The following is a 66,686-nucleotide window of genomic DNA, read 5'->3' on the forward strand; positions in this document are numbered from 1 at the left end:
ATGCATATATATAATATACCATACCCGACCCTCTAGTGAGGGACTCGGTGAAATCATCATATATATACCTTACCCGGCCCTCTGGTGAGGGACTCGGTGAAATCATCATATATATACCATACCCGGCCCTCTAGTGAGGGACTCGGTGAAATATAATACGTACCCGGCCCTCTAGTGAGGGACTCGGTGAAATATAATACATACCCGGCCCTCTGGTGAGGGACTCGGTGAATCATATAATATACATACCCGGCCCTCTAGTGAGGGACTCGGTGAACAATGCAATGAAACTGTGCACGATTACGTAGCCAGGCCAGGACTCGGTGAATGATATATTAACGGTATGCACGAGTAGAATATCATGAGCAACGATATGCAACTAAATCATCATCTAAGACTCAATAGAATAATTAGAATGAACCAACACTTGAGAATCAAAGACAACTATCATGTCAAGTACCACTGAGAATTAGAGTTCATTGGAGTCATGTATGTTCGTCGTTCGCTCACTTTATGTAGTTCATGCCATAAATAAAGAAGGGATATCTTTACATACACTTTGGACCCTTTAGAAGTAGAGTCATCATCAATGAGTATAATTGAGAAAATCTAGAGGTAGCCCCACATTCTCATATTCGCTTTGAAATCATAAACACAAAATCATCATTATTGTTGTCACCATCATAAAATCATTCTCATCCTAGACATCATGAGAAGCTTTAAGAACCATGGACTTTTAGCTTTTGAAGACAAGAAGGTTACGGAAACATTTATGAAATTATACCATAGGAATCATGCCTTTGAAAGAAAGGGGACGAGCCTTAACATACCTGTTCAACCTCCTAGTAGCTACGCTTATGTGTCCGAGCTCACAAGTATACATTTAAGAGGATTTATACTAACGTTAGACTCTTCATCGCACACTTGTACCAAGTTTCAAATTATACTATTCTATATTCTGCCGAAAATCGGGCAGCACCTCCCCTGTTTATATGCCTAGCGCGAATTCTCAATTCAACAACCAACAACAACAATAACAATACCAACATCCATAACATAATTTCCAACACCAAAGTATTCCATAGAACAGCCCACACGCTGTTTTCCAACTTCCATAACTAACCAACTTACTACACAATTATTTAACGGCTTTATCTCCGTAAATAAGCCTTAAATAATACCAAAAGAGAAAGATTCATACCTTCTTTTTTTCTTGTTAAGACAAAAATATCCACGCTAAAATCTCCCGCAATACTAGAATCACAACCATGCGTTACCCGGACCTAAACCACTACTCCGCGACTTAAAAATTGCACACTTTTGGTTCCCTCACTTTCTCTCTTCAATTTTCTGGAATTTTCCAGAAAAATCTGGTGAAAAAAGGGGTCCTTACCCTTTTTATAAGGGTCAAATTCGGGGGTCACTGTAGCAAGTGGTTACTGTAGCAAGTCGGTACTGTAGCAATACTGTAGCACGCGTTTCTGCTCTGTCAGCTGAACTCATAACATCCATAATTCTCTACTCCAAAGTCCAATCGACGAGCGGTTTGTTGCGTTGGAAACTAGACTCGACGAACTTAATTTTAGGCTTTTGTTTCACCTTAAAACACTTCATATGCTAAGAGATATTCGTCCACCAAGTTGGACCAAAATTTTCACACAAAACATTACCCATCCTTTTTTCCAAAGTCGTACTACTCCATTTCTTCCACTCATTTCCTTATAAGACCTTCTTGTATACCTTATATACATCCTTCCTCATTAAATATACTTAATAATGCTTGCTCCTTGTATTCCAAAGTGGTTTTACTTAACCATAACTCAACGTACTTATGTTTCAAATTTGATAAGTGCTTCTTCGAAGATACGGGGTGTAACATCCTTCCCCCCTTAAAAACATTCGTCCTCGAATGTTGTAGTGAGCCGATCCTCAATATCCTCATTGAATTTTTGTTCGATTACCATATACTTATACTATAATTTGGTCAGTTTAGTCCTGCTCTTTCTTAGCTCCTTATCAAATTCATTTGTGAGTCGGACAGTCTTCAATCCTCAAGTATACAAGTTAGCTAGTATTCCATTCTCATTCTATATTCCTTCCTATGGTTTAACTAGCCACGCCACGGTTACTAGCCGTCCTACGAGCGTCCTTCCTCTTCGTTCCTCATTTCTTTATTAACGGATAACTCTCTTGCTCGAATATAGCACTTTCTTCTTTCTCTTGTTGACTCCTCCGATGCTATCTTGGTTATCCCTACTTGTACTTGTTGAGCTTAGATACGTGCTAGATTATCCCCTTGTAATTCATCAGCCAAGCTTTCCGATTCATCATATATTTTCTTATACTAATGTCCCGTTGCTTGTTCAACGTTACTCTGCTACTGACAAATCCTTACTCTTAACGGTTACGTTTCTTCAACCATCCGTCTTAATTCCTTTCCATGATAGGTTATAACCATATCCTCAATACGATTTCTTGAATATGTACATTCCTAATGTTCCATCACCATCTCTATTATTCCTCGTAGCATGATTGTGTATTGCGATGAACCAATAATCATAGTTCGAACTGGTCTATAGCTCACAATATCTTCGAGTTTTTGTCAAACTCTCCCTTTAATTCCTTTGCCTCAAATCTTGCAATAACTTATAATTATAAGGTTAGGGCAATTCTCACTTTACCACAGCTTCTTTCCAACATCGGTATGGTATACTTACCCTTGACTTCCTTATTCCAGTGATCACTTAGTTAACTGTCATTCCTTGTTGGCTTTTTGTTGTGTCCATTCCCATCTGTGGGGCATAACCTTACACTGATGGTTCATATAATTCTATAATACATACCCTTATGCTCAGTATGGTTAGTGACCCGTGATATACTTTCTAATTTCTATTGATGCTACTGTCTTTCTATCTGCACCCATATCGTTCTTCCTCTCTTTCGAGATCACCACACCGCTTATCGTTACTCCCTTTGTTAAGATTCCCATATTTTTCCTTTAACATCAAGATTTTTTTCCGTTGTAACCCAAAGTGTCCTTTGTACTCATCATCCATTTCATCATTCTCTTTGTAGTTAGCTTGCAGAGCTTTCTTACTCTCTTTATTACTCTTTAGGATACGTCGCTGCCTATTTAGGTGAGGCACAAACTTCTCTAGTCTAGAAATATCATATCTCACATCCGCATGAAGTATTCTCTTAATCCATTTTAATTCCTTTTCATACCTGCTTTGTGGTACGCTTATCTTTAATTCGTTCCTGCTCCCTCTTAATGCATTCTTGGTATGCCACTATGTCCCGAATTTTGGCCTCCTTAAGCTAACCTCTTTCTTTCCTTGGACTTTTGACAATGCCATACCTCGTTTCAGGACTAGATCTGCCCTTACCCCCTTTTTAAGGGTGTTCTTATACACTAGTAACTCCCGAGTATCAGTAGTCATCGGCCTACCCTAACGATCCTTCGACTCTTTTGGTCTCTTATAATACCGGAATTCTCTCATCGTATAGCTTGACTTATTTTCCTTTCTGCTAATCGAGGGCTTTGCATTTGAATGAAGCGCTTATGTATTACAGATCCATTCTCGCTGCCTTTTTTTTAGGGCCTTTCTACTTCTACCTTTTATGACTGAACATTTCTTGAATCAACGGGTTAATGGAAACATTGGAATCCATCAAAACATTTTACGGAACATTTGGTCACACTTTGCTCTTTTTATCCGTCGTCTTCCTCCACAACTATTATCACTGAAATTCTTCTTACTTTGAGTTTCCGGTTTCACTCTACGTCTACAATATATCATTGAGGGTTAATATGCTACACTCTTCCCCTTCCACTATCAATCCTTTTATTCTCTTGGCTCACTTATCCGAAATTTTCCTTGACTACTTATTTGCGTCCCACCTATGCGTTGTAGTTCTTCCAGTGTTCTACCACTTCTTGTTCGTGTCATGAATGCCTTGCAAATATACCCTATTCTTTCTTCTCTTTCCTGCCACCAAGGCTAGTCCATACTCATGAATATTTCCCATACATCCTTCTATTTCCTTTATAATTAAACCTCGGTATTCCTTATCCTCATCCCATGTCATTGATGTACTACCTCCCGGTTAGCTTTGTTAGTTCATTAACCTCTCGCTTGTCCTTGGTGATTGCTCAATGTTTTTCTTTTCTTCCTTTCTTCTTCTTTTGACCAGCCCATTAGTGTACCTTTCCTGCTTTCATCCTCAAACCTTCCTTGAGTTCCTTCCTCACCGAGCGCCCTTCTCCACTTGTTATTTTATAGTATCGACCCTAACGTTCGTAAAATATTCCTTTAAACGTGCAAATCCGTTCTATTCTTAAATCATTTTTTAGGAAAGCTTCTCCGTTTCCGAGGCAACCGTGTCAGTATGACTACACATTTATCCCTTTAGACACCTCTAGAGAGCTGCAAATCTTAGTATCGTTGCAAAGCCTGGTCATTCTCTCTCTTACTTCACATCCCTATTTGTGATTACTATCCTTTAGTCCCACTTATCGAAGTCTGTTTTCTGACCCCACACATTCATCTTTTGTTTCACACTACCATACTTTATCCCTTTCACATGCCTACCTTCGAGTTTTATCCAAATAGTCCCTTGCCTTACCCATCGTCCCTCTTGGAAGCTTCACTTACCCTCGTTTCTTACACTTTTGTTTTCTCAAGGCATTCTAATCTCTTTACTTTCTATATATTCACTTTCCTCCTTCCCTTGATATTATCGCATTAAGGCTTTCCAACTCTAACCTGTAGTGAAAGTAACATCGACTTACCAAGTAATATTTGTCACTTGAACTTCACTACCCTGTTCGATTGATGCCTTAGTATACCACAACGTCGGTTGTTGGGACATATATACCGGTTGGCGTAGCCACATAGGATGTCATGCACACACACACACACACACACACACACACACATATATATATATATATATATATATATATATATATATATATATATATATATATATATATATATATATATATAACGCCTCGCTTACAAAGTACTTCCCAATACTATTCGAACTCATCGTTATTCTAGAGCGGTGATGCACCTTCTTTCTCTTTCCGGTCTAGTCCGCCTCATCCTTCGCGATCTTTTAGAGTTTCCAACCACTCCGCATACTTCAATCTCCCTTAGGCTACTCTAGCTTCTCATCTGTCTCTTATGTCTGAATTTGTAAGACCCTTAATATACTTCCCAAGGGGTCACCCATCTTAGTATTTCTCTCCCCCCAGCACGCTTAACCTTGAAACTCTAATAAAATCCGGTGCGTTAGTGCTGGTATAATCGCATACACCTTACTGCGTGACCTTCCTTACATGACCTAAAACCAGTTGAAGTCTTAATAGATTCCAAAACATTCCCGTAATGCATCTCCCACCGAATTAAAAAAAGTCTCATACTCTTCCGACTACACGATTATTATTTTGGCCATTTCAATCCTCAATATTTACCTTTCATCTGTGTATATGGCTACCTTCCATCCTAGATTTTCCAGATTCCCAATAGTGGCGAAACACCTTGGTCGCCGTTACTTATGAATGCTTGGTTATCGGCCCCTTTGGATTTCCGCTCATCACTATTCAGTATTGCCCTGAAGTAATTACATACGCACATAGGAAATTCCAATAAGAACTCGTATACCTGTAGCCAATCGGTCCTTAGCCGGATATGGTGGGCTATAGTGTGCTCTTCATCCTTGTTTTCCCACAACCTACTAATCTGGCCTAACATAATGCTAGAACGTAGGGAAAATCTAGATGTGCCAAACTCTGTACTTCCTCAATTACGTCTTCGCCTACAGGAGTCTCGTGAACCCTTAAACATGTCTTTGTCATATGATTTCCCAGTCGGGTCTCCTCCTACTGGAACCACATCCTCCAATGGGTCTGTCACAATGGAATAGCTGATGCTTTTTCTTATACCTCGTGACATCCTCGATCCTGAGTCGACGGGCGATACAGGTCTCATTTCCCCTTTGGAGCCTCACTTACGCTCCCATTAACAGAACTTGTCCTCTTCTCCAATAAAATCCTGCAATTTAACAAAAATCGTACCAAGAACGAGCTTTCCTATCATTGGCTCTACTGCACGATCTATGATCAGAAAGAAAGACGACATCCTAAATGTCCTGTAGCTTCCTGTTTATAGATGTGGTGCACAACACACCGATAAACAAGACTTTACTAGACACGGTCGGTAGACACTCCGAGGATGAACTGCTCTGATACCACTTTTGTCATGACCCAAACCGATGGGTCATGACTAGTGTCTGAATTGGGCACTCGTGTACGAACCTGTTAGATACAATTAGACTGAAACTGAAAACAATATGGCACTCTGTAAAAGCATGCTGTGAACTCATCATATCATACATCAGAAAGAACCTGTCTCCTGAGAAGTCACAGTTAACCAAAACATAGCAAATATGCAAGCCGACAAGGCTACCGCTATACACGGGGACGTCCAAGATGAACTACATCGATATTGCTGACCAAACCGTATATACACAACCCACATATGTCTACAGACCTCTAAGAGTGTAACAAAGTCTACGTCAAAAGGGTCTGTACCAAAATAACTCAAGCTCCGGAACAATGGAGCTCTCCAAGCAGCTGGGCAGAAGTCCTAAGCCGGAGCATCACCAAACTGAGTGTCTGTACCTGCGGGCATGAAGCGCAGCCCCCGAAGAAAGGAGGTCAGTACGGAAAATGTATTGAGTATGTAAAGCATGAAGTACAATAATGAAGATCATGTTTGAGTAGAAGATGACAGGAGACAAGTATGATAATCAAGGATAGCAATGCATCTGTGCCTTATGAGATGAGAGTCATGCATATATATAATATACCATACCCGGGCCTCTAGTGAGGGACTCGGTGAAATATAATACGTACCCGACCCTCTAGTGAGGGACTCGGTGAAATATAATACATACCCGACCCTCTGGTGAGGGACTCGGTGAATCATATAATATACATACTCGGCCCTCTAGTGAGGGACTCGGTGAACAATGCAATGAAACTGTGCACGATTACGTACCCAGCCCGGGACTCGGTGAATGATATATTAACGGTATGCACGAGTAGAATATCATGAGCAACCATATGCAACTAAATCATCATCTAAGACTCAATAGAATAATTAGAATGAACCAACACTTGAGAATCAAAGACAACTATCATGTCAAGTACCACTGAGAATTAGAGTTCATTGGAGTCATGTATGTTCGTCGTTCGCTCACTTTATGTAGTTCATGCCATAAATAAAGAAGGGATATCTTTACATACACTTTGGACCCTTTAGAAGTAGAGTCATCATCAATGAGTAAAATTGAGAAAATCTAGAGGTAGCCCCACATTCTCATATTCGCTTTGAAATCATAAACACAAAATCATCATTATTGTTGTCACCATCATAAAATCATTCTCATCCTAGACATCATGAGAAGCTTTAAGAACCATGGACTTTTAGCTTTTGAAGACAAGAAGGTTACGGAAACATTTATGAAATCATACCATAGGAATCATGCCTTTGAAAGAAAGGGGACGAGCCTTAACATACCTGTTCAACCTCCTAGTAGCTACACTTATGTGTCCGAGCTCGAAAGTCTACATTTAAGAGGATTTATACTAACGTTAGGCTCTTCATCGCACACTTGTACCAAGTTTCAAATTATACTATTCTATATTCTGCCGTAAATCGGGCAGCACCTCCCCTGTTTATATGCCTAGCGCGAATTCTCAATTCAACAACCAACAACAACAATAACAATACCAACATCCATAACATCATTTCCAACACCAAAGTATTCCATAGTACATCCCACACGCTGTTTTCCAACTTCCATAACTAACCAACTTATCAATTATTTAACGGCTTTATCTCCGTAAATAAGCCTTAAATAATACCAAAAGAGAAAGATTCATACCTTCTTTTTTTCTTGTTAAGACAAAAATATCCACGCTAAAATCTCCCGCAATACTAGAATCACAACCATGCGTTACCCGGACCTAAACCACTACTCCGCGACTTAAAAATTGCACACTTTTGGTTCCCTCACTTTCTCTCTTCAATTTTCTGGAATTTTCCAGAAAAATCTGGTGACAAAAAGGGGTCCTTACCCTTTTTATAAGGGTCAAATTCGGGGGTCACTGTAGCAAGTGGTTACTGTAGTAGTAATGTAGTAAGGGTACTGTAGCAGTACTGTAGCACGCGTTTCTACTCTGTTAGCTGAACTTGTAACGTCCATAATTCTCTACTCTGAAGTCCAATAGATGAGCGGTTTGTTGCGTTGGGAACTAGACTCGACGAACTTCATTTTAGGAATTTTTTTTCACCTTAAAACACTTCATATGCTAAGAGATATTCGTCCACCAAGTTGGACCAAAATTTTCACACAAAACATTACCCATCCTTTTTTCCAAAGTCGTACTACTCCATTTCTTCCACTCATTTCCTTATAAAACCTTCTTGTATACCTTATATACGTCCTTCCTCATTAAATATACTTAATAATGCTTGCTCCTTATATTCCAAAGTGGTTTTACTTAACCATAACTCAACGTACTTATGTTTCAAATTTGATAAGTGCTTCTTCGAAGATACGGGGTGTAATAGCGCGCATCATCATAAATGCCTATGTATGGCTATTATGAAACCTCGAGCTTATATGGCCGAGTATAATATATATCTTTAGCGTCATCACTATTATCATTGCCATCATTATCGTCATCACTATCAACATCGTCATCGTTATATTCACATATATCTCATAAGCTTATCATAACCTTTCGTAGAGCATGCAATTGAATTTAAAGACAATCTATGAAAATCGTATCATATTCGTAGCATGAACTTCGTAAAAATCTCGCATGATAGACTTTATATTCTCTAACTTAGGCTCGTTATTACCATCATCGTATCTATGGTATATCTCTTACCTTTATCTCATATGGAACCCCCTATGAACATAGACTCGTAACTTTTTCGGAATATTGGTCATAGGACATGCATTAGAGCTTATGGACAATCTATAAAAATGTCGGGGTGACATAAGGTCGAGAGCCCCCGATTCCATTATGGAGTAATCATATTCATTGTATCTCACCTTGAAGGAACTAACATTTTAAGATGGGTGTACACCATGAACAACATCAAGGGATCGTAGATAGGATCATTAGCTTCATAGACATCATATCTTGCTTTAGAATTTCTAGGGTTAAACTTATCATCATCATTATCACATTCATGACATATTTCTCATATTTATCTCATAAGAAGCTCATTACCAACGTTGACTCATAGTTTCTGGAATGTAAGAAAAATCATGGAGAAGTAGGGAAAGTAATATCATAGGAATCATACAAGGATCATTAGCTTCGTAGGAATGTCATGTCATGAGCTTTAGGACTTCTAGACTTAGATTCATCACTAGAACTATACTTGGAATCATTAGCTTCATGGACATCTTATATTACTCTAGGATTCTTCATACTTATACTCATCATCGTTGTTATCTTGCTCGTATCGTATATCTTTTCTTTATCTTGTATGACGCTCTTTATAATCACAGACTCATAATTTCCGATATGTAGGAAAATCATGGAAAGATAGAAGAATTCATACCATAGGAGTCATGCCTTAGAAAGAAGGGGCTAGCCTTACATACCTCTTTCGTTTAACAATTTCCATCGCTTGATTGTTCTCCTTCAATGCTCACATTTCTACCTTCAAGAGAATTCGCATTCATATTAGCTCATCGATTATATGAACGTGCTTACTAAAGCTAGATAAAACTGGGCAGCATTTCCTTTGTTTATACAACCTTCCCCATATTGTATATCAACTCCCAAACATTTATAATAACATTCACAATATCATAACCAACAATCTTCATTCATCTACATTACCCTTATTTCACAATTCCACTTCAATTCACTTCCAATCAACCATATTCATAGTCATAAAACACGATTACATTCATTCATATACAATGTCTATCCCATGTTCTTAACATCATTTATAACATAACCATAATCATAACACATCAAGAATCATGACTCAACCCAAACTATTACTCAAAAGTGACACCATTCTCACATTCATGGCCCATTTTCCATATTCTTCTACAATCCAAGTGTTTCAACTTTTCAATACCTTAAACAACATGTAAATACCATAAAACTTACCTTAGATGGTGTAGGAATGAACCTTGAGTGCAAACACTTCACTTGAGCAAAACCCTAGTTTCACCTTCACTTGGATTCCTTGTCTTCGATGAACTTTAATGAGTTTCTTACACTTGATTCACTTAGTTTGATGTAGTTGATCACTAATATCCCTTGAATTCTTGTGGGAGAAGTGTAGAGAGATGTTTTATAGAGATGGGGAGTGAAGGGAAATGAAATGAAATAAGACTTGGATCCCTTATTAATACACAAATTCTGACCCGACATGAACATACGGTCCGTATCTTTTATACGGGCCGTATGTTTGGTCCAATGAAGGTTGCCCATCTGGGATAAATATACGGCCTAACATACGGCCAGTATAATTTATACGGCCAGTATGTTGGGCCGTATAATGCCCAACTATTCCGATTTCGTTCTCGTCGACTCGTTTGATCTCCAATCCTTATGGAACCTTCTTAACACTTGTTTATCACTTCATTAACAATCAAAAGGGATGTTATAACTCTTCTCTAAAAAATCATTAAATCATCATTAACTCGTTACTTGTAAATCCTTTCTGATACATCTCGTACGCCTTGCCTCCTCTTACCTCGAATGTCTTTGAAATCTCAATTAGAATCATCAAATGTTATTTCTTACTTATCAAAACATCGTATACGCCATACCCTTCGTCAGTCTATTCACTGTGCATGAACGAAATTTTTTTCGAGGTGTAACATTCTTCCCCCCTTTGGGAACATTCATCCTCAAATGTTAAGCTATCCGGGATTCTACGAAAATTTCGCCATATATTTTCCTTCAACTGACCCGAAGTATCATGACCACACTATTCTTGCTTACCTCTACTCCTCTTTTTAGGTACCCACTTGGTTTCATCGGCGACGTATAAATACTTGCAAGTTACATAATCATTCTATAAGGAGGAATAGATATAGGCTTAGTGTCTGCCAACAAATCAATAGCAAAATCAATCTCCCGCTCGGGAGGAAGGCCTGGAAGCTCTTCCGGGAATACATCCGAAAACTCATTCACTACAGGAACTGACTGAATAGTCGGCGGTTCAGCTTCTACATCTTGAACCCGCACTAGATGATAAATACATCCTTTTGTGATCATTTTCCTTGCCTTTAGATAGGAAATAAACTTACCTTTTGGTGACGCAGTATTCCCTTTCCATTCTAAAACTGGTTCTTCTGGAAATTGAAAATGAACCATTTTCATTCTACAATCAACATTGGCATAGCAAGAAGCCAACAAATCTATGCCCATAATAACATCAAAATCTACCATTTTTAACTCATGCAAATCAATCATAGTACGACGGTCACAAATCACTACTATGTAGTTTCTATATACTCGGCTAGCTATTACCGATTCACCAACGGGTGTAGACACCTCAAAAGGTTTGATCGACTCCGGTTTGACTCTAAACCGACCCGCAATATACGGAGTAACATATGACAGTGTGGAGCCCGAATCTATCAAAGCATATAAATCATGAGAAAATATCGATAATATACCTGTGACCACATCAGGAGAAAACTCAAGATCTTGGCGTCCAACCAAAGCATAAATACAGTGCTGAGGACCGCTAGAACTGGGGACTCGCCGACCGGCGTATGTGAACCTGGTCCCATAGGGCGTATAGACGATGAAGATCCGGCTACCGACCCTGAAGGCTAGGTCCTACTTCTACCACCAACTGAAGGAAAATCACGCATAATATGGCCTGGCTGACCACATGAATAGCAAACCTCTTAACCTAATCGGCATAGACCCTAATATAACTTCCCACACTGGGAACATCGTGGTACGGGTGGCCTCGCCTAACCCGAATCACCTCTGAACTGAGATCCCGAAAAACGCTGACTCAGCTCCGAATGAGTAGATCTATCAAGTCTCTGGCCTGAAAACCGTCGAGGCGCACTAGTCATAGAATGGCCTGAATGCCTAGAAAACTGCTGTCTGTGCCCGCCTCTAAATTCACTCATCGGACCCGAAGATCTAGCCCTCTTGCTATGTCCCCTATCATGCTCACGCTCACTCCTTTGTTGTTGTCGGCTTTCTTCTAAATTCTGAGCATGGGCCTGAATGCGTGAAATATCCATATTGTCCTGAAGGGACGCAGTCAAGCACCTATCCATCAAATGTGGCCCTAGGCCTTTCACAAATCGGTGCACTCGGTCACCCATATCCGCTACCATGGCCGAAGCATACCTAGCCAAAGAATTGAAGCGGAGACTATACTCTAAAGCACTCATGCTACCTTACCTGAAATTCAAGAACATATCGGCTCTAGCTCGCCGAACTTCTGGAGGAAAATAATGTCGGAGGAAAGCATCAACAAATTCTTGCCGTACCGGGGGAGGCGCATTGGCTCCCCGTGAAACCATCCAAACCGTGTACCAATGAACCGCAACATCTCTCAATCTATAGGACGCTAACTCCACCGATTCGGTGTCCGAAGCATGTATCAAGCGAAGCTTCCTCAACATTCCATCAATAAAATTCTGAGGGTTCTCATCCAGCTTTGATCCAAAGAATTCCGGAGGGTTCAAGCTAATGAAATCACAGGCCCTTGCACTAATAGCCCTATCACCTTGCCCTGTACTTTGCCGCTGAGTCTGGGCAGCAACAAATTTAGTAAGCAAATGAATGACCTCTTTTACATCTTGGCCTGAAGCATCCGGTGGAGGAGCCAGAGGTGCTGGAGCTGGGCTGAGGCTCTCTCACGCTCCTCAGAAACAGGCACTGACTGGGAGGACTGAGATTGAGCCGCATTCTGGGACTCACTTTCCTCTACAACTGTTGGTGGTGCTCTTTCAGCCTGCTTTTCTGCCACTGTCTTGCCCTTTTGGGCTGCCGCAGCCTTTCTCTTTATAGGTATCTCTAAAATACATAACACATCGTCAAAGACAAAGAAGTTCTTATGTCACAGCTCTATCGCATGATCTTATGAACAAAGAAGGTCAATCATTCGTAAAATGCCCGTAACCTCTTGTTTATAAGTGTGGCGCGCAACACACCCATAACCAAGACTCTACTGGACACGGCTCGTAGACACACCCTAGGACAGAACTGCTCTGATACCACTTTTGTGACGACCCAACCGGAGGGCCACGACGGACACCCGGTGCTAACCCACCCGGGCACCTCTTATCATACTTTCACATTTACCTCTAGGTGAGCCACATATTAAATCATACTTTCTATCCATCAATCATACTATTTCCATTGGGCAACAATACATATATACATATTACCATTAATAACAATGCCCATAGCAATGTACATAAGCCGACTAGGCTAACAAAATGACATCCAAAATATAGGGCGACAAGGCCAAACACATCTAACTATATACACATGTCTACGAGCCTCTATGGAGAGTATGTCATATCATATAGGCGGGACAGGACCCCGCTATGCCCATTAATATGGACACAAAAGAATCAATATCCAAAAGCTATAGCTCCGAATGAAGTGGAGCTCCGCTATGTAGTCCCTGAGAAATATAGATATGGATCAAGCCTGTCTCCCTGGCCACCTGCAGGCATGACGCAGAGTCCACAAACAAAAGGACGTCAGTATGAAAAATGTACTAAGTATGCAAAGCATGATCAATATCATTATAGAAGCACAATAATCAACATAGGAAATAGCATAACATGGGAGATAGGAGTATCATCGTCATAAGCACATACTTTCTTTTCATAGGGACTTTCCATTTCTAATGCCAGATTGTGTACACACATCCGTATTCGTATCCGTACTCATATCCGTACTCATTTACATTTCTTATCCATAGTCGTATTCATTTACATATTCTTATTCATATTCGTATCATATTCATATTCATACTCATATCTATATCATACACATATCCATACCATATACATAGCATTTACATAGCATACCCGACCACGAAAGTTCAGTGTTTCACGTACCCGACCATGGCTAGGCTCGGTTATCATACATACCTGGCCAACCAAGGCTCAGGGTTCACATACTTGGCCCTACCAAGGCTTCAAGGTTATCCGTACCCAGCTGCAGAGGTGCACGCGCGTTACATAAATATACATTCTACCCGGCCATATAAGCTTGGGGTTCCATAATAGTCATACATAGACACATATACATAATAGCTCGTAAGCATCTTTAGCATCATTACTATTATCATCGTCATCATTATTATCATCACCATTATCGTCGTTCATTACATCTATCTTTATAGGATTACTCGTCATGTGAGGATTTTAGTACAATCGTAACGTATCGAGAATCATGAGCTTAGTAGCTTTTGAAGATAGAATCATTTGGAGGTAATCATAGGCTCATAGAAGAATAGATATTTGGTCGAAGAACCATGCCTTATGAAAGAAGGGTTAGCCTTAGATACCTTTCCGTTAAACTATTTTATCACTTGCACGTTCTCCTTCAATGCTCACGTTTCTACCTTCATTAGAGTTATACTATCATTAGAAATCGATAGCTAGCACACATGACTAAAGCTTAGAGAGAATTGGACAACATCTCCTTTATTTATACGACTTCCTCCATATCATACATCAACTCCCAAACATCAATAATACATTCACAACATCATAACAATAGTCTTTATTTAACTACATTATCCATATTCCTCAATTTACTTCAAGTCATCCATATCCATGGTCATAGCACACTATTACCTTCACTCATATACAATGTTTATCCCATGTTCTTAATGTTATTTATAACATGATTATAATCATAACATATCAAGAATCATTACTCAACCAAAGCCATTACTCAAAAATGACACTATTCCCACATTCGTGACCCATTTTCTATCTCCTCCTACAATCCAAGTGTTTCAATTTCGCAATACCTTAAATAGCATGGAATGATCATAAAAATTACCTTAGATGTTGTAGGAATAAGCTTTGGATGGAAATACTTCACTTGAGCCAAAACCCTAGTTCATCTCCAATGAGATTTCTTGGCTTCGATGATCTTTAGTGGGTTTCTTACACTTGGTTTTCTTAGTTTGATGAAGTTGATCATAAATTTCTCTTGTGTTCTTGTAGATGAAGAGTGGAGAGGGTTTCTAGAAAGTTCATGAAGTGTAGGATGAAAAATGAAATGAAATAATGACTTGGTCCCTTTTTAATAGCGTGAAAGCTGATCTGTTGGGAAAATTATACGGACACTTATACGGTCCGTATAAGTGACCGTGAAATTGCCCTCTTTTCCACTCGACTGTGTGCTCATTATACGGCACATTATACGGGCCGTATAATTTTATACGATCCGTATAAGTGACCGTAAAATGACCTCTTCAACATCTCGCCTCTGTGACAATTATACGGCACATTATACGGGCCGTATAACTTTATACGGGCCGTATAACTTTATACGGGCCGTATAACTTTATACGGGCCATATAACTTTATACGGTCCGTATAAGTGACCGTATAATCTCACCAGTGAGGGACTTCACTATGATAATCCTGTGGACTGTATAATGGTCCGTATAACATTATACGGACCGTATAATCAACCGTATAACTTATCTCTTCACTAATCTTTTTCTTGTCACTTCATTTGATCTCCAATACTTAGGGAACCTTCTTAGCACTTGTTTATCACCTCATTAACAATCTAAAGGATTCTATAACTCTTCTCCAAAGCATCATTAAGTTTTCATTAACTCGTTACTCGTAATTTCTTTTCTATACCTATCGTACGCCTTGCCTTCTCTTGGCAAATTTCCTTCCCCTACCTCGACCGTCTTTGAAATCTTAATTATGGTCATCAAATGTCATCTCTCACTATCGATATACCGCATACTTCATGCTCTTCGTTAGTCTATTCACTGTACATCAACGAAAAAAATTTTGAGGTGTAACAAAAGGGCCTGCTGTAGCGATCTCCAACTTTGTCCACTTTTGCTGTGGCGAGCATGGATCCACCATAGCGCGAGCACTACAGCGGTCCAGTTTCCACCATAGCAGACACCCTATTTCCCATATGTCCGCGGCAGCGAAATGTTACACCTCAGAAAAATTTCTAATTTGGTGCCCTGAAAGTAGACCAATGTGAGTTTAAGGTGATTATGAAATCCTTATGAGATTAAGGAAGGTATTAGATAGATTAAGGTTAATACCATGAGATTTTGAAGTTGCACGAATAGATGAGCTTTAGCTCGTTGAAGAAAGTGAAACATAAGTCGTGTTCGGAAAGGTTTTCGCTACAATTGAGCTAATATCTATTTGGTGATCTCTTGAGAGGCTGCTATAGGGCTTATTGTATGGTTAATGAAGTATTATGTAAGTTCCAAGAAGGTTCCACGGGGATTGGAAGTCAAACGAATCAACAAGATGAAGTTTTGCATAACTGGGAGATATACGGCCAGTTATACGGTCCGTATAACTTTATACAGTCCTATAAGGAGGGTCCGTATAACATGACCCTTACAGAAAGGGTCATTTTTATGGTGGTATTATAGGACCACTTATACAGTCCGTATAACTTTATACGGTCCGTATAAGGGGGTCCGTATAGCTTGACCCATTTCAAAAAGGGACTTTCCCATGGTGGTGTTATACGGTCCACTTATACGGACCACATAATATTATACGGACTGTATAAGTGGTCCGTATAAGTCCACTGGGCTGAATTTTTATGTTTTATATAAATAGATGGCCTTTGTTCATTTATTTCATTTTTCATCTTCCACAAGTCTTCAGAGCTCAAACCCTTCTCCAAGCATATTCCACCCAAATCCAAGAGAAAACAAAGATCAAGTGGAAATAATCAAGGTACCCATGTGTTAGGAGTCTTGCTAGGGTTAGTAGACTACAAGGAATTCTTGAAGTATTGAATCTAGGGTTTTCACATAACTTGATAGCTGCTCCAAAGCTCATTCCCATGTGATAAAAGGTTAGTTTTCATGCTTATTTCATATTATCATGGATGCTTGGTTGTTGAAGAACTTGGGTAGAAGAAGAAAGTAAAAAATGAGGGTTAAATGTACCTTTTATGATGTTTTTGAGTAGTAAGCTAACTTGAGTCATGATTCTTAGTATAATATGGATAATCTTGTTATGGAAGGTAGTAATGGTGATGAGGAAACATTGTATGAAAAGGATGAATTTTGAAGGCTTAATAGAATGTGATAAGGATGAATTTTGAAGGCTTAATAGAATGTGATTACTTGATTATGATATTGTGAGTGTATTATGGATATTTAGGAGTTGTTTTGTAATATGATGGAAGTTGGAGAAATAGGGGAAATGCCGCCCAATTTTCATTAGATCATGAATTATTCTAGTTTGAATTTAAGAGTATCATTAACGCTTAACCATGGTATGAATCCTTCTAATATAGATTGTACAAGATCCGACGGTGAACGTTAAGTAGTTAAGAAGACAAAGAGGTATGTAAGGCTAACCCTTCTTTCATTAAGGCATGGTTCCTTTGCTATATATCCTTTCATGAGTTCCATGATGTCTTCCAAATGACTCTATATCTAAGATTACCAAAGCTCGTGATTCTCGATACTCTCACGATACTATTACCTCCTTTATATGATAGTTGATCCTCTAAGGATAGATGTAACGAAGACGATGATGGCATTGATGTTGATGATACTTATGGGCTTTTATGTATACGTGTCTAAGTATGTATGACTATTATGTAGCACCGAGCTTATATAGCTGGGTATGGTACTTATGGCGGGCACCTCTGCAGTTGGGTACGGATAATACTGAGCCTTGGTAGGGCCAGGTATGTATAATCATTGAGTCTTGTCATGGCCGGGTATGTGAATCACCGAACCTTCATGGTCGGGTATGGTACAAATACAAATACAAATACAAATACATGTACAAGTTTATATATATATATATATATATAGACATGAGTAAGCATTAGAAATGGAAGGTCCCTATGAGAGACAAGTAAGTAAATATGATGATGGCCACTAGAGGTACAAAGGGCTCTATTGCCTCCTGATTCTTCTATCTTATGCTATTACTTATCCTACTTCTTACGCTATTTCTTATGCTCCTATTATGATGTTGATTATGCTTTACATACTCAGTATATTATTCGTACTGACGTCCTTTTGTTTGTGGATGCTGCGTCATGCTCGCAGGTGGATAGAGAGACAGGCTTGATCTATAGATTTCTTGTTCAGGGACTGCATAGAGGAGCTTCATTTCATCCGGAGCTACATCTTTTGGGTATTATTCTTTTGTGTACATACATATGGGCATGGCAAGGTCCTGTCCCGCCTATATGATATGACATACTCTTCTTAGAGGCTCGTAGACAGTTAGTTGTATATGGATAGATGTCTTGCAGCCTTGTCGGCTCATATTTTGTATATCATTTTGATAGCCTTGTTGGCTTGTGTATATGGATATGGGCATTGTTGTCGATGATGATATAAAGGTGTTATTTCCCAACGAGATTAATATTGTTGATGTATAGGAATTATGAATAAGCTATGTGGTCCACCTAGATGTGAATGTGAATGTACGATAAGAGGTGCCCGGGTGGGTTAGCACCGGGTGCTCGTCATGGCCCTCTGGTTGGGTCGTGACACGAGAGATCCACTGCAGCAGTGCCACTGAACCAGTGAGCTCGCTAATTTTCACCAGTTTTTCACTCTACCACACAACACTTCATCCGAGGCCTCACAAACACAAGACATGCACATTAAACATCATTCAGACTCATCCCTAGCCTCAGAATCCCCAACGAAAGTTTAATTTCCTACGTCACCCCCTAATGGACTCAATACAACCAAACAATAATCACAAACAAGCCAAATTTTCAATTCTTAGACTCCTACAATTGAGTTTCTATTAGCTCGTTCTACCTTTGGAAAGGTTCTATTGGAAGGGTGATCCTAGATTTTCCATAATGGCCGGGAAGTTCGGTACACCTAATTTGTGTGGTATAATTTGATTAGGCACAAATTTTATAAAAAGGATGATTTTCGAAATTTGTGTCTAAAACAAGTTATTTGTGTGGCTGTAAATCATTTCATTAAGGGAAAAAAGGGAAGTTTCAAGTTAAATTATTTCTAAATATAGAAATGTATCATGTTTTTTTAAAAGATCAAAATGGAAAGTGTGTCACATAAATTAGGACAGAGGAAGTATACATTTTTAAAACTTTAGTATTCGGTAATTACATATATTTATAGAATTATTATGTATTCCCGTATATATTTGATTAAAACTAACAAATAATTATAAGTTAAAACAATAAAATAGTAATACTACAAATCAAATCTATTTATCATGGTTTTCCACCTGGTGTTTAGTACCCGCAATGGAGTCTGATTATAACAAGATTCGCACCGCATAGGGCCCCATTCGGGAGGGGGCCTAACAAATTGGTTTTTTTGCTATCTTCGTATTCTTGTTTTTTTAAGAGTTATGTATGTTACACCTTGGAAAGACTCCCCCTTTAACATACAGTGAATAGGCTAACAAAGGGCACGATGTATACGATGTTTCGATAAGCGAGAAATAGCATTTTATGAACCTAATCGAGATTCAAAGACATTTGACGTAAGGGGAGAAGGTTGTCAAGGAAAGGTAAGGCATATGCTATGTATCGGAAGACGATTTACGAGTAATGAGTTAATGATGGCTTAAGGATGTTGTGGATAAGAGTTACAACGTCCCTTAGGTTGGTAACGAGATGTTAATGAGTCGACGAGAACGAGTTTCGGACAACTAGGCATTAAACAGCCAAACATACTGGCCGTATAAAACATACGGACCGTATGTTGGACCGTATGTCTAGCCCAGAATAAGGGTCCTCACTGGACAAAACATATGGCCAGACATATGGCCCGTATAAAATGTATGGACCGTATGTTGGTCCATATGTTCTGGTCAGGACAGATTTCAAGATTAATATAAGGACCCTCTCTCTCATTTTGATTCATTTCATTTCACTTCTCCACACCTCAAGAGCCCTCTAGAATCATCTCTATTATTCATCCACAAGAAAGCAAGAGATATCCATGATCAACTACATCAAACCCACAAAATCAAGTGTAACAAACATATCAAAGTTCATCTAAGCCAAGAAATCTCAGGGGAAGTGAGTTAGGGTTTTGGTGCAAGAAGAGAAGTGCCACTCAAGGTTTATTAATCCATCATCTAAGACGAGTTTTATGATCATTCTTTCTTGTTTAAAGTGTTAAAAGTTAAAAACACTTGGATTGTAGAAAGATATAGGAAATGGGTCATGAATGTGTGAATAGTGTCATTGTTGAGTAGTAGTTTGGAGTAAATGATGAATATTGGTATGTTGTGATTGTAAGTATGACGTGAACGACATTTAGAACATGGAATAAGTATTATATGTGAGAAAATGCAATAATGAACTATGACCATGATTATGGAGAAATTGGAGTGAAATGGTGAAATGTGGGTAATGTAGATGAATGATGATTGTTGTTTGCGATATTGTGAATGTTGTTATGAACGTTTGGGAGTTGATATAGAATATGGAGAAAGTAGTATAAACAAAAGAAATGCTGCCCAATTTTCTTTAGCCTTAGTAAGCACGTTTAAGTAATCGATTAGCTAACGTTAATGCGAATTCTCTTGAAGGTAAAAACGTGGGCATTGAAGGAGAACAAGCAAACGATAGATTAGTTAAACGAAAAAGGTATGTGAGGCTATTCCTTTCTTTCTATGGCATGAATCCGATGGCATGATTTTTCCTTCTTCTCCATGAATCCTCTATATCCCAGAAAGCTAAGAGTTTATATTCATGAATAGCTACATGAGATAAGAGACACATTACGAGCCCAACAACAATGATGATAAGATTAATTCTAAAGATTCTAGAGTTCATGATATGCTGTTCCTATATAGTTAATGATGTCGTTTATTGTATCCACTCACCTTATACACTATTTCCTTCAAGGTGAGGCAGAATACTTATAAATGCTCCATAATGGAATCGGGGGTTCACGACCTTATGTCACCCCGACATAGCCGTGGTTGCCATCAAGTTCTAATATACGTTTTAATGATAAATGTATAATGATGCTAAGTCATGATATGTCTATTAGATGCTCAATAATGTAAGTTTATAATATGCTGATGCCATGTATGAAAATGTTGAGTTATGACGGGTATATGACGATATGATTCCACCGTGCCCAAGAGGCCGGACATGTCACCGCTAAGGCGGGGTGCTTATGATTCCACCATGCCTAAATGGCCGGACATGTCACCGCTAAGGCGGGCTGCTTGTTATTCACCGCGCCCTGAAGGCCTGACATGATCATGACTAGTGGGCGACATATGATGGTTACCCGGATAAGGGTTAACGATGAGGATTATGATGCGATGATATATGCGCCATGATGCCACATGTACTATGATTATATAAATTACCATATATGTATAAAATGTATTCCCCTATGAAACTCATGCCGGTTATATCTTCCTCCTATGGCTTACGATTCGTCTATTATGTTCATATCATTCTTGCCTTACATACTCAGTACAATGTTCGTACTGACGTCCGTTTTCTTTGGACGCTGTGTTCATGCCCACAGGTAGACAGGGAGGTGAGCTCGATCCAGACTCGTAGGAGTTGTTAGCTGATTTGAGAGCACTCCATTGTTTCGGAGGTGCCTTTGATCATTCGTTTGCTTATATATGTATATTTTGGGCACGACGGGGTCCTCTCCCGTCCTTATGTCTAGCACTCTAGTAGAGGCTCGTAGATACTCAGGTGTGTGGGTAGTATGGTCTCACAATGTTTCTAATGTATATGTTTATATTATTTTGATAGCCGAAGGGCTTATGTATATGTATATATATATATGTGTGTGTGTGTGTGTGTGTGTGTGTGTGTATGTGTGTGTGCGTGTAAAGTGATTATGTGTTCAAATGAGAAAATGACTTTCTTATGATGTGAATATGATAAGTAAGGGAATGAGTGGGGCTCGGTGGTTAATCCCCGGGTACCCGTCACGGCCCCTAGTCGGGTCGTGACAAAAGTGATATCAGAGCCGTTCAGTCCTAGGAAGTGTCTACGAGCCGTGTCTAGTAAAGTTTTGTTTATGGTGTGTTGTGCGCCACACTAATAAACAAGAGGCTACAGGGCATTTAGGAAAAATGACCATCTTTCATCTTAAGAGATCGTGCGATAGAGCTATGTTATAAGATTTTCCCCTCTTAATAGTGTGTTATGATTTCAGAAATGCCGCCAAAGGGAAAAGCTACAGCCGCCCAAAAGGGCAAGACTACAATGAAAAGACGGGTAGAAAGAGAGCCGCCAATGAATGTAGAAGAGGGCGAGTCATATAATGAGGCCCCATCTAATACTTCCTCCACCCTGCCCAATGTAGAAGAATAAGGAGGAGCTTCAGCTCCAGTCCCTCCACCGGTTGCTTCAGGTCAACAAGTGACCGAGGCCATTCATATATTGACATAGTTATAATATGTATAATGATAAATGTATAATGATGCTAAGTCATGATATGTCTATGAGATGCTCAATAATGTAAGTTTATAATATGCCTATGCCATGTATGAAAATGTTGAGTTATGACGGGTATTTGACGATATGATTCCACCGTGCCCAAGAGGCCGGACATGTCACCGCTAAGGCGGGTTGCTTATGATTCCACCATGCCTAAATGGCCGGACATGCCATCGCTAAGGCGGGCTGCTTGTTATTCCACCGCGCCTAAAGGCCGGACATGATCACAACTAGTGGGTGGCATATGATGGTTACCCGGACGCAGGTTAACGATGAGGATTATGATGCGATGATATATGCGCCATGATGACACATGTACTATGATTATATAAATATATGATATATTTATGAAATGTATTCACCTATGAAACTCATGCAGGTTATATCTTCCTCTTATGGCTTACGATGCTTCTGTTATGTTCATTTCATTCTTGCCTTACATACTCAGTACATTGTTCGTACTGACGTCCGTTTTCTTTGGACGCTGTGTTCATTCCCACAGGTAGACAGGGAGGTGAGCTTGATCCAGACTCGTAGGAGCTGTTAGCTGACTTGTGAGCACTCCATTGTTCCAGAGATGCCTTTGATCATTCTTTTGCGTATATATGTATATTTTGGGCACGACGGGGTCCTGTCCCGTCCTTATGTCTAGCACTCTAGTAGAGGCTCGTAGATACGCAGGTGTGGGTAGTATGGTCTCACAATGTTTCTAATGTATATGTTTATATTATTTTGATAGCCGAAGGGCTTATGTGTGTATATATATATATATATATATATATATATATATATATATATATATATATATATATATATATATATATATATATATATATCTGTGTGTGTGTGTGTGTGTGTGTGTGTGTGTAAAGTGATTATGTGTTCAAATGAGAAAATGACTTTCTTATGATGTGAATATGATAAGGGAACGAGTGGTGCTCGGTGGTTAGTCCCCGGGTACCCGTCACAGCCCCAAGTCGGGTCGTGACAAAAGTGATATCAGAGCAGTTCAGTCCTAGGAAGTGTCTACGAGCCGTGTCTAGTAGAGTCTTGTTTATGGTGTGTTGCGCGCCACACTAATAAACAAGAGGCTGTAGGACATTTAGGATAAATGACCATCTTTCATCTTAAGAGATCGTGCGATAGAGCTGTGTTATAAGATTTTCTCCTCTTAATAGTGTGTTATGATTTCAGAAATGCCGCCAAAGGGAAAATCTACAGCTGCCCAAAAGGGCAAGACTACAATGAAAAGACGGGTAGAAAGAGAGCCGCCAATGAATGTAGAAGAGGGTGAGTCACATAATGAGGCCCCATCTAATACTTCCTCCACCCTGCCCAATGTAGAAGAACAAGGAGGAGCTTCAGCTCCAGTCCCTCCACTAGTTGCTTCGGGTCAACAAGTGACCGAGGCCATTCATCTATTGACATAGTTATAATATGTATAATGATAAATGTATAATGATGCTAAGGCATGATATGTCTATGAGATGCTCAATAATGTATGTTTATAATATGCCTATGCCATGTATGAAAATGTTGAGTTATGACGGGTATATGACGATATGATTCCACCGTGCCCAAGAGGCTTGAAATGTCACCGCTAAGGTGGGTTGCTTATGATTCCACCGTGCCTAAATGGCCGGACATGTCATCGCCAAGACGGGCTGCTTGTTATTCCACCGCGCCCAGAAGTCCGGACATGATCACCACTAGTGGGAGGCATATGATGGTTACCCGGACGCGGGTTAACGATGAGGATTATGATGCGATGATATATGCGCCATGATGACATATGTACTATGATTATATAAATATACGATATATGTATGAAATGTATTCACCTATGAAACTCATGCGGGTTATATCTTCCTCCTATGGCTTATGATTCTTCGATTATGTTCATTTCATTCTTGCCTTACATACTCAATACATTGTTCGTACTGACGTCCATTTTCTTTGGACGCTGTGTTCATGCCCACAGGTAGACAGGGAGGTGAGCTCGATCCAGACTCGTAGGAGTTGTTAGCTGACTTGAGAGCACTCTATTGTTCCGGAGGTGCCTTTGATCATTCTTTTGCGTATATATGTATATTTTGGGCACGACGGGGTCCTGTCCCGTCCTTATGTCTAGCACTCTAGTAGAGGCTCGTAGATATGCAGGTGTGGGTAGTATGGTCTCACAATGTTTCTAATGTATATGTTTATATTATTTTGATAGCTGAAGGGCTTATGTGTATATATATATATATATATATATATATATATATATATATATATATATGTGTGTGTGTGTGTGTGTGTGTGTGTGTGTGTGTGTATGTGTGCGTGTAAAGTGATTATGTGTTCAAATGAGAAAATGACTTTCTTATGATGTGAATATGATAAGTAATGGAACGAGTGGTGCTCAGTGGTTAGTCCCCAGGTACCCGTCACAGCCCCTAGTCAGGTCGTGACAAAAGTGGTATCAGAGCAGTCCAGTCCTAGGAAGTGTCTACGAGTCGTGTCTAGTAGAGTCTTGTTTATGGTGTGTTGCGCGCCACACTTATAAACAATAGGCTACAGGGCATTTAGGCAAAATGACCATCTTTCATCTTAAGAGATCGTGCGATAGAGCTGTGTTATAAGATTTTCCCCTCTTAATAGTGTGTTATGATTTGAGAAATGCCGCCAAAGGGAAATGCTACAGCCGCCCAAAAGGGTAAGACTACAATGAAAAGACGGGTAGAAAGAGAGCCTCCAATGAATGTAGAAGAGGGCGAGTCACATAATGAGGCCCCATCTAATACTTCCTCCACCCTGCCCAATATAGAAGAACAAGGAGGAGCTTCAACTCCAGTCCCTCCACCGGTTGCTTCGGGTCAACAAATGACCGAGGCCATTCATCTATTGACACAGTTAATTGTCTCCCAGGCACAGCGGCAGAATGTGAGTTCAAGTGATCGGGCGACTAGTACTAGAGCCCGTGATTTTATGAGTTTGAATCCTCCGGAGTTTTTCTTGTAAAAGCCGGATGAAGACCCGTGAGGTTTTATTGATGAGATGCTGAGAACGTTGAGGATCATTCATGCCTCTAAAACTGAATCTGTGGAGTTGGAATCTTATAGACTCCGAGATGTGGCGGTATTGTGGTACAATAATTGGCTAGCATCAAGAAAAGAAAATGCACCTCCTCCCATTTGGCAAGAGTTTATGGATGCCTTCATCCGCCATTATTTGCCAGCCAAGGTCCGCCGAGCCAGAGTGGATAGATTTTTAAACTTGAAACAAGGGAATATGAATGCTCAGGAGTATAGCCTTCAATTCAATTCATTGGCTAGATATGCCCCGACTGTGGTGGCCGATATGGGAGATAGAGTGCACAGGTTTGTGAGTTACTTAGGGCCACATTTATTTAAGGATTGTTTGACAGCTTCGTTGCAAGATGGGATGGATATTTCCCGAATACAAGCCCATGCCCAGAATTTAGAAGGACAACGACATCCACAAAAGGGTGATCGTGACATTGACAGAAGGCAAAGCAAGAGAGCCAGATCTATGGGGGCAAGTACCGATTATAGAGGGGGATCGAGGCAGCTTATTCTAGACATTCAGGCCAATCGGTGACTAGTGCGCCTCCACGATTTGCAGATAGGAGATTTGATCGCTCCTTTCCTTCAAGACAGGGTCAGATTTCGCGAGCTTCGGGTTCTCAGTTTGGGGGTGATTATAGTCAGAGGAGACCACCAGTTCCACGATGTAGCCAGTGCAGGAAATTACACTCGAGGCCATGCCGCTAGGGCACAGATGCTTGCTATGTTTGTGGACAGACTTGGCACTTGATGCGAGATTGTCCCTCGAGGTTTGGCAGAGGTGGGGCTCAGTCCACAGGATCAGCAGCTGGTTCCTCTTCAGTGCGCCCGACAGGACAGACTCCCCAGATGTCAGCAGGTTGAGGTAGAGGCAGAGGGGGAGCATCTACTTCAGGTGCCACTCAGCCCTATGTATACGCTTTAGCCGGATGACAGGATCTTGAGTCCTCCCCGGATGTGGTTACAGGTACATTATCCATATTTTCCCATGATGTGTATGCATTGATAGATTCGAGTTCTACTCTATCTTATATTACTCCGTATGTTTCTGGTCGTATTGGGGTGAAACCTGAGCCAATAAAACCTTTTGAGGTATCTACTCCGGTTGGTGATCCCGTGATAGTTAGACAAGTGTATAAAAATTGTGTAATTGTGATATGCGACCGTCAGACTAAAGCTGATTTGATCGAGCTGAAAACGTTAGATTTTGATGTGATCATGGGTATGGATTGGTTGGCCTCATGCTATGCTAATGTTGATTGTCGAATGAAAGTGGTTCGATTCTAATTTCCAGGAGAGCTCGTGCTTGAATGGAAGGTTAATACAGCATCTCCAAAAGGTAGATTTATTTCCTACCTTAAGGCAAGAAAGATGATAGCTAAGGGCTATATTTATCACTTAGTCCGAGTACATGACACCGAAGCAAAGTTGCCAACTTTCCAATCTGTTCCGGTAGTGAATGAATTTCCGGATGTATTCCCAAATGAACTTCCAGGCCTTCCTCCAGAAAGAGAGATTGATTTCGCTATCGATGTGTTGCTGGACACCAAGCCTATTTCTATTCCTCCTTATTGAATGGCTCCGGCAGAATTGAAAGAGCTAAGGCACATTTGAAAGATTTGCTTGAGAAAGGGTTTATTAGACCCAGTTCATCACCGTGGGGAGCACCAGTCTTGTTCGTGAGAAAGAAATATGGTTCCCTACGAATGTGCATCGATTATAGGCAGTTGAACAAGGTGACAATAAAGAACAAATATCCTCTCCCAAGGATTGATGATTTGTTTGATCAACTACAGGGCTCCAAGTGGTTTTCTAAAATAGACTTGAGGTCGGGTTATCATCAAGTGAGAGTTCGAGAAGCGGATATTCCTAAAACAGCTTTCAGAACGAGATATGGCCATTATGAGTTTCGGGTGATGTCGTTCGGATTGACCAATGCTCCGCCAGTGTTCATGAATTTGATGAATAATATATTCAGGCCCCTGTTGGATTTATTTGTGATAGTATTCATTGACGATATTCTGGTATACTCTCGCACAGAATCAGAACATGCTGATCACTTACGTATTGTTCTTGGAATTCTTCGAACCCGAGAATTGTATGCAAAATTTTCAAAGTGCGAGTTTTGGCTGAATTCTGTGACCTTTCTAGGTCACGTTATTTCAGATGATGGTATTCGAGTTGATACTCAGAAAATCAAAGCTGTGAAGACTTGGCCAAGGCCTACGACGCCTACCGAAGTCCGTAGTTTTCTGGGATTGGCAGGTTACTATAGAAGGTTCGTAGAAGGGTTTTCATCTATTTCGGCCCTATTGACGAAGCTAACCCAGAAGTCAGTTAAATTTCAGTGGAATGATGCTTATGAATGTAGCTTCCAAGAGTTGAAGGACAGATTAACCTTAGCTCTGGTCTTAACGCTTCCAGAAGGGTCAGATGGTTATGTGGTGTACTGTGATGCTTCCGGCGTTGGGTTAGGATGTGTGTTAATACAACACGGTAGAGTCATTGCTTATGCTTCGAGTTAGCTGCGGAAACATGAAAAGAACTATCCAACTCACGACCTCGAATTGGCTGCAGTCATTCAAGCATTAAAAATGTGGAGACATTACTTGTATGGTGTGCATGTCGATATTTATACAGATCACAAGAGTCTTCAATACCTTTTCAAGCAGAAGGAGCCAAATCTGCGGCAGAGACGGTGGTTAGAGCTATTGAAAGATTATGATGTGAGCATTCTATACCACCCTGGAAAAGCAAATGTAGTAGCTGATGCGCTTAGCCGCCGATCAATGGGCAGCCTATGTGAAGTTCCTCCGGGAAAGAAAGAGATGATTCGTGAGCTTCACCAACTAGCTAATCTTGGAGTACGTTTAATTGATTCAGGTGGTACTGGGATTGATATTAATGATCCCATAGCTTCGTCCCTGAAGAGCGTCAGTATGAAGATCCTCTTTTGTGCCATTACAGAGACACATCTCATGCAAAAAAGAAATCCCCATTTGAAACTTCTATGGATGGAATTCTCAGGTATCGAGGTAGGCTATGTGTTCTGAATGTTGCGGAGTTGCGCCGTCGAATTCTAGAAGAAGCCCATTATTCTCGGTATTCTATTCACCCAGGTGCAACAAAGATGTATCACGATCTCAAGTTGATATATTGGTGGGATGGCATGAAGAGAGACATAGCAGAATTTGTAGCTCAATGTCCAAATTGCCAACAAGTGAAAATCGAACATCAAAAGCCAGGAGGATTATTGCAAACCATGGAAATCCCTACTTGAAAATGGGAAGTGATCAATATGGATTTTATTGTGGGGTTACCTCGTTCTCGAGGCAAGTATGATTCCATATGGGTGATCGTGGACAGACTCACGAAAGCAGTTCATTTTCTTCTAGTCAGAACCACATACTCAGCAGAACATTATGCGAGGTTGTATTTCAAAGAGATTGTACGACTCCATGGTATTCCAATATCCATTATCACAGATAGAGGAGCACAGTTTACAACCAAGTTATGGAAATCCTTCCAAGAGAGTCTAGGTACTCAAGTGAAGCTTAGCACGACATTTCATCCGCAGAATGATGGACAAGCCGAACGTACTTTTCAGACTTTGGAATATATGCTACGGGCATGTGTACTAGATTTCAGTGGTAGTTGGGATGATCACTTACCTCTGATTGAGCTCGCATATAATAATAGCTATCATTCCAGTATCCAGATGGCTCCCTATGAAGCTCTATATGGAAGGAAGTGTAGATCCCCAATAAGATGGCTTGAAATAGGAGAAGTACAGTTAATAGGCCCTGAATTGATTCAGCAAGCGGTAGAAAAAGTCAAGGTGATCCGAGATCGATTATTGACAGCCTAAAGTTGACAAAGATCTTATACGGACAACTGCCGGCGAGACTTGGAATTTCAGGTTGATGATTGGGTATTTTTGAAGGTGTCGCCAATGAAAGGGGTGATGAGATTTGGCAAGAAAGGGAAATTAAGTCCTCGATACATTGGACCTTATAAAATTATCCGCAAGGTGGGTCATGTAGCCTATGAATTGGACTTGCCTTTAGAGCTTGAATCAGTTCATCCAGTCTTCCATGTTTTGATGCTCCGCAAGTGTGTTGGAGATCCCACGAAAATTGTTCCAATAGATGATGTTCAAGTGACAAAAAAGCTAGCATATGAAGAAGTGCCCATTTCCATCTTAGACAGGCAAGTACGAAGACTTCGAAATAAGGAAGTAGCTTCAGTCAAAGTCTGGTGGCGAAATAACAACCGGGAAGAAATGACTTGGGAAGCAGAAGAGAGTATGAAGTCCAAGTACCCGTACTTATTCCAACCCCCGAGAGATATTCAAGATGAAACACTAACATTATGAGGTATGTATACTTTCTTTTCATGTTTTTGGTCGTGTGTGACCAATTGATATTGCTATCATTTTGTAGCCCTGTGAGGCAATATTATTATGGGTTGTTGTGACAGGACGGTAGTGCCATATTACAGGGGAAACTCTAGCGAAATTTTCATATAATTCCCGAGTGTTTAACATTCGAGACGAATGTTCCAAAAGGGGGGAAGAAGTAAAAAAAAAATAAAGGGGGGGAGGGGGGGGGGGGGGGGGGGGGAGAATGAGAATGTTACACCTTGGAAAGACTCCCCCTTTAACGTACAGTGAATAGGCTAACGAAGGGCATGACGTATACGATGTTTCGATAAGTGAGAAATAGAATTTGATGAACCTAATCGAGATTCAAAGACATTTGACGTAAGGGGAGAAGGTTGTCAAGTAAGGGTAAGACATATGCTATGTATCAGAAGACGATTTACGAGTAATGAGTTAATGATGGCTTAAGGATGTTGTGGAGAAGAGTTACAACGTCCCTTAGGTTGTTAACGAGATGTTAATCAAGTGTCAAGAAGGTTCCACAATGATTGGAGATCAAACGAGTCGACGAGAACTAGTTTCGGACAACTGGGCATTACACGGCCAAACATACGGACCGTATGTTAGACCGTATGTCTTGCCCAGAATAAGGGTCCACACTGGACCAAACATAAGGCCAGACATGCGGCCCATATAAAATGTACGGACCGTATGTTGGTCCGTATGTTCTGGTCGGGACAGATTTCAAGATTAATATAAGGACCCTCTCTCTCATTTTGATTCATTTCATTTCACTTCTCCACACCTCAAGAACCCTCTAGAATCCTCTCTATTATTCATCCACAAGAAATAAAGAGAAATCCATGATCAACTACATCAAACCCACAAAATCAAGTGTAACAAACATATCAAAGTTCATCTAAGCCAAGAAATCTCAAGGGAAGTGAGTTAGGGTTTTGGTGCAAGAAGAGAAGTGCCACTCAAGGTTTATTAATCCATCATCTAAGGCGAGTTTTATGATCATTCTTTCTTGTTTAAAGTGTTGAAAGGTAAAAATACTTGGATTGTAGAAAGATATAGGAAATGGGTAATGAATGTGTGAATGGTGTCATTGTTGAGTAGTAGTTTGGAGTAAATGATGAATATTGGTATGTTGTGATTGTAAGTATGATGTGAACGACATTTAGAACATGGAATAAGTATTATATGTGAGAAAATGCAATAATGAACTATGACCATGATTATGGAGAAAATGGAGTGAAATGGTGAAATGTGGGTAATGTAGATGAATGATGATTGTTGTTTGCGATATTGTGAATGTTGTTATGAACGTTTGGGAGTTGATATAGAATATGGGGAAAGTAGTATAAACAAAGGAAATGCTGCCCAATTTTCTTTAGCCTTAGTAAGCACGCTTAAGTAATCGATTAGCTAACGTTAATGCGAATTCTCTTGAAGGTAAAAACTAGGAATTGAAGGAGAACAAGCAAGCGATAGATTAGTTAAACGAAAAATGTATGTGAGGCTATTCCTTTCTTTCTATGGCATGAATCCGATGGCATGATTTTTCCTTCTTCTCCATGAATCCTCTATATCCCGGAAAGCTAAGAGTTTATGTTCATGAATAGCCACATGAGATAAGAGACACATCACGAGCCCAATAATGATGATGATGAGCTTAAGTCTAAAGATTCTAGAGTTCATGATATGATGTTCCTATATAGTTAATGATGTCGTTTATTGTATCCACTCACCTTATACACTATTTCCTTCAAGGTGAGGCAGAATACTTATAAATGCTCCATAATGGAATCGGGGGTTCACGACCTTATGTCACCCCGACATAGCCATGGTTGCCTTCAAGTTCTAATATATGTTTTAATGATAAATTTATAATGATGATAAGTCATGATATGTCTATGAGGTGCTCAATAATGTAAGTTTATAATATACCTATGCCATGTATGAAAATGTTGAGTTATGATGGGTATACGACGATATGATTCCACCGTGCCCAAGAGGCCGGACATGTCACCGCTAAGGCGGGCTGCTTGTTATTCCACCGTGCCCAGAAGGCCGGACATGATCACCACTAGTGGACGACATATGATGGTTACCCAGACGCGGGTTAACGATGAGGATTATGATGCGATGATATATGCGCCATGATGACACATGTACTATGATTATATAAATATACGATATATGTATGAAATGTATTCACCTATGAAACTCATGCAGGTTATATCTTCCTCCTATGGATTGTGATTCTTCTATTATGTTCATTTCATTCTTGCCTTACATACTCAGTACAATGTTCGTACTGACGTCTGTTTTCTTTGGACGTTGTGTTCATGCCCACAGGTAGACAGGGAGGTGAGCTCGATCCAGACTCGTAGGAGCTGTTAGCTGACTTGAGAGCACTCCATTGTTCCGGAGGTGCCTTTGATCATTCTTTTGCGTATATATGTATATTTTGGGCACGACGGGGTCCTGTCCCGTCCTTATGTCTAGCACTCTAGTAGAGGCTCGTAGATACGCAGGTGTGGGTAGTATGGTCTCACAATGTTTCTAATGTATATGTTTATATTATTTTGATAGCCGAAAGGCTTATGTATATATATATGTGTAAAGTGATTATGTGTTCAAATGAGAAAATGACTTTCTTATGATGTGAATATGATAAGTAAGGGAATGAGTGGTGCTCGGTGGTTAGTCCCCGGGTACCTGTCACGGCCCCTAGCCGGGTCGTAACAGTGTACATTTTAATTCTTATAACTTATTAGATTATGTAAACTTTATTACAATTGCTTGTGTTGATTGGAATGTCCTTCATGTGATAATTAATTAACAAAGGGAATTGATTTTTCTTTCTTTCAATATTTTTCTATGTGTGGTGTTAATATGATATAATAAAGACATTTTTTGAAAAGTTAAAGTCATAATTCTTTACTATGTGTAAGTCGAACTCGACTTACCCTGCTGCAATTAACCGAAATCGAACTTCAAAATTTTGAATCATAATCGTAGTATTTGAAGCGTAAATACTAGTTTAGGAGACCTACGAGTTTCTCCATAATGGAAGCGGATATACAGCAACCACGACTCGTGTCACCGGTCGTCGGGAATCCTCACGAAGCAGATGAATACCCTTTTGCCATAACCTAAAGATCTCTCTAACGGATGCAAAAAATTAACCTATCCGTAGCCATTTTTAGGTTTTTAGTACGCGTCTTGCAACACACGTAGTGGTATGTTTACAGATAGCGTTAGGGTTAAGAGTTGGGCTAATTATTAAGCCGTCTACTTAGCTAGCAGTCTTTATGGGTGTACTAGGCCCAAAAGTTAATTTTCTCAATAACATCAAATTAATTTGGCATGGTAATATAATAATATGTTTTCTTTTTTAAATCGAACATCAAAATTACGCAATCAAAATTTCCAGTACCATATAACGTACAGTGGCATTTAAACACCCCTAGTTCAGTAGCACTTTATTTTGTTGTTTAATATTAGTATATATTTCCTTGTGTACTTTTACATGACAATCTTAATGTTATCCTAAAAAGAAAGTACCTTTGTATACTTGAAGATTATTTCTAATCGATTTGATAATTATTATTTTATTTTTAATGACATGACTTGTTGTGACTTGTAACCTATTAGTAGAAAAGATCTTGTTTTGTTATTAGAAGTGAGAACAGGAAAGAACGTGTATATATGCAACGTATGTGTCAACAACTTTTTTAAATTTCCGTATATACAAAATGGAGATGATCAGATACTAGTTTGCTTGTACAATTAGTTGGTTCGAGGAGAGGAAAAGGAGTTGTCAATCACGCCACCATGCAAGGCTATAGGGTTGGGGTTAAATGAAGAGACGTTAGCTTTGACATGACTACTATTAGATGGGATTTTATCATGAGGCAGTTGTGATCATTTATTGGCCTTTTTAGTTTCTGTTGAAAAATTGCTGGACTAATAAATTTTGTAGGCTGCCCCGGTCCCAACACGTGACAAATATAGATAAAAAAATTGCACGAATTTCCCTTCAAATGGGCTTTAATTTTTGCCCTTCAAAGAAATAATAACAGTAATTGGAGTATCTTAGTTTAATTGACCACCTGAATCTTCATTTTGTTGGTGAGGATTCGATTCTTCACCTTGTAATTTCCTCCCCCATAACCCCTTCCCCTATCCCGCAATTTAAAAAAAAAAATTCCCTTCAAATAGGCTGCTCTTTAATTTTTTTCTTTTAGTAATCAAACTTATATCTAATAGGACATAACTTTTTGAAGAACAAAAGTCATGGGAGCATTATTTTTGGGATATTATTGATGCGAAAATATAAACTTATATTCCGTGAAAAAGTTGTTTGTTATAAAATTTATTATGGGGAGTCGTATTTGAGGCTAACTAATACTCCCTCCGGATAAAAAAGAGTGTCCACTTAGCCATTTGCACACCCCTTAAGAAAATACTAACTCCTAGATAAAAATAGGTAATTTGACTAAACTGTTCCTAATTAAATAGGTATTAGGATTTGATCACATAGTACTTAATAAAGGCAAATATAAAAAAATAAGGTTAATTCTTTCTTGTGTTGATAAGCGAACACTTTTTTTTTACCCAAGAAAAAAAATTAAGTGGACACTCTTTTTGATCCAGAGGGAATACTTTAAGCCAAATATCTCCTCCCAAATGAGGATGCAGACACTTTAATTTCGAACAATTTGGCAATCATAAATTCAATATATTTTGACAATTAAAGAAGGTGTCAAATATTACAAAAAAAAAAAAAAAAAACTTGTCATTGCGAACTTTAATACTCATTTTCAAAGCAACAACAACATACTCAATGTAATCTTATAAATAAGGTCTGAAAATGGTAAGATGTACGCAGACCTTACTTTCATATATGGAACGGAGAAGACAAATTTTCAAAGCCTTAAAGAAATAAATGAGTATGAAAGGCAGGTCAGATAATGAAAAAGTCCAGAGCAGTCTTTTGGTTTTCAATCAAAGTGCCATTTGCACCTAGGAGAATGGATAAAAGTCATTTTCCGATTAAATCATCAACCATTACTGCATTAATTTGAAAATCCTTTTAACTAATTTCATTCTATTCTTCCATTTTTGGGTTTTAGTTGCTTCTGTTTTACTCCCCTCTTTATTTTTATTTGTCGTATATATTAAAAATAAATGTTCACTTTTACTTGTACAATTTGAAAAATTAAAAGATAATTTATCATTTTTATAGATTATCTAAACATTGCTTTAAGTTCTGGAAGGTAAAATACCCAGCATTAGACAGCCTACCCACCTTGATCAGGCATATTGCCTGGTTCGCCGTCGCTAAGAGTGCCCCCCTTACCTATTCTGTGCCCATCTGACACATCTGGATTGGCGGAAACTCACTCTGTCTGCGCATCTACCGGGGCACCATCCTGACTTTTTGATTTATGATATAAGAAGTGCACTCCACTTCATAAAGAGTGAATAGAATTTACTCTATACCCATATCCCTGGAACAACTGTAAAATAAACTCTATCTTAGTCTACCCGACTTTGACTTGGACTTGAAGGAGTAAGTTTTTGCCTCTGTTGTTGAAAAGTCAGGCCCCGTTGGGGAATCTATTCTAGACCCGCTTGTCGGCCCTAAATCTATCTTACTCTTCCTTGGTCTCTTCCACGGATCGGTGGATATGAAATAGATATTTTACTCTTATTATTAGTTAGTGAGTTTAAAACTTAAAGGAATTGTTAGTGGCTGCATAACTTTTAAAGTATGTTTGATTAATTTCAACCATTAGATGACTTTGCAATAATTAGAGATGATATAGTAAAATTATCATTTTATTTATGCCTCCTTAAAGGATGTGTAAGTTAATACAGGACAAATAAAAATGAACGGATGGAGTAAATTGAAAGTGTCATTAAAACTGACGAAGAGAATTTTCAACAATCTTTATACCCTTTCTTGGTTATCTTTCCTCAACAATGACTGCCATATCTTGAATCCGGTAGAAAAAAAAATATCTACTTTATTCAATTGCTACTATAACAAATTTTATTTAATTCTTCTATTCTTTAATTATAGGCTAAACCGGATACATCTGTTTGGTGTCATGATTAATCTAGTTAGCCAGCTTATCAGGTATCTATACAAATTGTATACATGTCATGTTCAAAACTGTTTGAACCCGGAAGATCAAGAAAAGACTTTTTTCATAACTAAGTACGGAACTTACTGTTATAACGTAATGCCGTTCAGATTGAAAAATGTCGGTGCTACCTATCAACGCCTAGTTAACAAGATGTTCGAATAACAAATAGGTAAAACAATGGAAGTTTATATTGATGATATGCTAGTTAAGTCTCTGGAAACAGAGGATCATTTGAAGCATTTGCAAGAAACTTTCGATATACTGTGCAAATATAATATGAAGCTGAACCCGGAGAAATGCGCCTTCGGAGTAGGTTCGGGTAAATTCTTGGGCTTCATGGTGTCGCATCGAGGGATCGAAATTAACCCAGATAAGATCAAGGCCATTGATGATATCCGGGTAGTTGAGGATGTGAAGGCATGCAAAGGTTGACAGGAAGGATTGCAGCCCTGAGCAGATTTATCTCTCGATCCACGGATAAAAGCCACCTGTTCTTCTCATTGCTCAAAAAGAAAAATGACTTCGTATGGACACCGGAGTGTCAGCAAGCCCTAGAAGAATTGAAACGGTATTTATCGAGCCCGCCTCTGTTGCACACTCCGAAGGCAGATGAGTAGTTGTACTTTTATTTGGCAGTGTCCGAAGTCGCGGTAAGTAGGGTGCTGGTCCGAGAGGAAGAAGGTAGGAAATTTTTGATTTATTATGTTAGCAGAACATTGGGAGATGCGGAGAAACGTTATCCCCACCTAGAGAAATTGGCCCTAGCTTTATTGAGTGCATCTAGAAAGTTAAAGCCTTATCTTCAATGTCACCCTATATGCGTAATAACCACATATCCGTTAAAAAATGTTATGCACAAACTGGAGTTATCCGGTAGGTTAGCAAAGTGGGCAGTCGAGGTCAGCGGATATGATATCGAATACAAACCCCGAACGTCTATAAAGTCTCAGATCTTGGCAGACTTCGTAGCAGATTTCACCCCCGCAGTGGTGCCCAAGGTAGAGAAAGAACTTTTGTTAACCTCGGGGATCTGGACGCTGTACACGGATGGAGCATCCAACGTGAAAGGGTCCGGGCTTGGGATTGTACTTAAGACCCCTGTGGGTGACATCATCCAGTAGTCCATAAGAACTTTAAAATTGACTCTCATTGAAACTGAGTATGAGGCTATGATTGCAGGTTTGGAACTGGCCAGGAGCTTGGGGGTGGAGATCATTGAAGCAAAATGTGACTCACTCTTGGTCATGGATCAAGTAAATGGGGTCTTCGATGCAAAAGTACTTGGAGAAAATTCAGGTGGTTCTACACCGATTCAAAGAATGGACTATGCAACATGTACCTAGGGAAGAAAATACAGAAGCTGATGCATTAGCTTACTTGGGCTCTTCAGTAGGAACGAAAGAATTTAACTCAGGTGCGGTGGTTCAATTGATGAACTCCGCTGTTGAAAGCAGCCACGCCGAAGTCAACATGGCAAGTTTAACTTGGGAGTGGCGGAATAAGTATATAGACTACCTGGCGGATGGAAAGTTACTAGCAGATCCTAAGGAATCACGAACTCTTGGGACCAAGGCAGCAAGATATAGCTTAATAGAAAGAAAACTATACTGACGTTCATTTTACGGTCCTTTAGCCAGGTGTCTGGGGCCCGGAGAGACGGACTATGCAATGCACGAGGTCCACGAAAGGACCTGTGGTAATCACTCCGGAGCTGAGTTGTTGGTTCAGAAGCTGATTCGAGCCAGTTACTATTGGGATCATATGGAAGAAGACACAGAGAATTTTGTTCGGAAATGTGATCGATGTGAGGCACGCCCCAATGATCCATCAGCCAATGGAATTGCTCCATCCGGTATTATCCCCATGGCCATTCATGAAATAGGGAATGGACATAGTTGGCCCTTTACCCTGAGCACCCGGTAAGGCTCGTTTCATTTTGTTTATGACTGACTATTTTTCTAAATGGGTTAAAGCACATGCTTTTGAAAAAGTATGAGAAAAGGAGGTCATCAACTTCATATGGGATGACATCATTTTTCGGTTCGGTATCTCGACTGAGATCACATGTGACAATGGCCGACAATTCATAGGCAACAAAGTCAATAATTTCCTTGAAGGCCGAAAATTCATAGGCAACAAAGTCAATAATTTCCTTCGGCACTTCCAAATCGTAGCTTTTGCCAGTTACACACGAAGAACCCTTACGAGGGAAAGCTTGGTCCAAACTGGGAAGGGTCTTACAGGGTGATCGGAATATCTGGCAAAGGCTAGTACCAACTCGAGTCGGAGGGCGGTCAGCAGCTACCAAATAATTGGAATATAGTACACTTGAAATGATATTATTGTTAAGGTACGATCCCTGCACCCTTCGTGAATTTCTTAAGCTTATCCGTTTTGATCTTTGCAAGAACAAAGCCAGAGCGAAGTTAAGAAGAGTAGAGTTAGGCCTAAAAACACGTGTTGCACTCTTTTTCCCTTAGCCCGGTTTTGTCACAAAGTGGGATTTCCGGCAAGGTTTTTAACGAGGCAACAATGTAAAACGTGTTACTTTAGTGCCAAAGACCAGACAAGTCCGGGGACTGGGGACTGCCCGGCATCAACGATAGTGTTTCTCTTCTAATACTTCAAAACAAACGCTAGGGGACTATCACATGGCCTGTTGAGGTCGAATCAATTGTAAACTTCTGAAATTTTCGCACTAGGATTTATTGTAAGGGACAAACGACCGAATGAGTCGTGCCCGGTTAGTCTTATTTGCTACGGCAAAAACGAATCGAATGCCCCTCGGCAGTTGTACCATACAGGTTTGTGAAATAAGAATAGCACCTCGGTTTAAAATTTTCATATATTAACATTGCGCGAATATTCACTTCGCACCCATAAGTCCTTTTTTCTCTTCTATTATCCCTAAGATCAAGAACAACTATTAACAACGGACTATCGTCAATAATTGACAAAAAAATAAGGGCTTGGCTTCAAAAAATTCTAAGCGAATTGAGCCCAACTCGTACACGAAGGCGTTGAAAGTCTCAAATAGACTGAGCCTAAGACTTGAAAATACCAAGCCTAAAAGGTGGGAAATATCAACCCAAATGCTCGAAGTGATTCAGAGACGTCCGAATTCACAAGCATAAAATAAAGTCAATATACAGATAAGAGTCTCGATGCATAAAGCTATAGCTTGTTTTCAAGGGTGGTTCACTTAAAACAACGAACTCCTATAAAGATTAGCCGAGGTCGACCCTAACTTGCATTCAACGAGATGTTAGTTTGAATCTATTTCTTTCAAGTAGACATCAAATAAACAGTATTTAAGTGTCGAAAAGCGAGAAGACCGGCTTGAAAAAGACATCGGTGAAACAATCACTTTCATAATATATATATATATATATATATATATATATATATATATATATATATATATATATATATATATATATAAAGGCCAAATACCAACCTTGGTAAAAATTTACAAACAAAAGAAATATACATTAATGGCTCAAAGGCCTATCTATTCCTTTTCAGAGGAATCCAAATCCTCAGAAATATCGAGCTCATCTACCGAGCTTTCCTCCAGGAGTGCTCTTTAAGTCTGGGCCTCAGCTTCCTCTACCTGAGCAATCTTCGTATCTATATCCTCGATGCCTCGCTGGACCTCTTGGAGAGTAAGCATACCGGTCTTTCATTTCATGCGTTCGGCTCGCAGAGTAGAACGGTCATTGGCCGCTTTGATATCGGCCTCAGCTTTACCCTGGACTCGATCCTGCTTGGACAAAGCTTGCTGCAGTTGGCCCATCAACCGGACATTCTGCTCGGACAGCATGGTCAGATCTTGGGTAGCAACCCCGAGTTGGTCAGTAAGGTCCTCAACAGATCTAGCCCGGCTGTCGGCCTTTTCCTGGGCCACCCTCAAAGCATTCTTTTCCGATTCGCACTCAGCAACGAGGTTGGCAATCTCGGATTTAACAGCATCGAACTCTTTCCTCAGGTTGGTAATGACGACTGTCTTCTCCTCAAAAACCTCACTCAAACCTTCAGCTTCCAGTGCAAGCCTGTATTTATCCACCAAGAGGACATTATATCTCTCTACTAAGCCCGCCAGATCATTTTCAACTCAGAGTTATCACTCCTTGGCGGCAGCAAGTTCGGCCTTATGAGCTGAGGAGTCCCCAACTTCTAGCAGCTATTTTTCTTTTTGCTACAAAAGAATCCTAAACTTCTCGGTCTCCCGACCTTGGGCATCCAGCTGGCCCTGAACATCTTCGATCTGGTTCAGCAGCTCGGCATTTTCTTTCATACACCGAAGGAAGCCCTCGTGCTGTAAAACAACAGACTGCGAAGAAGGAGGAAAGGGTCAAATTAAACACAGGTTATAAAAATGTAATCAAAGGAGCTCTAAATCGGGAATGATAAACATACCCGATTGGCAGAGTGCATGCTCTCATTGAAGAAACATTTCCCCGAGGCGCGGTCCATCTTTTCTCGATCCTCATCGGACACAAGAGGCCGGAGATAGCTAGCCACTCCGACTGGTCGAGACATGAAGTGTGTGTCCATCGAGACGGTGACAACGATGGACTTTGTTTCATTCAGGTCGGCGCTTAGATTTGGAAAAATATCCACAATGTTAGCACGAGAGCCTGACTCGGTAGCCCTCAAGGGCCTTCTATACCTTTGAGGAATAGGGAGATTAAACCCCATAGGGTCCGCAATGGCAATAGAAATAGGGATAGCTGTTTCAAACATATATTCGAAATTCTCCTCCTCGAGTGGAGGGGAAGAAGTAGTCCTGTTCACTTCGGTCGTTTGCTTGTCACCCGAGGACGGGTCATCTTCCACCAAAATGGGGCCCGCAGGGGCTGCGGTCCCCAATGAGCCAAGATCTGGCAAGGACTACAGATCGGAGAACTGCACATCTTCGTCCAAACCCTCGGCAGTCAAGTCGGCCTCTTCGGCCACATTTCCCTCTGTCACATTAACAAGTGTAGTGCCTGTTTCCACTACAGTGGCGGCATCCGTGTCGGCCCGGACAGACGGCACAACAAAATCCTCCTCGGGAATATCCTTTAACGTCCGAGTCTGAGAAGTGCCATCGACAGCTTTGGAGGTCCTCCGTATTTTTTGACCCGTCGAGGTCGAGGTTTTGGAGGGTCTGCTCCATTTTTTACTCTTTGAAACCTCGGTAACGACTTTCTATGAACTTGCCGGGCCAAACATCTTATCCAGCACCGGGGTAACTGAGGACTCGGGCCTCAAATTTGCTTTGCCCCTCCTCAAGCCTGTATAACACGTCACTATTCATCAGCAAAGATTACGAGGTAGAAAAAACAAGGGTGTAAAATCAAGTAAGCATGAGGCTTACCGTGGATTTTCGGTACCCACTTGCCCGCTGAAAGATCTTTCTAATTGCGGAGTTCATGTGGTTACTGGCCTATTATGGCATCCACCCACTTCTCAAAATCTAAAATGGTACCCGGTAACTACTCTTTGGCTGGAACAAAAAAAGGGTCGAGGGGAAAAGGTTAGACTAGTAAGAGCTTACAAGAATGGAAAAGTCAAAAGACACTGAAGGCACTTACGACTATTATTCCATTGCTCGGGAAAAGAGAGGTATCTTCGAGGAATAATCTCCTCGGTCTTGACTCGAACGAAGCGTTCTAGCCAACCTCGATCCTTGTTTTCATCCACGTTGGAAAGGATTGGGTACTTTCCATGCTTTATAAGTTTCATGATCCCACCATGAAAGATTCGAGGAGAGTAAAGTTGGATCAAGTGGTGTAGTGTGAATGGGACCCGGTGTAGTTTGCCAAGAAGCGGATGCATGTGACGATCCGCCAGACATCCGGCCTAATTTATGCAAGACACAATTTGTATATCTTACACATATCTAAGATCACCTCGTCGATCGAGGGCTCTAAGTTAAAGGTGAAGGGGTAAGTGTAAATATTCGAATACCCCTCCACATGGGTAGTGATGTCATCGTCAGGGCCCGGGATTATGATCTCAGAGGGGCTGTCCTTCCAACCACAATCTGAATGAACCTTGGGGATGATGATATCATCGATCGTGAAGGGGTAGTACCTGACGTTGTAACCCCGATCAACTTTATCACCCTTCGGAGGCTTTTCGACCATAAACTCAAAGTCAAAATAATGTGACGAGGGGATGACATCTTTACCACGGGGTTTGTACTGGGTTTTAAACTTGGGCTCAGCAGTAGCACCGGTCAACCAAGGGGATCCAACTGGAGAGGCCTCATGAGAAGAAGATCTTGGAATCGAAACCATCTTTCCTTTGAAGATTTGGAGGAGGGAGAAAATGAGAGAAAACTTTATGAAGGTTTGAAGATCTGGGGAAAGTGTGAAATACAGGATGAAGACTCCGATGAAGATTTTGGCTTCTCAGGTGAAGGTAAAAACAAGGATTGAGATCGAGGAGTAACTTTTTGAAGGCTATAAATAGTGAAAATGAAGAGGGACAAACTATTTATAGGCGATGGGTCATTATGAAGGAAGTGCATTGATCATATAACCGAAGGGACGTCCAAAAGTAAAGTCACACGTGTTCGAAGTCACGCGGACGTGATGATTGACGTGAAAAGACGTTTGGGTTTTCTTCCTATTTAAAACTTACAGGAGAAGATACCACTAAGACCGATGATTCACTTCACAACGGAAATCCGGACAAATAGAAAAGGTCAATCGGTTCGGATGAAAATTAATGAAAGCATTCGTAATCCGAAAAAGGTTGCATTCACTTCAGGTAAAATTTCTATACATTAAAGGTGATCTCGATTGTACTAACTGCACCAAGAATTTGGCCCTAAACAGAAAACAAGGAGAAAATGAAAGAAGATGTTCCGATGAACCGAAGGTTGAGAACTCCGGTTCATGTCCTCGGATGGTCCGGCAGAATTATACTTCGGCTGAGTGGCTTCAGGGTCATACTTCGGAGCTACCACCGGGACTGTTCTGCGCGGCAACATTGACCTCGACTGGGGGCTCATCTTTATCAAGAATGGTCACCGGGGTTAGCCCTGCTCGTTGAGTCTCCTTCCAAGCCCATGAAGAACGGCGCAACCTAACTCGAGAACCTATCCCCGAAGAGGTAGCTGAAATGCTCGGAGCAGCTCTCCGTCTCACGGCCTTAACTAAAACAGTAGCAGCCTTAGTATCCTCTATTTCGGCATGTACCACAGTGTCCACCTCCTCGGTGCTTTTTACCTTTGAAGAAGTCCTCTTCGTAGGGAGTCCTGAAAATCATGAGTTTGGGCCTAGATTACACAGCTTCCAAAAAAACAAACATTGAACAAGAAATTCCACGAACTCCATGTTCCTCCAGGAGCGACCCATGTCGCAAGTTGCGCTTAACAGCGCAACCACCCATTCAAAAATAGTGATTATGAGTTCGGGTTCAACTGAAGTCGGAGTAAGATTCCACACTTCGGGGAAGGGTACGGAAAGGGAGCAGTGAAGTTGGTCCATGCAAATCATAACAAACTGGTGCAACCATCCCCTCTCAAAATCATCCTCAGGGTCTATAAGGCCTCGAGCCCCATGAGGGTACAAATGGACTATGCCACCCCGATCACTCGGGGAACATAAATGTGAATTAAATGGTCAAGGGTAAAAGAAACCCCGGCTATGTTGGCCAAGATATCAATACAATACACGAGCCTTCAAATCTGCGGAGCAATCTGCCCGAAATAAACACGCTATCAGTGGAAAAACTCCTCTATCACTTGGGGGATAGGAAGTGAAAACCCAATAGCAAAAGGGTAAGTATAAACCAATGAATAATCATAATGTGATGATTGATCCTTGCCCCCTGGTTAACCAGGATAACGTCGATATCTGTACCTAAGTTACAATAGTTCCGAACTATAGAAACAGTGGCGGCATCAATATAGGAATAAATTTTTTCTATACGTTCAAGGTGATGAGAAACCTTGCAGTCGTTCTCATATTTAAAACCAGTGGGGAGAATGTCGTCAGCAAGAAAATCTAGTTCCTCCTCGGGGATGGAAGCTCCCATCGCAGATAATGGCGAAGAACGTGGTTGTGATGAAGAATGGACCGCACTTTGCGTTAGCAGTGGAATGGAACCCATTGTTGAAAAGGGTTTCTGGTAGCAGGCAGTTGCAAAGGAAGATTCTTAAAGTTTAGGACTTAGGGTTCTTTTTTAGGGTGCATGGCAAACTATGACGTATGGGCCTTATATAACAAAAAAGTGGGAAGTTGAAAAGTTTAAAGTTCTGACAAGGGGCAGTTTTCCAAGATTGAATAAGCGGCGTGGTAATAATGAAGCATCAGTATCGGGCAGAGTGCAAGATTGATGGAATGTATTTTCAAAGGCAGCGAGATATGAACTGCTTGGCCTCCTTCGGATCCATTTCCTAGAGTCAATACTTTCCTTTGAAAAATAGAGGCACTTTCTGTATACGATAAAATTCGGGGTCTAAGTTCTCGACCCAACGGTCGAAGGTTCGTAGCAAGAATGAGGGGCAATGGGTCAGGATGAGCTCGACTAGCCGAATCGAAATTTTTCGGACTTAGCCATTCGGACACAGCGGGATCCGAAGTGTTATGTTTCAAGTTGATAAGAGTTCGATACATCTGGCCCGTTATGGATTTATCTCCGCACAATGCGACATACAGCTGATGAGCCCGAGATTTAGGGGATCATTATCCCCATGATTGATTTAGTTACCATGTAAAGCACAAATACTTGTACTATAAATAGGGAGGTAAACCCTAATAGAAAGCATCTCATTTTTTTTACTTTCTTCTGCACACTTATACGAAAAGCTCTATTCCCTTGGATTTTGTAAACATCAAAGACCATAGAAAGTGTAGAAATTGGTTCGGGCTCAATGTGCTTCAGCCTTCATTCGGACCAGACGTTGTGTTATTCTTCAAATCACTGAGGCTATCTCTTTACTTTATTTTCATTAATATTTGTCCATTGTTGTCATTCCTTTACTTTATAAACGAATCAATCTGCATATCCTTTAAACCACATACAAATTAAATTGTTACCTTTTTAAGGGGTAAACACTGTTTCTTTTAAGTGTTTGTTAACTGTTTGGTTAGTATTTTGGAGTTCAAAAAATTATAATACATAGACTATTATATTAAGCTTAATCAGTTTGGAACTGGTTGCTATAATGGCTAAATAACCAAAGAGTTATCTAGGATGCTATCAATAATTTGCTTTACATTGGGGTTGAAATGTCATTCTAAATTTGGAATTGCTGATTATTACTTCCTCCGCCTGTCTTAGTTTATCCGGGCATAAAATTTAAGGAATAAAAGGGGATTTTTATATCTTATGGTCCTAAATTGAAGATGTGTAACTGTCACGACCCAGCCCCGTGGGCCGCGACTGGAGCCCTTCTGGGACACCCCAAACGAACTCACACCCAAACCCTCGTAATCAGCCTCGTCCAAACTCAACGTACGTTATTCGAACTCAACATCGTAATCAGATATCTGCCGAACACTTATCCTAAGCAGTCGCCCGTACAGATCAGACAAATCAGAAAGGAGGCGGAATATACATCGCCAAATTTCACACACACACATCAGAGGGGTAGCGGAATGTACATCGCCCCCAAATGCATACACACACATACAAACTCAGAGGCCGACTTGGCCATAGTAGCGTACGGGCCGCTTAAGATCGCAAAACAGACTCACATGCAAACACACCGGACCCACGACCCACAAATCTGACTACAGGCCTCTAGACAAAACAGAACATAAGAACATAGGACGGGACAGGGCCCCGCCGTACCCACTCATCCAATTATACAGGATACAGACACAACAAAAGATATGTACCAATGGCTAGGCTCCGAATCAAAGGGGAGCTCTCCAACACAGCAGAATGAGTAGCCTAGACTGGAGGACCACCCAAATGAGCTTCTGTACCTGCGGGCATGAAACACAGCCCCCGAAGAAAACGGGGGTCAGTACGGGAGAAGTACTGAGTATGTAAAGCAGAAGGTACAGAAATCACAAACACAGCTGGAGTCAGAAAGAACAAACACACCGACATCGCAAACCAAGCAAACCTGTGCGGGAGGCGAACATACAAATGCAAATCAAATCATGTATAGGGTTTAGGAACGTGGTCACCCCCCGACGCTGGTGCCACAACACATCATAACTCTAGAAGTTTTCAAATCTCCGTACAATCTCCAGACACATCATATCACACACACATCACATCATCAGAACATATCAAATGCCATATCACATCATAACTCCATAAACGGTAACCGGCCATATGGCGAGGCCTCGGAAACCGTAACACATCATAACTCCCGAATATAATATAGCGCGCACGATCACAAAGTCGGCCCGGGTACCGACGAACGAAGTCATAGCAGACCGCACGAACAGAGTAGTGCAGAAACCATATGCATATCAAAAATAATTTGTCGGACTCAACATATAGTTTACGTATAGGTATATACTGACGCCGGAAGGCTCGGAGTAGGAATCAGATTGAACAAAATTGGTGTATAAAAGTTACGAAGTTCCAAACTGCCAAATCTTTAGAAAAAGTTGTTTGTAGGTCATTTTCCGAAAATCTCACATTATTCAAAGTACAAAACGTCCACTAACGGCATAGGAAGTTTCAAAGGCACCATTGAGTCATAAACAAACGATCACTGGTCATAGCGGACGCAAACGAACCAAACAAACCGAATAAGGGGAGCCTCGGGGCTCGTGGGCCCACCTCGAGTCAAATTGAGACGGCGGACGCAAATCACAGACCTTAGGCTCCCTAGAGCCATCTACGAAAGTTTCGGAGGGTTTCGGACACAACCACAAAAGTTATGACGATTCGAACATTCCTTTGACCAAATGCCACAAAAGGGTTCAATTGCGCTGGATGAATAGTACCCAAACTTGAACCTAAATTTCCAAGAGCAGAGTTACCCCCGAGATTCCGATATTAACCTAGTATGACTAGGACATGCCAAAAGAAGGATAGGTAGGCTTTACATACCTGGTTGGCGCCTTACGCTCGTCAAATCGCGATTCCCGTTTCGTCCAGAAACTGCAAATGGTCACTTTTACCAGTTACTATTCATGAGAGTTAGCATTTTCATCTTTGGGGCTATACTTGGCTACCGAAATTTCGGCAGCATTTCCCCTATAAATCTAACATCCCCGAGACTTAGCTCGGCTCAAAATACAACAACAACAACAGCCCAAACATCATTAAACCATACAAACCACAATCATACTACATTAACTTCAAAATTTCACTTTAATACATAAGTTGGCAAATTCTTGATTCAACTTCCAAATCTATTTCCACATTAGTCCATTCATTCACTCATTCCCAATTATTCAAGCACACTACATACAAGTTCCAAACCACATACAAACATCCCCAAAGTTCACTACTTTCCCATTTTTCATTCAAACACCAAAAGTTACGACGAACGTTCTAACTTGCGTCGTTTCATTCCAAATTCGTTATCATCAACCATAAATCTTATTTAAGGTCTTTAGTGTCATAAATATGCTATGATATACACAAATATCCCCAAAGGTATACATTTTTCCGATAACGTCCGAAATCATTTTCTAACACCAAATCAATTCTTCAATCAATCATTTACGTTATAAAGGCCATGACGACACAACTACCAACCTTAAACGAAATCAATTCACACTTGTTTTCCCATCTAAGGCACACGGCCAAACACACCCTTTTTCACACACACACGCCATGCACAAACACGACCCCATCCCATAATCTTCATGCTAATCCAATCACTAACACATACATATCCATTTCATAACATTAAGAGGACAAAATTCATACCTTTTCTTGAATTTCTGACTTGTCGTAAACGTCGCTCTTTCTCCAAACTACTTGTATCACGTCGGAGAGCGTCTTGAGTACTTCACAACTATGTAGAAATCAAGAATTTTGGATTAACAACAAAGCTTGGAAAATTATTTCTTTCCTCCCCTAAGGGGTTCGGCCGAATAGTGGTTTAGGTTCCAAGTTGGGTTTGTTTGATTTTTTTTTGTCTAGATAATTCTAAGGATCATTGATATATATCTTGACTAAGGCACATGCCACTCACATGACCATTAAAATGGTCTTGGGCCTTGCCAAAGGGGCCGGCCACTTCACACTTTGGGCTTCACTTTTATGTTCAAATTTTTCTTGGCCCAATTCATAAAACGTCCCGTTTTGTAATTCCCGAAACTAATTTCCGAAATTCCAAATTTACCCTCGGCCTTCCCCGAGGTCTTAACATTAACGACTCCATAACCAACATAGTCATATTCACCAAAATCCAAATATTTCCTCAACACACACAAGTCTTATTTATTTCTTGATTTCCCGTTATACGAAAATACGGGACATAACAGTAACGTACGAAAATATCCTTTGAATTTTGTTATTTTAAACTTGCCATGTAGGATGTTTGAATTCACTACAAAAAACGGAGAAATTTGCGGAGGTTGAAAGTTGTAATTCGCGGAGGTATTAGCCTCTGCTAGTTGCTAGTGAAGGCTAAAACCACCGCAAATTGCAACTTTCAACCTCTGCAAATTTTTTGGCGTGATTGTCAACTTACTAAATATAGAAAGAGACACTCTTTTTGGGACATACCAAAAAATAAAGTAAGACACTTAAATTGGGACAGAGAGATTACATAAATCATATGTTTCCTTACATCGTTTTTTGTTTTCTCTTGCATTTTGCAATCCTAACTTGCACGGGCGCAAAAAAACTATATATATATATATATATATATTATGTGTGTGTGTGTGTGTATGTATGTATATTTGTATGTTTATATCGCTATACCTTACAGAGAAAAACATTTTTTGGCTGAAACGGAAAACTTTTATACAACGAAAATTAAGGATATAACATGGCGGAGCTAGATCTCAATGATGCAACCTCTAAAAAATAGTCATTGTTGTGCTGCGGTAGATCTTAACGATACTACCTTTAAATGATCATTGTCTAAAAATGGTCATAAGAAACTAGGAGGAACATTCCAAAAACTTGTTTCAACTATGATATGAGTATTGTCCATGCCAGAGTTTCCATAAGCAGGCAGACTATGCGCCACCTTGTTCCCTTCCCGATGGATGTGTTGAATTGGGGGTTCTCTAGAGCTTGTAGCAGGAATCTGTAGTCGTTCATAACATTCATGTAAGGAGAATGTATTGGCAGGTTAGGAATAAGATAGATTAATACTCGGGAATCTAATTCCACAACAAGTGGTGTTAGATTATTTGTAAAAGCAAGTTTCAGGCCCTTTAATAGGGCGGGTATTTCTGCTTGTAGAGCAAATTCGACCTGAACTTTGCATGCAAATCCCTCCTTCCAGGTTCCATTTGAATATCTTATGACTCCTCTTCTTATACCTCCCTCTTTTGTATCGTGGTGGAAGGAACCATCAGTGTTTAGTTTGTAGCTTCCATTGGGTGGTTTCTCCCATTTGACCTCAATGGTATTTTGAGATTTAGTTACCTTGGTAGGTCGATTATTCCCAAATGTGATAGAATTCTAGGGCCTAGTTGATAATAGAAGCGTAGCTAGTGGTGTGGTTTGTGTTTTCAAAGGTGTTATGATTGCTGTTTAACCAGATGTTCTACAGAGCAATAGGAACAACTATTTAGATGAGTATAGTTAGACCTGCTTAGGTGGTAACTAAGATGTTTGATTGGCAGAGGGATTTTAACCATTCATTCAATGTAATATCTGTGGGAGCATCTATCCTTAAGTGGTTGCATACTTTATTTCCATTGAGACATTCAAGGAAGATGTGATCAATTGATTTAGCAGTGTGACAATGGGGGCAAAGATCAGAGTTAGGACTTTGATGCGGACTAAATAGGAAGCAGTGGGAAGCTTTTTTTAACCGGTAGAAACATGAAGTATTTGAGCTTATTCAAGTAAGGGTGTTCCCAAATCTAGTTGTATTCAACATCAAGAGGATGGATAGTATTAGATATGGAGTCTTGATAGACTCTATAGTCATCCTTAGTGTTGAAAAAACCCATCATCATTGGTGAAAGGGATATAGGTATTATGAATCTAATTAGAAATCCACTCGGACTATTCAAAGTCTAATTTAGAGACAATTCAGTTGCTGTTAGTAATCCTTATGTACTATTCTTAGGGGCCCTTGAATTTTCTCTCTAATTTTTTCCCTAGATGATAGCCATTTGTCACGCCAAAGCTTGATGTGTTCACGTGCTCTTATAGTCCAAGTAGTCCCCTTTTTAAAGGTTTCCATAGCTTTTACAGTACTTCTCTATATATAAGAGTCTTTGGAGTTGACAGAGTAGGAAGTATTGGCTCTTCTGAATTATATTTAGCAATAAGAGGTTTGGCCTAAAGACTTGTTCTGTTGGTGTGGATTCTCCAAATTAGGTTAGTGAGGAGAGAGTAGTTTTTTCCAGTGGAGGTTGTACAACCTAATCCTCCTTTATGTTTAGGAAAGGTTAGTGGTGCCCCAAATAATCCTCCTTCTTTTTTTCCAGTAGTGGTGCCCCAAATAAAATTTCTTTGAATTCTATATATGTGGTTTCTATTGTTCATTGGAAGAAGGTTAATTTACATAGCATGGACAGGAATAGCATTAAGGACTGCTTGGGCTATAGTGGCTCTGCCAGCCATGGTTGGGTCTTAACTTTCTAACCTTTTAGTGCATTTATTCTGTCAATAATGTATTGATAGTCAGTAGCCTTAGGGTGCTTGTTCGTGATTAGAATCCCAGGTATTCACCAAAGTTTGCAGAGGTTTTAATGTTAAGCATGGTTTTTTCTTAAATGAATCTGCTAGGCCCGCCTAAGACAAGTTTTTTTATAAATAAATAAATTAAATTTAACCTCAAAGAGAAGAATACAAACAAGGAGGGCTAGGCCGTACCTTAGTAGTGATGGTGTTAATAGTGTTTGTGTTAACATTCTTAAAGAAGATGATTTTTTTATTTCTAAAAGTTTATCTTTTGGCATGAGTGTGTCCAAGACGATTGAAAGTGTTGATAATAGAGGTTGCACTTTTCATCGTAGCTAGAGTAAACAACACCTAATCATCTGCAAAAATCAAGTGGGATAAGAAGGGGCCCTATTGGCTTATTTGAATAGGTTGTCATTGGATTAGGTCAACTTCATGATCAATCTCCTAGAGATTACTTGCATACAAATTATGAATAGGTAGGGGGACAGAGGATCTCCTTGTCTGATCTCTCTAGTTGGTTCAAAATACTCAGTGGGTTTTCCATTAATAACAATGGAGGTATTGGTTGTTGTTATACAGTTCGTGATGAGTTTGACAAGATTAGGTTGGAAGTTTAGAGCTTGCAGGTTGCTGAATATAAAGGACCAGTCTAGTCTGTCAAAAGCTTTTTCAAGATCTATTTTGAGAATCATTTTTCCTTTACAGTTACTATTTATGTTAAAGGAGTTGACAACTTCTTGTACAATAATAGCATTGTCATCTGAACGTCTACCGCGGATAAAACTACATGATTGAACTAATGATTTTGTCAAGAAAAGATTGATCATGTTGACAATGATTTTGTGATTGTTTTGTAGCTGGTGTTTCACAAATTGATGGGTCTGAATCGGATGATGGTAATAGGATTTTTTACTTTGGGAGTGAGGGTAACAATGGTCTTATTCATATCAATTAGTGTTGAAAGCAACAAAACAGATGTTGCTAGGCCACATTTGGTATCATTCCAGAATTTTTGGAAGAAGATTATGTGGAGGAGGCCATCAGGCCCAGGAGATTTTAAGGGCTTAAAGGAGTTAACAGCTTTATCAATCTCAACTTGAGTAAGTTGTCTAGTGAGGCTCCTTTGGTATTCTAAGCTCAGGATGTGTTATGAATTAATAGAGTCCGTGCAGGGGAGGCTACAATGGTTAAGGTCAGTGGTGTAGGCTTAGCATTGTCAGAAGTGTTGTGAATCTAGTTTCCTGCTGAGTCAGCTAGCCCTAGATTCTATTCTTTCTGCTTCTTTGCATAGCCGAAATATGAAAGAACTTTTTGTTAGCATCTCCATCATTTATCCATTGAACTATGAATTTAAGATTCATAATTTCTCCTCATGAGGACATTGTTGTAATGAGTGATAAGACTCTCTTCAAGATCATAGTGGTCGTTGGTTTTTCTAATAGGATTCATCTTTTGAAAACCAACAATTCGAGCAAGCGGTAGTTTTTTCTTGTAAAATATATTCCTAAAAGTGTCATTATTTCAATTAGTAACATCTTCATTTAAAGATGTGATGGCACTATGGTAACTAGTGGTGATTAATAATCCTCTGAAAGTTGGGTGGCTAAGCCACATAGTGTCAAATCTAAACCTATTAGCAGCTTTCCCAATAGGTTTGTCAGTATCTAGGAGTAATGGGCAGTGGTCTGAATGTGTACGAGGTAGGTGAGATCTAGTCAGAGTTTTCTAAAAAGCTGTCTAAACATTCTATAATATTGTGGGCCCTATTTTCCTTTTATTATCTAAGTATATAGCTGCCTATAGAACCTTGATCCAACATATCAATATGATCCAGGTAGTCAAGAAAAGCACTTGTTCTTATGTTATTAAAGGGGATTCCCCCAAATTTCTCTGAAGCGGAAGTAATTTTGTTAAAATCTCCTCAGAGAAGCCAAGGTCTTATGAAAGACTCAGCAACAGTTTACAGGTTATTCCAAAGGATTTCACAATTTTCAAACAAGGTACTGGTGTAAACAAGTGAAATCCTTCAAGGAGAAGAAGAAGAAGAAGAAGAAGAAGAAGAAGAAGAAGAAGAAGAAGAAGAAGAAGAGCTAACATGTACACTCACGTGGATCTCCTGATCTATGATTGCGATGGGGTTAATAGTCAGCTCATCACTTTTACACATAAAAGCTACTCCTCCTGAGTATCCGTCAGCCGCAATCTTAAATAGATCTATAAAGTTGATGAAGTATCTGAGCTCCCAATGTTCTTTCACCCTATCCTGATGTTCTTTCACCCTTGTTTCTATGAGACACACAATGGAGGGGTTATTCTATTTCACAATCGCTCGGAAGTTCCTTTTAAAGTCAGGGTATTACATCCCGTGCAGTTCCATAAAAGGACTTTCATCTCAGCATCTGCTTGGATGGTGGAACTCCCCCATGTTTGAGGGACATTTCGAGGTGAGATAGCAGAGGATGTGAAAGTCCCTTACCCATGGGAATGACTGATTCTGTTAGGGTCGAAACCAATAGCACCACATATTTCTTGATGAGCATGAATGGTTACAGGTGCACATTAATCGCAATCCTCAGTGTCTCCGCTGGTATCGTGATGAAAAATCTCATTTCCCTATTTTTTGTCCAATGTCAGAGAGAGTGAGTCCTTCAGTGTCATGTTTCTGAGAATGTGCTCGAGGATGTTTTGTTCCGGCTGTCCTTGATTTCCATCGTAGAAATTGTTCCCCTGAGGATTTGTTAGGATCAGGCTACTCCTATACGCTCTAGGAATCTGATTCTTGGAATAATCAAGTAAGAAGATAATGTAGCAGAAAGTAAATCAACACAAGAATTTCACGTGAAAAACTTCTTGCTCAAGGGAGTAAAAAACCACCACCTATGTGCTATAGAATTTACCAAATATTTTTCACTAAACTAGGATCCCTTTAACAAATACAATGACCTAAGGACCAGTTCCCTGAATAATCCGCCTAAGATCACAATCTAACTATTTAACCAAATAAAACATATGACACAATACTTGCAAAGGTAAATAGATGAAACCACAATAGAATCTATCCTGGACAAACTAAAGAACTGAATGATAATTTCTTGATAAGCTCGGGTTCTTCGTAGTCATGCAGTTAAGCCTCTTCATTGAATGTTGTGATTTGTGGTTGTGGTTAAGCTCCAAAGCTTGTTCATGATGTGTTTATATAGATATAGTTTTTTCCTTTAATAGTTGAATCCAACCAAGGTTGGTTTCATTAATTGTACCCGAAAACCAAACCTTGTTTGAGTTGGATCTTTCTTTCTTTCCTTGTATGCCTCGTTCTTTCTTTCCTTGTATGCCTGTTGGCTACTGTCTCCTACTTCAATGCTAATTCCATGTTGATTAACTTATGCTACTTTATGAAAATATTACCATAACTTGAAATCTAATTCTTCATCTAATAGGAATCAGTCAATATTCTATCTTCTCTAACGTCGTCATGAAATAGCTTTCAGTCCACAGTTGCATAGCAAAGATCAGTTCCGTTGTTGATTTGACTGCTTCACTGAATCCTTTAAAGATCTGTTTGGATATCTGGTTCTTCAAGTTCTTCATTTGAAGTCTTCCTTATGTCTCCCTTGATTGTCATTGGGTACATTGTTTGTCAAATCATCAAAACTTCAATGTAAGCTCATGATTATTAAACCAGCAGCTGCTCAACAATTTTCCCATTTTTTATGATGACAAACACGTAGCAACTTCATATATCATCATGTGCATTCTAACCAGTTTACTTCAATCTTCATCAGTTCTGGATCAGTTCTCCCCCCTTGAGCATTGCCCTTGTCACAACCCAAAAACCATAAGCCGTGATGACATGTATTCTTATCTGATAGGTTAGCCAAAACCAACAAATACCATTTTAATAAATAAGTTTAAGCGATAAGAAGTAAATATTTATGTCACATATCAAAATACCAAGTCTTTATGATAAGAAAGCGCGGAAACAACAAAATAGTACCCAAGACTAGTGCCATGTGTACAAGAGCCACTAAGAGTGATAATACAAGTTTACTCATAACTATTACACTATCAAAAAGGTAAGTTAGACGAAATAGTAAAGAGATCAAAAAGGTATTGGCACTACATATAAGTCAGGCTGCTCACCCCAAATCTTCGGAATCAACAGTCGTGAACACAGATGGCCCATAAGTCTACTCGAACTCGGATCTAAGTCTGCACCAAAATAGTGCATCAAGTGTAGTATGAGTACGGGAAGCACATGTACTTAGTATATCGTATAGACCGACAACAAAATAAGTAGTAAATAAGCATTTAAGAAGTTTTATTGTCTTTACCGGTTTACCTTAATCCGAACCGATCAATTAACAGAGTTGAGAATAATCAATTACCAAGTAAGTCAAATAGTCAGTTAATCAGATAGTTAGGCAATCGGGTAGGGAAACTAAGCCCAATTAGACAAGTCGGAGCAACAATATAGATAACCAAATAAGGAAAAGTATGATAATGCAATGAAATGATGTGCCTCGAGCCAAATCCTCTTCAAAATCTGTATATACATAGATCTTTAGGGTAATCTTTGGGAGTCGTGGCCGATGGGGGATTCTCGCGGTCCATATACTTGGTACAGATGGTCTCCACGTTTTAGTGCGGACAATCTCAACGTACTATCAACAATTCTCAGCACATACAATCTCTACGTGGCCAACTTATACTCATAACACAATCCGACATGGACGATCTTCACATGCTCAACTTATACTCATATCCGGTCTCTTGTCAATGTATATGTATGATAAAGCATATAAGAGAGTGAATGTCTCAGCAATCTGGACTTAATAACCCATAAGTTCAAGTAAGTTCATCAGTAATTCCAGACTTAATAGCCAACAAGTTCAAGTAAGTTCATTAGTAATTCCAAACTTAATAGCCAAGATGTTCATTAAAATATTTATCACAAATTTATGAGGTTCTTTAAAGTACTTTTTTTTAGCAAAGCCAATCAGCCTGATGCTGATGGATTTTATTAAAATGAATAATAGTATTTACATAAAAAGAGAAATAAAAAGGACAAAAGAAAAAATGAAAATATATACTACTCTATCCTAGGAAATGAAAGAAAAGCCTAAGCCTTGTTTGAGCAGCCAAGTGTAACAATGAAAAACTGCAAACAAGAACACTCCTTCTTTGGATTGATGCCATTATCAGCCACCTCAAGCTCTCACCAGGTGCTATGGTATCAAATCTCACTGAAAATCCTTCAAGAAGCAGTGTAGTCTGAAGCTCCTCCTAGTTACTGACCTTGTGTTGTCCTTATGTTGTCCTTATGCTGACCTTAAACTGTCCTTATGATCAAGTTTACACAATCAGTCATGTGAAGTGTATGTAGCTGGATTAGGTAACTAAATAAATCATGTTAGTAGGATGAACATTCCTGTTAATACCACACACTAACAAGGATAACCTTAGTCATCCAACCAGGACTACAACAATCCTATGAAACTGTTATCATGAGCCTTTATTTTTTTGTGTAATTCAAACTTGTGTCATCTCTTGTTGGCATGATCAGCTGCATGTGATCAGTCTGGTTCTCTATTTCTATATATCTTTGTTCTGAAATTAGGCATCATCATCTTATCAGCATTGAGAATCTTCCTTGCACTTGTTGGTAGTTCAGCAAAAGAATGAAAGTTAACTGTACCTGTAAAATCAAAAACCAGGTTAGCTAAAAAATCAGCAAGTGCATTGCCTTCCCTAAGGATATGAGCAAACTGCACTTGGCCCTTATTCCTCCAAAAGTTGATCTTATTAACTTCCATACTAATCTTCCATGGGATCTCCCATCTGCCTTGAATAATGTTTATCATGGACAGAGAATCTGATTCAAGCATTACAGGCACCAGATCATTTTTAATACAGAATTCAATTCCATCCAATATAGCTACAGATTCTGCTGTGATGTTAGTTGTATCAGCTATTCTTCTTGCCCCAGCATATATTAGGTTTCCAACCTCATCTCTAATGCAGAATGCAGCTGAACTCAATCCTGGATTACCCCTAGAGGCCCCATCTGTATTGCACTTGAACCAGCCAGCATCAGCAAAATTGTTATTTCACCATCTTATATGCAATTCTAGGCCTGTAATCCTCCAAGTATTTCACCAGTTGAGGCCATTCATCTGGAACTTGTCTCAACCAAGGATATAATGTCTTCACCAGTTGCTGCAGATTATTGTTGATCCCATGTATGACCTTTAGTTTATTCATCTTACCCCCATGCATGATAGTATTTATCCTCCTCCATAGTTGCCAGCATATGAATGCAGGTGCAGCCTGCATGACCGCTTTGAGATTTGTAGGACCTTGCATATACCACCATTGTATTATTATCTGATGAATCTGGATCCTTGGCACAACTATCCCCACAGCTGCATTGTAATGCTGCCAAATGTCTGCTGCAAAATCACCTGTAAGGAATAGATGTTGAATTGTCTCCTCCTGCTGAGAATTCAAACAACATCTACATCTAGATACAATGCTGATATTCATTCTCTTTAGTACATCATCCACTGGTAATTTGAACTTCCACAACCTCCAAAAGAAGAAAGATATTTTGAATGGAACTCCTTTGTGCCACAACTTTGAAAAGTTATCAGCTGTTTGAGCCTTTCTCCTGAGCATATTCCAAGCACTCCCTACAGTAAAGTCTCCTGTAGTGCTAGGCATCCACCAGGCTTTATCTTTATCCTCTGAATGTTCCACTATACTCAGTTGTTGTAAGATATGATCACACACATTAATTGGCAGTTTGGCATGCAATTTATGTGCATCCCAGCCATCTGCATTCATAAAGTGTGAAACTTCCTCTATGCTAATGTCAATCTGAAAATCTGGTGGTATTACCTGTTTGAGTGGACCAAGCTTAGTCCAATTATCTTCCCATACATCACATGCTCCATTTTTAGGTTCCCACCATATCTGATGATCCACCTGATCCCTAGCTCTTTTCCACACTTGTGATCCACCTTTCCACTGCACTTCTGTAGGCTTCTTCTTTTTGCAATATTTATTCCACATAAAGGCTGACCATAATGTATTTGATGTTCTAAATTTCCTCCATAATTTGGCAAAAAGGGCCTTGGACACATCCTCTAGAGATCTGAATCCTAATCCTCCTTGTTCTTTTGGTAAACAAATCTTGTCCCAAGAGGACCAGTGCCTGTTTTTACCTTCTTCCTTGGTACTCCAGTAAAACCTTGCAAAGATTTTATGAAGCATATTAATGGTATATTTTGTGGGAACAACAGCTGACAGCATGTATATTGGAATACTCTGAAGCACACTATTAATAAGAACTGCCTTTCCACCAAAAGAGAGCAGCTTTCCTTTCCAATTTTGCAGCTTGTTTTTCACCTTCTTGATAAGATCATTGTAGTATCCCTTTTTCCTCCTTGAATGAAATATAGGACATCCCAAGTATGTTAATGGAAATTGATCCCTTTTAAAGCCTGTAATCTGCTCCACCTACTGAGATAGTGCACCAGCAATCTTGTCATGCATATAAAAGACACTCTTGCCTTTATTGATCAGTTGACCAGATATTGCCTCATATTCCTGCAGTATCTTCATGATTCTCTTCAATGACTCCCCTTCTGCAGATGCAAATATTATAGTATCATCTGCATATGCCAGATGATTGATATTTTGACTCCATTTAGGCATGCCATAGCCCACATACTCAGCATTATCAAATTCTGCATTTAGAGCTCTTGATAACACCTCTGCTGATAAAATAAACAATGAAGGTGAAAGAGGATCACCTTGTTTAACACCCCTAGTTGAGTGGAAAAATCCTTTGGCCTGACCATTAAATAGGATGGAATACCAGTTATTTTCAATCAACCTCCAAATCATGTCAATGAATTGACTAGAAAATCCCATTCTGCTGAGTACCTTTATCAAATATAACCAAGATACTCTATCATAGGCTTTTGCCATGTCTAATTTGATCACTACATTTGCTGGTTTGCCCCTTTTTCTGATGTCTGTCACTATTTCTTGTGCCAACAGCACATTCTCAATAATGCTCCTCCCTTGAACAAAACCTGCTTGATTAATAGAGATCAACTGTGGTAACACACTCTCCAATCTATCATGAACAACTCTTGACATCACTTTGTTGAAAAAGTTGCTTAAACTTATAGGTCTTAAGTTTGAGTAACTTTGAATCAACTCCTTCTTTGGTAGTAACACAAGATTTGTGTGAGTGACTGATTTTGGAAGTGTATGACCCTGAAAGAAAGCCACCACCATCTTGTATACATCCAAGCCAATAATGTCCCAACATGTCTGGTAGAACACTCCAGGAAAGCCATCAGGTCCACTAGCACTTTCTCCACAGCCTCATCTGCCATTTGATCTTCATCCTCAATCCGTGAACCATCTGAGTTTTTAATTCTTTTGATCTGTAATTTCTTCCTTCTTCCCTTTACTAAATTATGGAAAAATCTAGTATTTTTGTCTCCATCTACAAACCAATCCATACCTAATTTTTGTCTCCAGTACTCCTCTTCATAATGCAAATATCTCTTTGTCTCAGCCAAAGCTTTCTGCAAAACCACTCTATTTACTTGGCTTGGGTTTTGTTCAAACAATTGTTCCTTTAACCTCACTATTTCCTCCCTTATGATCAACTGCTTGAATATATCTCCAAACACTTTCCTACTCCATTTGGATAACCCTACTTTTAGCTTTTTCATCTTGCTTTTGAAGTTTATGAAAGGATCATCATGCTCCCAAATGGACCAATTCTGCCTGACTGTATCTAGGAAAGATGCATGTTCTATCCAGAAAGATAGAAATTTAAAAGGTTTGACCAGCTTTTGATGCTTATCCCCATAGGTACACATAAGTGGAGCATGATTTGAACCAGTTCTTGCTAGATGTTCCACTTCTATGTGTCCAAAGTTGTCCAGAAGCAATGAATTCACCAACATCCTATCCAATCTCTCAAAAATACATGCTGCATCTGCTCTACCATTCCACCAGGTGAAGGGACTACCCTTAAAATTTACCTCTTCAAGCTCACAAGAGTTTATGCAAAAAGCAAAGTCTTCTATATCCTGAGGTTGAACAGGATTGCCCCCTATCTTCTCTTCATCATTCAAAACCACATTGAAATCTCCTCCTACTAACCAGGAACAAGATAAGGTATTGGAGAGATGATAGAAATCCTCCCATAACTCTATTCTTTCAGAAGCACTACATTTAGCATATACTAAAGTAGTAATAAGATACTGATTCAGATCTTATAAAAACAGCTTCAAAGTAATTTGTTGAGGGGAGTCCATCAGAACTTCTACATCTATATTACCAGCCACAAAATACCAGATTTTACCATTACAGTTGGCATTGGCTAAGCACATGCCCAATCTTCTTCTATACTGGTTTATTGTCATGACCTGTTGAAAAGGCTCCATGAGAGCAATCAAAAAGAATTTGTGATGTCTGTTTAACATTTGAACCCTATGAAAGGCTTTTTGTGTCTTCACTGACCTAATGTTCCAAATGAATGACTTCAACATCATTTAACATTAGATTTAGTAGCATTCCTTTTTGGTACCACCCTGAATGGAATTTGCTTGTCAATAGCATTCTTCTTGCCTTTCTTCTGACCCTTATTGTTAGACTTGCTATTAGGAGATATATCTGCCTGCTTAAGAATGTTTTCCTTATTTTGCTTAATATTCTTCTCTTTGTCTTCTCTGTGGAGATCTCTGACATCCTCCTCTCCTTCCCAACCATCTATATTATGAGAGATCAGGTCATGTAATTCTTTGACTGGTGAAGACTTTCTACAAAATGTCACCTGATGATCAGTCTGTGAAATCACCATTGCCTTTTCTGAAGAAGAATGATCTGGTGGATCTGCATCTTGCTCCACATTCACCTGCTCCTGAGCCAATACTGTTGCCTCTATGGATTGCACATATTCCTGCACTTTTTCTTCTCTTTGCTCAGGATTATGAGTTATCACTGAGGGAGAACCCTCTGAAAGCTCTTTTACTGCATCTAATCTTGTATCCTCAACATCCACATGCTTATCATGTTCTTGATGATCATTTTGTTTTTGCACCTCCTCTTTGTCTGGAATATCTACTGTTCCTTGTTCTGCTGTATTGGTGCCTGTTTGTCCATCAGTTTTACCATGTTCTCCATCTTCTTGTTGGTTTTCTCCTGTATTCAATTCCTTTTCTGCTTCATTGATGCCACCATGAATTGATTCTTCCACACTGTCGCTTTTACTAGAGTCTCCCACAGCATTACTTTGTATTCCATCCTCATATTGCATTTCCTCCACCTCATCAGCCAAGGAGCTATGAGTTTCTCTTTCCTGAAAAGTGCCTGGCATACCTTCCTGAACATCTGGTTGAATGATATCTGCATTATTCAACCTTGTCTCCACCTGGTGACTTTGATCATCCTTGTTGTCATTTACATTAGAAGTCTCCCCCTCATCTTTGGATGTACTTGTACTTGGTATCTCTCCTTCCTCCACAGTGTTTAGTACATCAAACTTGTTTTGTACCATCACCTGTACTTCTGAATCATCATCTTTCTTTGCAACACCATGATCAATTGTGCTTTCATTCCCCTTATCAGAAGTAGTAGTTTTTGGGACATACTTCATATAATAATTTCTGCCATGATGCCATCTACGTGCCTCCTGCTTGCCTTTATCCTTAACAGCTTGTGTCTGTTGATTTCCTGTATCCTTCACCCCTTTATCTGAGCTTGTACCCTTAACATCTGCTGTTTTCTTCAATTCAGGATGAAGGATTCTACACTCATCTCTAGAGTGGCCTTGAATCTTGCATTCAGTGCAGTATTTTGGAAGGAAATCATATTGAATTTTGACTTTCATCTTCTTAATGTCCTTTGTATCCTCATTCTCTATTTCCAACATCAGAAACTGAGGTAATTCAGCAAGAAGATCAACTTGGACTTTAACTCGAGCACAGCTAGGTCGAGTCTTGTTTATGGTCGCCAAATCCAACTGTAAAGGCTTTCCAACAGCAGAAGCCATGGTAAACAATGATTCTTTGACAAAAAAAGTAGGTAATAAATTTGGAAAAGAGATCCACGCCATTGCCTGAGATGTTTCTACATCCACTTTGAACTTAAAATCATAAATAAGAGGCCTCATCTGATAGGTAACACCATCTTTGGCCTTCAAATAATATGCTCCTCTAGATGTAAGATTGATAAAATCTTCCATCAATGAACATCTGATCAAAACATGTCTTGGCCTAAATAATCCAACCTTACAGTCACCTTTTAATCCACATTGTGATGGTATAATATTACGAAGCTCTTCCAGCTCCGGCCACCCATGGGAAAATTTGCCAATTACTGCATGTTGAAGGTCTTCCAATATCTCCATTCTTTTGATTTCAGCCTCAATCCACTTCACCATTGGAATACCATCAACATACGTTAGATTCTTCCTAGGGATAGGTTCACATTGCTGCTTCAATGCTACACAGATTTTCTCTCTACCCGTTAATGTATTGGCAAAGCTTTTTGAAGAGTTAGGGAATGTAGAAAAGTGTACGTTACGGTTTGAAGAATTAGGGTTTGGTTGAGATGAAGAAGAATGTAGTATATTGGATTGAGGTAAGGGTGGGAAAATGATGGAGGAGGTTAGAGGGAGAGGCTGGTCAGCCGCCAACGACGACTGACCAGTGGCCGGACTGGCCATATTACGGCTAGGTTAGGGATTGTAGTATTAGGGTTTGCATGAATTTTGAGGAGAGAGAAGAGAGCTAGAAGATCCAAAAGTTATGCTGCTAACTTTAAAGTACTAATTTAAATCAACTAGTCAAATATAAGACAAGTAGAACATAACAGGTAATGCCCACATGCTTTGGCATTCCTGGGTCGCTGCCCATAACTACACAGAACATATTACCCATATCATGTCATCGGTACTCATACCAATGCTCGTCACATCATGGGTACAAGACCCCTCCTGTTTACTTCCTTATCCCTTATTATTTCTATTTTTAATCTTTACTTTACAAACGTTCCCCAAACAGAGTCTAAAAGTCTTGACATACCTCAAAGTTGAGCAAACGAACCAAGGAAATAGCCTTTACTTTCCGAAGTGCCTCCGAACGCTCCCAATCTCGATATGAGCGATGCTTAAGTCTCTTGGAAGCTCTACCACCTCTAAATTCGCCAAATGAGTCCAGTCTAGCCAAAATAGTTCTCTACGAGGTTAAATAAATCCATTGATGCCCATATTGCTATACTCTAATTCGGAGCCTAAAAACGAACCCGAAAAGGTAACCCCAACCCCAACCCCAACCCCAAAGAGAAAAGCTGGATTTTTTTTGCAAGATTGATTTACCCATAACATATACAGCTAGATCCAGAAAATCACTCAATTTTCTATGAGTCGTTCCCCAAGTCAAGATTCTTCATTCTCTTATCCTTAGAGCTCAAAACCTGAATTTTCGCAAACTAATAATGAAATAAATGCTAATAAACTGAAAAAAATCATGGGGAAATGACACAAATAAAGATTAGAATTTTACCCTCTTTAAACGAGAAAAATGCCGTGAAAATCACCTAAATCGGAGCTTTAGAACTCAAGATATGAAGAAATACCAAATGGACAAATCTGAATTTTTAACTCAGCGGTTTCCACTTTTGCGGCTAAAAGCTCCCACCAGCGAACTGCCACATGGTATCTCCGCTTCTGCGGACCTTTTTCTGCATCAGCGAGGTCGCAGGTGCGGATCAACCTTCGCACTTTTGGCGCACTAGCATCGAAATCCCACAAAAAGATGCGGACAAGTCCAAAATGATCATACCAACGTGTTGGAACTTTCAAAACACTGATTTAAGGTCGTCCTGACTCGATGTTGACCGTGGTCAACTCTATCTTAAGAACTTAACTAGTTTTTCAATCAAATGTCTAAATCACACCCGAGCCCCTCGGGATCAGAAACAACTACTCGACTAAGTCATAAATCACGTTCCGAACGTCATGAAATTGTTGGTCAACCTTCGATGTTGACTTTGTCAAACTTCTTCATTTCCTAAACTTAAGAACTTCCAATTTTACTCTTTCTTCTTAAGACTCACCCGATTGCCTCGGAAATTGCGCCACCCATCTTCACAAGTCAAGAGTACCATTTAAAGCTACGAGAATGGTATTCTGGAAAAAAGAGTCCAAAAGCTCAAAACAACCTGGCGAGTCATTACATCATCTACCACTTAAAAAAACGTTCATCTTCAAACAATAAAGAAAGTACCAAGCTGTCGAGCAGCCAAAGGAAAAGATTACGCCGATAGCACCGCTTGTTCACTTTACCAGTCAAGTCTTCCTTTAACTTAGTTCAAACACCTAAATCTCCAATTTCTATGCCTGAAACTTCCTCCACGGCTGATTCTTGTATATCTGAATGGGCGCTGCTCGAATTACCTAATTTTTATTATAATCACCCCTCTGTACGAAATTGATTGATTCCAAAAATACCATTATATTCACCACAACCCGCTAGGCATAGTCGAAATCCATTGTCAAAGCTGTACCGATAAAATAACCTAATTATACTCATCTTTCTTTCACACCTTGTAATGTCGTCGTTAGTAACAAGAATCCTTAGAAAGCATGTTGTCACACTCCAAAACTCTAAAACATGATCCCCTCTAGCCAGAGAAGAACCTGTGCTTGTTCTGAGCCAATTGTAAGCATTTTCGTAAAAAAATTGACCTTATTCAAGGCCGTTTTCGCTAATTCCAAATCCGTTAGTTTCGTTTCGTCGAGCTGAAGCTACTAATTCGACACTCATCGTTCAATTCCTTTGAAACCTTCTAACAACATACTATGCACATCACCCTAGTAATTACCTTCCCATGTCAAATCTGTAGAAACTCAATTGATCACCCCGAAAGACTTCCCATATCCATTTGTACCTCCTCGATACATCACCAAGTACTTGTGTAATTTATTTTTGTGGAGTTGCACAACACGAATTCGAATTAGTGGGAGCTCTAAAACAAAATGGATGCTGAGTGACAATTATAAAAATAAAAAAAATAACAAATATAAAGGACAACCACAGAAAACGAAGGAAAATAAAAAATAAAATAAAAAAGACATGGTGCATTCATCACCAAATATGTGTTCAGACTTGAGGATGAAACTACAGTATGAATTTGCTCCGCAGAAAAGAGTATTTTTGTCGTCTAATAGTATTTGCTTATTCATTTCTCAAATTTAAAAAGTTAGTATTTGTCTATTCACAAGAAATCCAACAACCAACTTTTCTCAATTATTGAGGGCGGCACAAACGTGGGGACCCACCCATGTTGTTCTTTATTGTTTACTCCGTATTTGTGTCTTCTTCCGAATAGTTAAAGAAAAGCGTACAAGTAACCAAACAAGCACTTTTCAGGCAGCTATTACATAAAGTCGGGTTATTTTGGTTCATAATATAATAATCCCGAAATAAAATATAAAATTATTTAATTGTATTTAGTTGGATTTTATCACTACAACAAAAAGTATTTTTAGTGGCATTTATTTAGCGGCTATAAACTAATTGCCAGTGAATAATTCAACAAGACAAAAGATTAGCAATAGTTAAATATTTGCCGAGAATAAACACATTTTAGTGGCAATTGAAAGTTACGGCCGTAAAGATTACCTTTTTCAATAATTTTATATCTTCCCTCTAACTCTTTTTAGCCTGCCAAGTATGATTTTTCTTTCTAGAATCCATACAATTAATTATTTCTTTCAGCCAAACAAAAATATTTTACCCTAAAAAGTCAATTTATTCCTTTCAACCAAAGTCACAATGAGTAACCCAGGTCTTCTCTCTAGTCATCGGTGGCGTCGTTGCTGTGAGTATATCGTCGATCAATCCTCTGTTAATTACTCATTTTAATTTTTGAGTTCACATATTTGATTTTGGGTTCGGAATTCGGATTCTAGTTTTTTTGAATTGTTTGCCATGATTTCCCATGTGAGGTTTTTGATGTGCTATATATTTCGTAGTAGATCTGAAAGTTAGAATAGTGAATGACGTTTGGTTTCTTAATCTGTTTACATATACACAGCACATACACATAGGTAGATGTCTATATACATTTTTTTCTTATAACTGAGAAATTCTCGAGGGATGGTGGCGCACGATTCTAGACAAACATAAATACATATAGTTTATTTTTTCCTATATATTTTAATGGTCAATTGTTAGATTATAGAGTCTGAAAGTGAGAGCATTGTTGTAGGTGAGTTTATCCCGATTATTTTTATCTGCTTTTAATCGTTGATTTGCTTCAAAATAGATATAGAGGCTTTGAGTACTCAGTGATACTATATATATACAAACATACATGCTCATAGATGTGTACTTGTGTGTGTGTATGTGTGTTACTTTATTTTTCAATGGTCGGTTGTTAGATTCTGGATTGATACAGCTAGAATGTCATTGTCCATAAGCTTATCTCCTTCATTATTTTTCGACATAAATAATTTCAGAATTAGTCGTTTAAGAGGCCTTAAAATTTCCCTCTTGCATGGC

General features: G+C 39.6%; 1 protein-coding gene across 1 annotated transcript; it reads right to left on the minus strand.

Moving 5' to 3' along the window:
* Nucleotides 1-56,663: 56,663 nt before the first annotated feature.
* Nucleotides 56,664-60,563, minus strand: LOC132639487 (uncharacterized). The gene is made up of 7 exons (XM_060355933.1): nt 60,458-60,563; nt 59,475-60,361; nt 59,038-59,433; nt 58,809-58,944; nt 58,613-58,736; nt 57,247-58,534; nt 56,664-57,164 (listed from the first exon to the last, which is right to left on the minus strand). The coding sequence occupies exons 1-7, from the start codon at nt 60,561-60,563 to the stop codon at nt 56,664-56,666; spliced, it is 3,438 nt and encodes a 1,145-aa protein (XP_060211916.1).
* Between the last annotated feature and the right edge of the window lie 6,123 nt (nt 60,564-66,686).

The sequence above is a fragment of the Lycium barbarum genome, chromosome 5 (genome assembly GCF_019175385.1).
Source record: "Lycium barbarum isolate Lr01 chromosome 5, ASM1917538v2, whole genome shotgun sequence".
Taxonomy (NCBI): Eukaryota; Viridiplantae; Streptophyta; class Magnoliopsida; order Solanales; family Solanaceae; genus Lycium; species Lycium barbarum.

Coding starts and splice junctions, on each gene's coding strand:
- LOC132639487 (XM_060355933.1), bottom strand. CDS start 60,563: ATGGAGCCTTTTCAACAGGTCATGACAATAAACCAGTATAGAAGAAGA. Junction 60,362..60,457: donor AATCTGGTATTTTGTGGCTG/GTAATATAGATG, acceptor TTACTACTTTAG/TATATGCTAAATGTAGTGCT. Junction 58,945..59,037: donor CTTGGTTATATTTGATAAAG/GTACTCAGCAGA, acceptor TTTAATGGTCAG/GCCAAAGGATTTTTCCACTC.